At 37.4% G+C, this 72,089-nt stretch overlaps 1 long non-coding RNA gene and 1 pseudogene across 3 annotated transcripts; one reads left to right on the top strand and one right to left on the bottom strand.

The window, feature by feature from the left end:
• Nucleotides 1–14,295: 14,295 nt before the first annotated feature.
• On the bottom strand, nucleotides 14,296–54,578 carry LOC143269534 (uncharacterized). Of its 3 annotated transcripts, XR_013045996.1 has the most exons (7): nucleotides 54,248–54,578; nucleotides 53,444–53,573; nucleotides 43,134–43,213; nucleotides 41,699–41,793; nucleotides 17,049–17,544; nucleotides 15,091–15,132; nucleotides 14,296–14,508 (listed from the first exon to the last, which is right to left on the bottom strand). It is a non-coding gene; the product is annotated as an uncharacterized LOC143269534 (long non-coding RNA). The 3 variants fall into 3 exon arrangements; XR_013045997.1 differs by lacking the exon at nucleotides 15,091–15,132; XR_013045998.1 differs by lacking the exons at nucleotides 14,296–14,508; nucleotides 15,091–15,132 and having other exon boundaries at nucleotides 15,684–17,544.
• Nucleotides 31,911–33,214, top strand: LOC143269533 (nucleophosmin pseudogene; annotated as a pseudogene).
• Nucleotides 54,579–72,089: the final 17,511 nt, after the last annotated feature.

Below are 72,089 nucleotides of genomic sequence, written 5' to 3'. Positions count from 1 at the left end.
CAAAGTTCATTTTCCCTCCTCCATTGAACCTTTCTGGAACTACATTCAAAGGGATACCCAGAACTCGCAGATATGTTCCCATGGTGATTCTAAATCCAGTGAAGTTTATAATGGCAGTTAACTATCAAAATATCCTTTGCTAGAATATTTTGTTTTATGGTCTGAGATATGGCTATCATGTGGATTTTTTTTTCTTTTTGAGGCACAATTTTCTCTTCTTTCTACTTTTACCTTAGAAGATACAATGAAAAAAATATTATATAAATAATTCTCTTTCAAGGATTAATTATGTCTACTCCAAAAACTGTTCAATCTCTAACCTCCAATACCAATGAAGTTAACTCCGCTTGAAATCTATTCAGGTTAAAATAAAGTAATATGAAATCATGAGTTGACTCTATGACAATCATTTGTGTGTTTATAGAAAAAGCGTTATGAAGCTGGGGAGATAGGTCACCCAACAAAGTGTGCAGCATACAAACATGAGGACCTGTGTTCAATCCTCAACCCTACATTACAAAACAAAACAAAAAGCTGGACAGATGGCATGCACCTTTAATCCCAAAGCTGAGAAGGCAGAGACATGGATCCCTGAAGCTCATTGGCTAGTCATCCTAGCCTACTTGATGAGTTCAATTAAAGACCCTTTCTCACAAAAACAAGGAGGACTTTTTCTGAAGATTGGCATCTGAAGTTGCCTTCTAGTTTCCACATGCACACATGCATGCACACAATCCCATACACATGAACACGCGTGACCACTCGGAGAAAACATACACACCACCTTCCACTATAAATAATTTTCTGAAATCCTAAACTTCTAAATGGACTGTGTCCTCTTTATTTCAGACATTTTTTTCCTCCTCTCCCTACACATACACTGGTGAATTTCTCTGCAGCAACTGGTAACATTTATGTTGATTTGCTTTTCCAAGAGGTTTTGTTTATCTGATTGGTTGTTTGGTTTTGGTACTGAGTATTGCTGCATATTCCTAGCTGCCCTCGAACGTCTACCAGCTTGTCTGCTCAGCCTAGGAGTCTGGAGCTTCAAGGTATGTATCATCATGCCTGGCCTTGAGGTGGTTTTCTTTCTCTTTTCCTTATATAAACTTCTTTTGCTGTCCTTCTCTCAGCTTGAACATTCTTCACACATTATTATACATTTTTGTTTGTTTTGATTTGTTTTTGCTAGATCCCTTTATGCCCAAACCTGGGCATGCCTTTTCTAAGTAAGAATACTGTTTCTGTCCCCCTTTGGGCCTCTGGTGGTAAAGGGAAGAATTCTCTAACCACCTTGTTTTGTAGGACTGTATGTCTACTCTCTCCCTCAGGTGAGTTTACATTTTTAACAAGAGCAAAGGATGGACTTAGAGATGCCATACCAAGCAGATAGGCAAAGTATATTTCAGTTTATTCATAGTTTTAGCTCCTTTCTTTTAACAAAAAGAGTGCAAGTTCATTTAGTTTGTTACCAAGGATGGTGGCAACCAAAAACCACTGTCTTTAGCAATTATTATTTTGTAGTTATTGTTGATCCTCAGTGAGAAATAGGACATGTGTTGAGAAAATTCACAGTTCAGCCACACACACACACACACACACACACACACACACACACACACACACACACACACACACTGTACTTGGACTAAAACCCTGTACACAAGAAGCTTAGTTTAATAAAGTCTAAAGCTGTTATTTTCAGGTCTGTGCTTTCTCAGTGAACACAATGACATTCATAAGCAATTAAGTTGAGTTTGCGGTCATAAATCATAATTCAGAATTTGAAAAATCCCTACTGAGGTCACTAGTTTTCTCCATGACTGAATTTTGTGATGGTTCTTGTATGAGATTGCAGCTCAGCTAGGCAACAAGAAAGCCTGGAAGGTTACCTGCACACTCACTAGACTTTCTTTTGGTTGCTCCAGCTAAATCCCTGATACTTAGTTGACTTGGGCAGATATATTTGCAAGGGCTTATGGGGGGAAATTTCTGCCTGTGGGCAGGTCAGAGCATCAGTGACTCCTGGAAATATCTAGCCAATGAACATATTATTACAATCTATGGAAGCTATGATTTCAATATCTGTATTTTCTCTTTGCCATCTCTCTGTTGAGGCAGATTAAATTCTGTGAGAAGACATACCCTTTATTTTAAATAGTATGGGGCCTGTGAGTGGGCAGTTTTGCCCGTGTTAGACACAAACAAGTTCAAACCCTTAATTTAAATGATTAAGTCAGATGCATATGCAAATTTAAAAGAATAATCTCCTGGAGCTACTAGACATCAAATGTGGACCCCAACAGGAACCTGTAGTGCTGCAGAGGGGAGGGTGCATGCTTCTGCTATTGGTGGTTTTCTGAATGGCTGATAGACAGATAACCACATGCTGGTTTTCTCAATAGGACTTCCCTCCCCCATTTGGGGCATAACCTGGAAAGATCAGAGGAAACATTGGAGTTACTTGGTGAGTGATGCCATGCTTGCTTATTGCTTCCCACTGCTTTCAGAAGCCGATGTTTTTGACGTTAGATATTTTCTCATGTAGTATTCTATTTGGCTTGAATTACTGAAATACACTAAACATATCTCCCCAGGGACCCAGAGCCTCAGTGTAATAGGCTGTTGCTAATAGCTTGAAACTGTACAGCAATCTAGTTTTAAAATACAACACAAATCTTTATCTAAGAGCAGTAACACCTCAGTCTTGTGCTGGAAGAGTGTTTTCACATTTCCTCTTGCAATGCATTGAAAGGGGGAAAGCTTCAGGAGAAATGATGCATTCTGGGCAAGGAGCCAATTTAAAAAGTCTGTTCTTCCCAGTTTGCTGTCACTTGTCGTGGTTAAACAAAACACGGAGGAGAAAAAGAGAAATTGGCTTCAGTGTAAATGTCAACATTCTGATTAAAGCAAACATGAAGCATTCAGGACTCTTGACAAAAAAAAAATTAAATTGAATTATGAAGGGTATGCAAATGGAGGCCTTCGATGGTGTGACTACCAGAACGTGTGCTTTGTATTTTCTGTCTGTGTTGAAATCTGTGCAGCAGGACAAGGTGTTAGGAAACAGGAAAAGGGAGGTGCACAGTATATTTCCCTAATGCTGAGAGTTGGAACCTGCGAAAATATTGGTTCAGAAGCAAGCTAACACTACACAACTCCGGGGAGGGTTAGGGAGCTGGCAGGAACTGCTAGTGGGTTCACTAGTCTGTGTTCCCAGTGAAGCCTTTTCCTTCCCTGGGCCAAAAGTCCCCCAAAAATTGGTTCAGAGGTTTCAAATGTTATCTTTTGTTCAAGGGGGAAGGCATAAAGAAGATGCATATTAAAGACAGATCTGCAAGGAATGCAATGTTATTTCTTGCCTATCTTTTTAATACAGACATGAAAAATGGAATTGTTTGAAATGCAGTTTGGAAGGATTCTCAGCAGGCATGCATGATATGAAATTGTAAAGGTAGAATAATACATTCAATTTTAGTAATTAAAATTAATGGGGAAATGAAAAGTAGCCAGTGTGCATTATTTCTCTCTCCCGTGGGGAGGATATAATTGGCATTTTGGATAAACATGCATGGTCCTGTAGTAAGGAACTGCAGAGTATTCATGTCTGTTTGTGTCTTCATACATGAATAAGGATATAGCTAAATGTAAGGAAATATTTCACTGTCTGAGGTTCATTGTTCTCCCTGATTCTCACCATCACCAAATTTTCTGAACCAAACTTCTACCCAGAGTTTTACACTTCTTTTTGATTCCTCTTTAGGAGATTCTAAATCTACTTACACTTTTATAGTGTTCACTGCGCATGCCATTGCTAACTTAGAAAGCATTTATGAGGCTGCCCAATACCAAGTAGGAAAACCCAAGCCCAGGCCATACTCTCAAGTCTGTCTGGGCTGACCTCACATTAACTTCATATTCATTTCATACATATTTCCTGGAGATTGAATGTCAGTCATTTTACCTTCTCTTCACCTTGTTGCTCATGAAGTTTCTACTATTGGCTTATTTTTTCCTTTAACAAAACACCCTTTTGTGCCTTTCTATTTCTGAACATTTTTTTCCTACTTAACCTTTTCCTTGAAGAGACCTTCTCACATCTCCATCTATATGACCATACAGCTTTCAGGAATGCCTGTGAAAGGTACTATTTTCATGAAATCTTCCTTTTCTGCTGTACTTCAAAATAACCTCTTCCTGTCCAGAATTCTGATAGCATTTTATTTTGACCCTAGGAATGTACTCATTGTATTAGTCACACTTTTATACACTGAACTTACAAAAAAGAATCCTGAAAGACAGATCTTTCTCCATGCATCTCCATACAACACATAAAAATAATAGGTGATGAGGGTGAGTGGAGATACCAATTCAGGTGACACATCACCCTTCAATATTCAGATTCTCTATCCATAGGAAAAATATAAACATGCTATATCACTTCTAGAACATTGTCATAAATAAGGGTGATGACTTTATGGAGTGTTGTAGCTTTGAGTGTTAACGATATTTTACATTAGTTCCATTCTTCTTATTGATAGAATACCTGGTGGATAAGTGTATGAATGAACACAGTTTTATATGTAAACACAGAAGGGAAAGCATCAGGAGTGTCATTTGCAAGACACTTCTTGTGCACCATTGAAGTAATAACTAGAAATCTGAAGGGCATTTGTTAGAATCTTAACAACCTACAAGTTACTGTTCTAACCCCAAAGCCTGTAGTTCTCACCAAATTGTCAAGAATGTTGTTTTGTTTTGTTTTTAGGATACTTCAACCAATAAAAGAATGTTGTCCAATGAGTGATAGATATAGCACATGCTAGTCCCATCAGGGAACATCCTCCAACCCTACACATTAGAGTGAATAAAGTGCAGTTCAAAGGACCCTACATGCTCATTCTCAACCTCGGCCACCTTCCATAATTTTTTCTACTGTCATCAGATCCTATGGCATCTAGGATTTCCCATGCATTAAATTAATAATTGCATTTCCTGTAATAAACACAGATCTGAAACTCCAGGTTAGTAAGTGTTGCTAAAGACACTCATGAATGCTGTCCACAACCTTATCTGTAGACAAATTGTTCTGATGTGTTTAGCATACATGTACATTCTGCTCTTATCCCCCAGGGACCATAAAAACTCCCACAGTACAGAATAACACTCCTAATAGTCTAGAAAATGAAGAGACTGGAGATTTCCTCAAATGACTCTTCATTTTCATGAAAATGAGACCTGCTAAGTTCTCCATAAGGCTTAATTGACAAGAAAATAGGATCGACAACTAATTCTTGAGATGATTTTTAGTAGAATGTGCCCTTGTCCATTTATTCACTATCCAGTGTTGTCTTCTGGTACATCTGGTAAATCTCCTCCTAGCATTATTCTGTAAATACAATGGGACTAAAAGAACATGATATCTCTGGGATTTTACAATCTGCATGTGGGAACTACATTATGTCATAAACAAAAAACTATGAAGCCTGAAGAGGAATCCCTAAGAGATCATCAGAAACATAGTTTAAATACGTGAATTAAAATCCAAGCCACACACATTCTGAGCGTCCTACGAGCACCCTGGGAGCTGGTGTGAAACAAAGCAGGTGTTTTGGTAGCAGGTGAGGTCCCGTTCTCCTCCTGACACACTATCCTCGCCGGGACAAGCAAAGCAAGAGGGGATGCTTGCCGGCCTACTTCCTGTACCTTCTCATCTCGGGTCTGTGTACTTAGCCTCGCCAAGGATGGCTTTTACTGTTTTTGTTTTCATGTGGAGAAAAATATATGTTCCCCCCTTCAAAGTAAACACTCTGGAAGCGGTTGCGATTGTTCAGATTTCTATAAAGACCTTGACGCCACTTACCATCGCTTTTCGACTGCGGGGAACATAATGAAATTGAAGTCTCTCGTGGAGCTTTTCTTCTCCTTCTTTCAGCCTTAACAGAAAGCGGTAGGGGACACTCGGGCCACCAATGTCACTGCCATTTCAGTGTCTGCTTTGGTTTATTCTTCAGGGGGAAAAATGGCACTGGCTTAATCCTTTTTTATTTTCCTGTACACATATGTGCTGCTTAGAGAAGCCCCGAGACTTGTCCTTTTTCTCTTCCTCTCACATCTCCGTCCTCACCACCGTCGCTTCTCTTTTCTTTATCTGGGGCAGAACAGAGATTGGAGACTGAATGGAGGCCTCTTGCTATAATGCTTTTGAGAGGAACGCCAGTAGTTTTTGTTTGTTTGTTTGTTTTTCTTTTATCATGGCCCCAGGACAGAGTTTACATCAAGACCTGCTGTGTAGTCACTGGGAAATTCATACAGAACCTGCTTTTGAACCAAGTTTAGAATCCTTATTGGACATTTTTTTTTAAAGGTCTCAATTCCTATAGCCATGTTCCACTCAAAGGGGTTATCCTTGAACTTTTTGGTTATTTGGGAACCAAACTGCTGTCTGTCAAGCTCTGAGCCTTAGCCTTTGATGGCTGAGTCATCTTTCTGGTCCCTTTCTGATTTTGGCTTTTGGCAGTTGTACCTAACTTCTCTATGGAATCATACAGTACAGACAAAATTCTGCTAACCGAAGGTTTTTGTCCACCTTAATTCTTGTCTTCTGGACAAAAAGACTTCAACATAGAGATCCAGTTAAAACACAAGTGTATTTAAAAAACAAAGACAAGAACAAGGTGGTGTACACAGGCGAGGAGAGAGACTTGGTGCATGACAGCCCGCTGGGTTCTATGTCGAAGATATGTCTAATATTTTGGTCAATTTTTATGTGGTCGGTAGCGTGAGACTGGGGTATGCTGATTCTTTTACATGGTGGGCCCTCAGTCTTCTTAAAATCTCACAGAGCAGTAGGTGGGGGAGAGGATGAACTCAAACACACATTCTCAGGAAGCTGCAATGAAACTGGGACTTTTGACAATACATTCCAAAAAGAAAAGGGAAAGTGCTGTGGGGTGTTCGGTATGGCAAATGTGTTGCTCTGATTGGTTAATAAATAAATCACTGATTGGCCAGTAGCCAGACAGGAAGTATAGGACTAACAGAGAGGAGAATTGAAGGAACAGGAAGACAGAGGGAGAGACCTGCCAGCTGCCGCCAGGACAAGCAAGATGTAAGGTACCGGTAAGCCACAAGCCATGTGGCAAAGTATAGATTAATAGAAATGGGTTAATTTAAGATAAAAGAAGTAGATAATAAGAAGCCTGTCACGGCCATACAGTTTGTAAGCAATATAAAAGTCTCTGTGTATTTACTTGGTTGGGTCTGAGCGGCTGTGGGATTAGTGGGTAAGAGAGATTTATCCTGACTGTGGGCCAGACAGACAGAAAAACTCTAGCTACAGTCCTTGTTAAGTAGATGTGTATGGCAACTGAGAGAGTACTCTGGCACCTTAGTTCTTAAATGGAAAGACTCTAACTATAACTTCAGGAAAGTTGTATCACTTAAAGGTATTTTGACTATTAGTATACATAGTTACCAAAATACAGTAGTAATTTCTTGGCTTCTCTTATATATAGTGCCATGCCTACTGAGCCTCATCCCCCCACTCAAGGGATAGTAACCCATATAATTGTATGAGGAAGAAAAGCTGCAGTCCTGGTTTAGTATCCTCTTTAAGCTAAGCAGGCATGTATGTCCTGCCTGTGGGCCCAACATCTGTGTCATTTATGTTAGTGGGATAACAAGCCTGGTTAATTGAGGCTTGGAGTCTTACGTTACAAGTAACAGCTGATTTTGTTGGCTTGCAGTTCCCAGATAAACTTTGTTTATTACCATTCAATCCGATTTCTCAAAAATCTGCTTAAAGTAAGGACTTACCTTTCCTGATATTTTAAAAATTCCCATTCCTTAACTCAAAACAGTCTATTTCCTTTTGATTTTTCCAAAATTCCAGGAAGCCAACTTCAAAATAAGAATAACAGTGTGTAGCAAGAATCTGCAAACCAACCTTGGTCTTATGTAAGCTCCTTTCTGATTTGGGGGATTTATAGAGACAATATTAAGGTCTACTTTCTAGTAGAGAGGGGGTTTTGTGACTGCTAGCAGAAATTTGGATAGAATTCCAAATCTTTTCTCAGACGTGGGGGAAAAAACTAAGAGAATTGGCTATGCTTATCCTGGGTGCAGACACACAGCTGTTCTCAGACACATGGAAAAAAGATAAGAGACCTAGCTATGCCTATCCTCGGTGTAGACAGAGTTTTTTGGAAAGAGATAGCATCTTTTGGCTGTCATACACTTGAAACAATTTGGGAGTCCAGCATTTACTCCAACTATGAATTACCCAGCACTCTATTAATAATATATAGGGTGTGATGCTACCTTCCTTCAATTTAAGAAACAAAAGGTTGACATTACAATTATGTTGCTATGAAGACAAAATCCAAGGCAGTGATAAGGCTGCATGTCTGCACTCATTGTGACCTCTGTGCCTTTCTTCTGGTTGTAGAAGGAATTAACACTGGAACATCATGAACCCTGAATGTCTAGAAGTGCACACAGTCTGGTCCTACCCTTGATTTGCAAAGTGTGCTCTTTGAGCCAAAAATAAAAAGCTGACTCCTTCCTCCTATGCACAAACTGTACATGGGAAGTCGCTTCTATCAATGAAGACTGGCTTGCGTAGTAACACCTACTTCCTTAGTTAAAGCACAAAATGGATGTGGCTTACTTTTAGACTTTCCATTGTGGCTGTGGAAGCAGAGCTGTCTGGGACTGGATTGTAGATGAGACTGTGCCTAATGTCAAAAGTCAGGCTCTGATGACCAGAGAACTGGCAGGGAAAAGGTAGTTTGGCAAAGGAAATCAGAACATTTTACAAAGAGGATGTTTTTACTTTAACTATTGTCGAGAATTACCTTTATAAAAGAAGTTATGGACATTTATGTTATATATACATATACACACATGTATGTGCACATGGATATATTCGCTCATTTCACAAATAATATATTTTAAAATAATAATAGGTAATTGTTAGAGATGAACAGAATGGCCATCCATGACTCCAGTAATTCTACAAAAATATGAACCCATGATAGTTTAAACTGTAATCTTTGAAACATACACATATAGTTACCTGATTACACAAAATATTTTACAGGAAATAAGTTAATATACAGGTTTTTCCAGTAAAATAAATTTACAGAAAATACAATAATGATACATCCAAGGCTCCCCCTTATATTTACACACTCACAAATATATTTACACACTCACAAATGAGCATGCACATGCAACCACCCATTAATGCACAAACACAAAATAAAATACAAATTCTCAGTTAAATTATTATGAACTGGTATAATTGATTCTTTAACATCTTTGAAGAGTGATCTATTCAGTTACACATTCAAATTTATGATTTCTTTTCCTCTTCATTAGAAAACAAGCTGTATAGTACAATATATTAATCATGTGATTATAGCACATACAGAAAAATACCTTTTTGGTATTACTTATGTTTTTGTGAAATACCTTAGTAATTTATATAGGTATTTCAAATTTTTATTTGGAAAGTTTCTATCAACATTTACTCCCAGAATTCCTTTTTTGCTGTTATTTTATGCAAAGGTCATTACCCTATTTTAATATTTCTTGTACTGTTTTTAAAATTAAGAATATATTTGTACTTAAATTATATATGAATCACGTTTGTCTATCCTGAGAAATATGAGTCAAAATTTTGCATTTATCTCTGTTTTATTAGTATTATATTTCTTCTTTTACATTATTCTTCCATCTTACTATTTCCTTCTGATTTCTTTTATTCCTCAGTGATAGATTTTTCTATTTTAAATCATCAATAAATTATTTTAACCTTAGAGGCTATAATATTTATATGGTCTAAGGAGTAAAACATAAATATGGCCTCATTAAAAATAGTAGCATATCTATTTTTAATGAAAAAGATTTTTTTTCTTACATAAAAACCATATCCTGATTATGGTTTCTCCTCCCTCTGCTCTTCCAGTTCCTCTCCAACTCCTTTTCAACCTGATCTACTCCTTTTCTGTTTCTCATGAGGAAACAAACAGATATCTAAGGGATAATAATAAAAATACATAATAATATAATATAATAAAAAGAAAAAAAACTAACACATTGGAATTGAACAAAACAAACAGAAGGAAAAGAACCCAGGAGAAGATAGAAGAATCAGAAACCCACTTGTTGAACATTCTGCAAACACTAAACTGGAAACCATAATATGTGTGCAGAGAATCTGGCACAAACCTACAGCGGCCCTATGCATGCTGCTCCGTCTCTGTGAGTTCCTATATGCTTTGATCATGTTTATTTACAGAGCCTTATTTTCACAGTATCCGCAATCTCCTCTGGCTCTTACACTTTTCCTGCCTCCTCTTTTGCAGGGTTCCTGAGCCCTCAGTTGAAGGATTTGATGGAGGCATCCCATTTAGGGCTGAATATTCTGAGGATTCTCACTTATGCATAATGCCTGGCTATATAGATACTATATTAGTTCCCAAATATGCTGGAGGAGGAAACTTCTCTGATAATTCCTCATCAAAGCAATGATCTATTGAGTATAGCAGAATGTCATTAAGCATCATTTTATTACTCTTTTTATTTTTAGTACCGTAGTACTTGGTTTTACCCTAGATCCCTAGGCTATCTAGTCCCAAGTTTCTGGTCACCTTAGCAACGTTGGGTATGAGTTCCATCTCATGGAGTAGGCCTTAAGTCAAATCAGAAACTTGTTGGTTACTCCTACAAGCTTAATGCCATTATTGATAGCATATCTTGCAGGCAGGACACCATTGTAGATCAAAGGGTTTGTGCCTTGCTTGATGTTAATGTTTTTTCTTTGGTAATATGCAGAGTATGTTCCTATAAGATAGACACTAGCAGGAATGAAGTCTTTATGTGGGTACTCTCTCCATTTCTCCATGTGCAACAAGTTGTATAGGTGTTGGCCTCAGCAGTGGGGCCTTACCATCAGTTTGTAGTACCTATAGTCTTGGCAACAGCCTTGGCTGCTTGGAATTTTTAAGTGACTTCTTTGGCCAACATCCCAATTAGATGTAACCAAATCCTGCTACTGAAAGCTTCATTTGGTGTCAAGAAATTTCCAATTTGGGATCTGTCTCACTCTTTATTTGGTAACTTCATTTTAATGACCTTTATATGTGAGTATATCTTAACAAAATTCTGCTGTGCTAGATTTCTATACTATCCCCCCAAACACCCTTAATTTTACCTGTCTTTCCACATATTCCCACCCTTGACCATCTCTCTGCCTCCCTTCACTTGGTTCTCTTCCCCAAACCCAACTATCCATCATTATCTATTTTGTCTACCTTTCTTACTAGCCACTTATTTTGTACCTAACCTCTGTGGTTCTAACAAATACAGCTTGGTTGTCATTGACTTAGTAGATAATGTCTAAATATAAAGTGAATAATACAATATTTGTCTTACCCTAGTCCCGATGATATTTTCTAGTTCCATCAATTTATTTGCAGATTTCATTCTTTAATGGCTGAACAATATTCTATCATGTAAATGTACTACATTTTCTTTATCAATTCAGCTGATCAGAGACACATCGATTGTTTCTAAGTTATGTATATTTTGAATATAGCATCAGTGAATGTTGTATAAAAATGAGTCTCTGTGATAGGATGAATCATCCTTTTGTATATGTGCAAAGTACTATAACTGCATCTTGACCTAAAGGGATTCCCATCTTCCTCAGGAGCTGCCACACTGATTTCCATGTTGGCTGTTCAAGCTTGCAGTCTCACCAGCAATGGATGAGTGCTCCCCTTGATCAGCATCCTTGCCAGCATAAGCTGTCATTTGTTTTATTGATCTTGACCATTCTGGCAGGTGTAAGATGAAATAGTTTTGATTTGCATTTCCCTGATGACTAAGGATGTTGATCATTTATTTAAATGTTATCTCAGCCATTTCAAGTGCCTCTTTTGAAATATGTCTATTTAAATCTGTGCCTATTTTTTAATTGGTTTATTTGTTCTCTTGATATCTAGGAGTTTCTTTTTTAGTTCTTTATATAGTTTGGCTAATAAGTCCCTATCGGATGTGTGGTTGGTAAAAATCTTTTCCCATTCTGTTGTCTGAAACTTTATCTGAATGGACTATGTCCTTTGCTGTAAATAAAGTTTGCTTCATGCAATCTCATTTGTTAATTGTTGATCATAGTGCTCATGCTAAATGTGTTCTGTCCATAATGTCTTTTCCTATGTGGTCAAGGCTATTTCTCACTGTATCTTCTATCAGGTTTAGTATATTTTGTATTATATCAATGTCTTTGATCCATTTGAAGTTCAGTTTTGTGCAGGGTGATAAGTATGGATCTAGTTTGACTAGCATTATTTGTTGAAGTGCGTATTTTTGGCTTCTTAATAAAAAAACAGGTGTCCATAGGTGAATGAGTGTGTGTGTGTGTGTGTGTGTGTGTGTGTGTGTGTGTGTGTGTATATTTATGTCTGCTATGGAATTATTTCTTCCTATGTTTTCTTGGCAATGGTTAACATCTTTAGGTTGGAATTTTCCTTCTAGCACCTTCTGTATGGCTAAATTTGTAGATAGATATTGCTTAAATTTGGTTTTATCATGGAATGTATTATTTTTCTATCAATTGTGATTGAAAGTTTTGCTGGGTATAGTAGTTTGCACTGATATCTGTGGTTTCCGACTGTGTAAAACAACTCTCGAGGCCCTTCTGGGATTTACATTCTCCATTGAGAAGTTGGGTGTAATTCTAATAGGTCTGCTTTTACATGTTACTTGATCCTTTTCCCTTGCAGCTCATAATATTCTTTTTTTCATTCAGGTTTAGTGTTTTAATTATTATTTGCTGAGGAGACTTTTTTCTTTTTTCTTGTCCAGTCTATTTGGTATTTGGAGAAAAAAAAATGAAGAATGAAGGGAGACGTGAAGATCTGAAGTTAGCCTACCTGCTTCCCTGGCTGGAGTGGCCTGGAGGTTCCCAGTGATAATCTGCTGAAGTCTAGGCCTGGGATAAAGCATTGCATAAGGGGAGTAACTTAGGAGGGGAAGCTCTGTGTGATCCACTGCAAATGAAGGCAGGGGGTGGAGGTAGGGTCATCTGAAGGGAGGCTGGAGCAGGTGGTCTACTATAAGGCTGGGGATAAGACAGGGGAAGTGGTTTGGGGGGAGCTTAAGAAGAGGTGAATACAGGGACACTTGGCTCAATCTGGGAGGAGGGGACTGGACCTGCCTGGACTGAGTCTATCAGGTCAATCTCAGTCCTGGGGGAGGCCTTGGTCTGGAGGTGGTGTGAATGGGGAGTGGGCTGGGGGGAAGGGGAGGGGAGCAGGAAGGGGGAGAACAAGGGAATCTGTGGCTGTTATGTAGAACTGAATAGTATTGTAAAATAAAATAAAATAAAATAAAATAAAATAAAATAAAAAGAATAAATACCAAGTTCAAGTTCAAAAAAAAAAAAAAAAAGAAGAGGTAAATATCTGCTGTTAGCTTGCCTGCTTCCCTGGCTGGAGTCATAAGCGACTTTTGAAGACATGTTGTGTAGTATATTTAAATTTAAATTCTTGGAATACTTGTTGGAATTCTCTTAATGCCAATGCCTAATTCAGGAGAATACATACTTTCATGGTCATAGGAGCTGATATCTGTTTATTCACACACACACACACACACACACACACACACACACACACACACACACGCAAACACACTAATTCCTATCACACACACATATACACATACACATTATTATAAACCACATAAATGTATATACAGTGTTGTAGTTTTCTTTAATTAATGTTTACTTATTTCTTGTTGTCTTGCTTTAGAATAGCTCTAGAGTTCCCTGTGTATTTTGTATTCATAAACGTTACTGTAGTTAGTACACTGGCAATTCCAGGTAATTTTTTTTTCAATTTACTGTTTTTGAAGTAGACAGTCCTATAATCTGTAAATTATACTGTTATTTATAACACTGTATTAGTCAGTTTTTCATCACTATAAGAAGTACCTAATACAGTCAACCTATAAAGACAAAAGATTTGCTTGATTTCACAGTTTTGGAGTTTGTAGTCCACGTTCAATTGGTCATGCTGCTTTGAATTTACAGTTAGGCAGAAAAACATTTTGTGGGACGATGGTAGAAGTAAGTACTTGCAATTCTTGATTGAGTTAATTGGGATTTCTATTGTTGTGAAGAGACACCATGACCATGGCAACTCTTATAGAGGAAAACATTCAATTGGGATAGCTCACTTACAGTTTCAGAAGTCCAGGCCATTATTGTCATGGTGGTGTGTGGGCAGACATGGTGCTGACTACATATTGATCAGAAGGCAACAGGAAGTGGACTTCCTGTCACACTGAGGGAAGCTTGAGCAAAAGAGACCTCAAAGCCCACCTCTACATTGACACGCTTCTTCCAACAAGGCCACACCTACTTCAACACGGCCAATACCTCCTAATAGTGCCACTCTGTTTGGGGCCTATTTTCTTTTAAACCACCACATATAGCTAGAGAGAGGAAGAAACAGAGTCTTCAACCATCTTCTAGGATATGTCCTGGTGTCCCAACCAACTTAGACAAAGCCATACTTACTGATTTCTTCCCACCCAAGCAGTGTCACAAAATGGGCACTCTACCCTTAAAGTGGATTTTGTGAAACAAGAAATACTACACTGACGATGTAAAATGCTCTGTTGACACCGCCTGCTGAGTAGTATATTTTTCTTTATGACCTTTAACCTGATGACAGGATCAGTTGCATTTCTTGTTTTCCTAATCATAAACTCATCCCAGAGTAAATTCAGTAGCCCATGCTATATCCATTCTTTGATATGATACAAAATTTTCTTGGCTGATATTTTTACAAATGCATTAGAGCTTTGGTAATTCTATCATATGTTTATTCAAGTAAACATGCTTGAGTGCACATATATATGTTTCTTACCTAGTTTAGTCTCAGTTTTATGCTAGCTACATGAAATGAGCTTCCTCCCCCCACCCCCCCAAAATCGAACCTTCCAGGTCTAGAATGTTTAGATTAAATGGAAAGGTATTTTTTCCTGGATGTTTGATAGTAAAATTCATCATACCTTCTCTCTGTCTCTACCATATTGTAATCAGTAGAGAAATACCTGAAAAAAAAAAAAACACTGTACAAAAAGCAAGGCAGCACAAATAGGAAAACATCTGCATCCACTTTATTGGAATTCAAAATAATGAGTGGTCTTAGTCTCCTTGTCTAGGAAGATCTTAGTACTTTGGTGTCCTGTGTTTTGTCTTGTTTTGTTTTCTCTGACTGACAGAGAATTTGTGTTGAATTTTAGAATACTCCCAACTGAGAAGTACCTAGAACCTGCACCCAGATTCTAGTAAGGCCGATGTATGAGTAGGGCACTGGATATTCTTGCCGAAAGTGGGAAGACTCACTGAAGATGCCGTGTTGGAAAGAAAGATTGTGGTTGGATTCCCAGGCACCTAACAGTGTCCAGCTCCTCTCATTTACCTCACCATTTCAATCCACAAGTGTGTCCCTGACACCTAATGTCAGGAGTTCTCACAGATACCCTAGAAGCTCCTGCCAGTTTTTGAACTGTGTGAACTTCACAGTTCCTGGAGCCCTAAATCATCTCCGTGCCCCTGAGCTGGACCTGATTTACCCAGGACTTAAGGCAAAGAAATGATGTTTAGCTTAGTCCACTTGGCTTATTTCATTCCTCAAGATGAATTTCTAAGTCTGTGTGTCAAAAGCAGCAATAATGATTTATACAAGTCAAGTCACAGGAAGGCATATTGCTATCTTATGGGTCTATTTACAAAGGGAATTACAGAAGATACCTGCTTACTAGGAAAAAAATCACCAAAGTTGAGACAGTGAAAGTGCCGTTAAGTCATTTTTCCATCCCCTAGAACCTGGCAGCGAATTGTTCCCTGAGGTGCACTTCCTCGCTTCTCTTGCAGCCAGGTTTTAAACATCTTAAGCTAAAGCACTGCCTTGCCCTCCCCCAAGCAGTGACTATACTACCTCATAAATCTCTGTGGTCTGGGTCCCTTGTGATGCTTATTTCTCTGTCCCTGGAAGGCCATGTAGTTTTGTCATGTGTTAAAGAAAAGAAAGCAGGCATTAGACCCGTTCACGAGTCACACACTGTGTCTGTTAGTATCCGTGGCTTAGTTTCTTTAATTTGGAAACATTAAATCTTAAGGTTGCCTCATTACCATCAGTGTTGCCCACCCTTATTGTCCTAGTGGAGGCAGGTAGCTCTGTTCTGTGACGCCTACCTTCTACCTGGATAGGATCAGTGTTTTGTATATAGCATTGAAGCCATGGCTTACAAGGTAGGCATGAATCATCCCTTGCTCTAACCATCCTCCCTACTTAGTTTACCCTAATACTGAGAATACATTAGATATCAATTTCTAAAGAAACTCGTAATTTAGAAAAAAAATTTCTAGGAGCTTTTACACATAAAAATCTTGTTACTCACTAAAACCTATATCTGGGTTAATTAATGTATCCATCCAGTTACTTAGATAAGCTTTAATGAAACAAAATACAAAACAAAATCTCTAATTAATTTGATTTGAACTCAATAATTCCCCATCCAAGCTCATTTGTTAAAGCTCTAGCCTACAATGTGACAACATTTGGATACTGTTCATTTAAATGGGTAGGTAAGATTAAATGAGTTTGGGGTTGGTGATTTAGCTCAGTGGTAGAGTGCTTGCCTAGCAAGCACAAGGCCCTGGGTTCGGTCCTCAGCTCTGGAAAAAAAATGGGTTCACAAGGACAAGGTACTAATCCAAATGGATAAGGTCCTCAAAAAAACAGAAAAATGTAGACTAAACCAAGGTCCTCTGAAAGAATGGCCAACAGTTTTAATTGTTAAACCATCTTTCCAACCACCATGCCATACAATCAGAGGAAAAATGTTACCTAAGTTCAGACTTTTCTGTTTCAACATTAAGAACTTTCTTCTTCCCATTGTATATGTCTTATCATCATATGATAATTGAATAGAATATCATATAATTCTCACAAGCAATATACCTGCCAATGTGGTGTCATCTCATTCAAAGGTGCTCATTCTCAGACATCTTTTCCAATTATTTCACCTTTGTTATATGATATTTTCATTTCTTATGACAGGAACCAATTGCCTTGGAAAATTCTGAGATATACTTGATGTTTTCTGACATTGTCGACCCCAGGATATTGCTTAGACTTATACAAGTTGTCTAAGATGTTAAATCTGGATATATCATATTAGAACTAAAAAAAATGTAGAATGTATGTATTAAATATTGTGACATAGCAGGAAAAGTTCTCAAGTCAAAAAGTGCTATTAATTAGTAGAACCATCCTGGTTATAAATAAGTGAATCCAAGATTTATAATAATCCAAAGAACCTTCCTTGTTCTGCTTTTTCTCTTATAAATTTCAATTCCGCTCCCTTTTGATTGCTTCAACTGAAGAATCTCTCCATCAGACATGCTTCTGAGCATGAAACATGACTCCTCCTTTACTCTTTCAGGCATATCCTCACCTGCAAAATAAAATACAATTCCCTCAATAATGCACTGCTTTCACATCCTGACCTGAAACTAATTTTTTTAGGACTGGTGCTCCAAAGCTCGGCCTTGTATACCCTACTTTACTCTAACAAAGCTTCTTAAATTTCCTGACCCCTATGGTGTGTCTTCTGGCTTCGTGTTGTCATTTATTGAAGCTGTTTCTCCTGCTGAAAAGCCCTTCTATGCTAAGACCATGGCATTCCTACTCAGGGCCTAACCAAATGCCATCTCTCTGAATTCTTTGTTGTTGTTTTTTTTTAAATTTATACTAGAATTTATTTAAGATTCTAAGAGTATTATAATGTACTTAGTGAATCAGAGTTAACTGGGCTTCATAATAAGACACTGTCTCAAGCAAGAAAAAAAAATGAAATTTTATTAAGCTTTTTTTTTTTTTTTTGAGATGGATCCTGCTATGGAGGCCACTAGGTAGACTAACATGGACTGCAACTCATAGATATCAACCTACCTCTGCCTCACAAGTAGTGGAAGTAATTGCATGTGCTATTATGATTGGAAATATTTATTTTTGAAAATTGTGGTTTGACACCAGTGGCAGACAGCTGAAATGACTTTAGGAGGTATTATATTTTGTCAGTTCTCAAATGTGGCTTTTCTTTTATGTTATTTAGTTTCATTCTTTTTTTCCAGTACGTGTGTGTCTGTGTGTGTGTGTGTGTGTTGACAATGCAGCACTGGTTCCTCACATCACAGTGATAGTATTTTTTTTTGTATAGTTTATAGAAGTGGAGTGAATGGAGTGTGCTCCCAACAGTCAGAATGGTACACAAAGACCTTTTCTTAGTTTACTAAGCAGTGTGCTGTCGGACATTTACTTACGTTTTCCATCCATCTCACCTCGTATACAACCCCTTCTCTTAAGTGCTGTCTTCTTTTTATAAGCCCTACATTGGCTTCCGTTTTCTGAAGATTAAAACCTCATTATATACCATGCATCTGACCAATATTGACTATTAAACCTGAGATTATTTAGGAAATTCTCAAATACCTTAAAAAATGAAACCTAGAAATATTAAAAAGAAATAGTTTGAGCAATTTTTCATTTAAATGTATTTCCTTTCCAGTATCTTATGGAAAGGTAAGTTTTCAGATATCTTAGAGAGAAAAAAATTAAGAGTTAATCTTAATAGAGATATTTTAGAAAGTAAAAGCAACATTTCCCATTTGTAAGGATGAAATCAAATACCTTCTTAACTTATCTGAAGGCTATATTTTGACTATCGAAATATAAGACTTTAATGATATAGAAAATAACAATTGTTTTAATTAAAATACAGTTATATCATTTCCCACCTTCCCTTTCTCTTCCAAACTCCTCCCATGACATGTTCTTATTCCTCCTCAAATTCACGGTCTCTTTTCCTTTGATTGCTGTTATACACACACACACACACACACACACACACACACACACACACACACACACACACACTGCTGAGTTCTTTTAGTGTTCATGTATGTGTATGATATCAGGTCTGACAAATTCTTATTGGGTTAGTCCATTATTTGTACAATAGGTAGCTTAGGAGCATAGCCCACCTTAAATAATTAATAATTGAGAGAGAGGGTTGGGAAGAGTTGTGGATATTTTCTTCTAGGATGGATAACCTTTGACTGTTTATGCCACAAATCCAGTGAGTTGACAATGACCTGAAACTTTTCAATATATTACTGTAATTTTTGCAGTCATAAGATTTGACTATATTTGAGGTTCCCCTACATTTTAACTTTTTGAGATTTGGGTTGAGAAATTTTTAAAAGTATGTGCCTCGCTGAAATGTAAAGTTGGTCTCTTCAAAGCTGAAAAGTGGCTTGGTATCTTAGGAGGGTACTGGAAGCTGTGTATGTGTAGTGAGGCCTCTTAGTCCTGACTCTCAATATAGGCTGACTTACCTGAAAACATGCTGTAGAAGAACCTAAAACTGTCACCTCATTGTGTGTGCATCAAACTTTTGAGAAATGTGTTCTCTGTTCAAAAGACACGTGAGCAGCTACCCAGAAGTCTCACACCAAAAGGGGAGCCTCTCTGCTCCACAGGTGCCTGACCAACTTGTACTTTCTGTTTTCATGTGTCAAAGATGTTGTACAGAATCTCATACTTGAAAAAGCTGTAAATGAAAAAATTCTGACCTGTGGACAAAAAAAAAAAATCACATGAAGATATTTGAAACTCTGAAATGCTTGAGAAAAGTCTTATGTGAGTAATATCCCCTTTCACATTTAAGGTCATCCTTTGTCTGTCCTAACAGAATAAGTCTTTCAAAAGATAACTAAAATTAATTAAGAGATTCTAATGTATGACAACCTGGAGACTTTCATGAGGGAAACAATATACTCAGAAGCTCCCTAGGAATATTTTAGAACAGAAATTCTCTTGTCTTTGTTTAACCAGTATTCTACAAATACAGATCAAGTACTTTCTGTAAAGCAACTACACACAGAGCTTGGGAAATTCTAACTGACACTCCCCCAGACCCCCCAAGAATACTTTAATTAGGTTGTCAGCCTGTGAATGTGTGCAATAGCAAAATTAAAAAAAATTGCAGAATGTTTCTGCATGCATAGTACTTTCCGTGCTAGAGGGGGCTTCATAAGGAAGAGGGGTTTGCATTCTTAATGCAATCTTTTCCATATAAAGACCACACTCACTTCTTATGCATTCTTAAACTATGCCAAATACTAAAAGCAAAGAGAGTGAAAAAAATTCAACATCAGAGAAAAGAGAGAAAGAAAAATAGAGTATGAAGTTGAAGAAATTCGATATAAATTAGATACCAACCAGAAAGTTTAAAAAAAAAAAAAAAACCACCACCTGTCACATGTATCCAGCTAGTCTCACTGAAGTTTCAGTAGCCGGCATTTCATCTGTCATACGAAAACATTTTCAATACCGTCTACCAACACAGCACTAAATTCTGGACTACCATTAATGTCAACCCATTTATAATTTTGGCTTGCAGCACTACAAAAAGGCAGATGACAGCCTACTATTTCACACCTGCTGTTGAAATGAATAAAAATGACTGAAATCTTTAAAACCAAAAGAAAGTGGAAGGAAAAAATAAAGCCAGGAGCACTGCACAGTAAAGCCAATGTAAACTCCCTGCTTGCCTTGAGTTCCGAGGCCCAGACTTCAGATGCGATGTCTTAAATAGATCTTGTAATAAGGATGGAAGAGCCCACAAGTAGAAACTAACCGGCTTGGGAAGACTTTGTTCTGTTTTTGATTGCTATGGTTTATGCAACTCCTTTGAATTTTGTAGCTTATTCCTGTCAACAATACTGTCCTGAGCCCAAATAAATAGGATAAATAACGTTCTCAACATTCTATCCTAAGCATTGCCTTAGAAAATATTGTGCATATTTGTATATATGTGCTTATTTGTCTATTTATTTATTTTGTGGCTATTTTGCATTGTTATGTCTGAAAAGTATATGCAGCACAATAAGGGGGCATCAAGTGTTGGACTATGGTGTAATTACTAATTTTGCTGTTTTAATTCATCCAACTTCAAGAACAATGAGAAATAGCTCTGATAATTAGTTGCTGTGGTTATGAATCTTTCAGTTTGTTTGTCCTGCCAAGTATAGTGATAATGATGTCTGAGTCATACATCTTTAAAGGGGAGAAAGAAAAACCCTTCATTTACTACAACATCAGGATACTGTTTGCCTTCCTCATTTTCTTGTGGAGCACATCTTACTTTTACTATAACACCAGGATATGATTTGCCTTTTCCTTGTCTTGTGATTTCCACTGATTACATTGAATAAATAGAATGTGAACATGCTGGAATCTAAGCAAATAATAGTTTCTGTTTTGATATTATCAAATAATTTCAGGAAAATCTCAAATTATTCATGAATAATAATTTAGTGGCTTTCTCTGTTTCAATTCTTTCATATTGTCTTCATAAAACATAAATCCTGATCTTCTAGAGTGATGCCGAATAGAAGTTTACACCCAACTTAGGTGAAAACAAAACTAAGAACACATAGCCCATGTGCATTCTATCCTAAAGGAAGTCAAGAGTCACACATGTTCCTGTAGGGTCCATTTCTGTTACTCTTCTTCAGTTTAGCTAAAGAATAGATGAAGGGTCCAGACAGAGTGTGCCTGTAAACTATTAATTGTGGAAGAAAATGGTGATATTTTCCTTTTCACCACAATGGAAAGACAGAACTCAGTGTAAGATCTTTAGTTGAGATCAGCAGGCATTGCAGCAAACCACATCACCTTCTTCAGTTACACACCTGTTGTGGGCGGTTCTAGCTGTTCGGACTGAATTTCTGCCCAAGAGAGAGGGGCCACAGAAAGATACCCAATCTGTCATTAAACTAACAAAAGAGTATAAAATGATTTTCCCCCTAGGGTAACAATGGTCCAAAAATAAACAGGCTTGAAGCAGCATGTATGTATCCCATACCAAACATATCTATGATTTCACAGAAGCCCTCAACACAAGGCCATGAACCGCATTACCAAGTATTTGAACTTGAGAGGATGGAGAGAGAAGCTAAGCCACAGAGTTTAATCTCACCTCTCAGTTGTTCACATGTTCCACTCTGAGCTGTCACTGAGATGCCAATGACACAGAGGCTCTATACAGAACACCCAGCTAAGAAAGAAACACTTCAGCTTAAATAGCAGTTTCTGAAGTATCAGTGTCTGATATGAAAGAGAAGAGGCAGAAGACAGCCATGTTCCTAATGAAATGAACTGTGTTCCTCTTGCCAAAAGGAGACATGCTAACTAAGAACTATCCCAGTGTCTTTAGGAGATACGAAATTTGACACAACAAGAGTTGAAAATCATGATTAGAAAAAAAATGATTAAAAATAGTTCAAATTTGATAACCAACTCAGTTTAAAATCTAATTAGGTTGTCTATAGTTACAGTGTCTTGAAGCATGAGATCACACAATTGTAAAATGCATTTCTAAAAATTTCAATCAATTAAAATATGTCCCTAAGAACAGTGCTACGTGAGAAATGCCTGCAAAGTAGCAATTTATATTTATTGTTTTTGCATATGACCACCAACAAAGTTCTCTTCTGTATCTTGCCAGTTTCAACAATTTTTTTTTTCATGTCAATGAGGGTACAATGAATGTTTGTACCTGCAAATGACCAACACACTACATCAGACTATGTGCTGTCAACATTCTCTAATTAAAAAGAATTGTCTCTGAAACACTCATCCTTGGCATAGCTAGGAAAGCTTGTCAACAAAACATGATTTGTAGAATATAGGGAGGGGGAGAGCAAGTGGGTTATCATCCATCTTTACTTGGGAAGCATCTAGAGGCAGTTTGTACCATTTGTCCAGTGGATAAGCAGTCAGATGCCCTGACTTTCCTGAATTATCTACCTAGGTTGAGAAGCCTCTTCCTAAAAAAATACATAGATTGCCTTCCAAGCTCCTGTCACACCGAATCTTGATATGTGGAAGCATGAAATTATAGAGAATGACAGAAGGGACCTTCAATTTTACTTAGTGTAAACTTTGTAATTTATTGGTGAATAAATTCAGTCACAGATAAGTTGAATGACTTGTCCAAGGTCTAGCAGATCATAACTCAGCTTGCCTTTTTGCAGTCTAGTCATTTTCTACAAAGATTTCATTTCCTCAAAAGCATTTGTTAACATAACGCAGGCACATTCCTACATCTGAGTCCAAGGAACTAAGGTAAAAATGGGGGCAAAAAAAAACCCCTCTTGAATAGAGTAAGGATAGCTACCAAGTCAATTTACCTCTCCTTCTGGGAAAAAAAAACAGAGGGGAAAACATACAAAATCATTTGATGGGCTAATAGTAACAAAATTCTTTCTAATCACCTATATTTGTTTCGTTGAAACAACAGAAAATCTTCATGGCCCATATGCCCTCAGAAGTGATGGTCCACAGATATCAAACAATTACAACACTAAAGAAGTAGTTTTCTCTAGTATAGTATTCTTTATTCTAGAAACAACACCCAACCTACAGAACTATGGGAGTTTCCACTTGGATGTGATAATGCCCTAAATAATTTGACACTATCTAATATATGCCAAAAATAAGAGATCTGTAGATAATGTAGAAAAATAAATACATTATGAAGAAGTCAGTTACTTGTTGTTTTCAGAAGAGACTTGAATGTCAAAGTAAAAAAAAAAAAGAATTGTTGTCAAAATAACAATTATCAAATTGTACTGTGTATGGAGATTGGGGGAGGCCCTTGCTTATATGTAAACAGAGAGATGGAAGTACAATAGGAAGATACAGAAAGGCAGCCATGTTGTTGGGTAAGAGTGGTTTTATGAAATATTGACAAACATGAAATGATTGTCATCAGTCACTGTCAGAAGAGAACCAGTCTCCTCCTCTCTTTTACAAATGATCCAATTAAAGGAAACATGTTGGCTATAAAAGTCAAAATCAACAATGCACTGTACACTGACAACCCATCCAACATATAAAATCAATAGTGCATTCTGCCTCCATCCAGCACAAAGAGACAGTGTGACTTCCCCACCTCTTTAGTCAAATATGACACTGTATCAATCGATCAAAACTCAGTACTTATTGAGCAAGACTTCTGAAGAATGCAAACTGCACTACACTGTTACATCCCCTCCCCATTTTATTTCAATATATTTTAACTTAAAGGCATGATACTTGAAAATGTTCTGTTGTCACGGAGAGTTGTTCCTGTGCAATCATTACACAGTTTGACATTGACTCTATTTACAAGATTATAAAACTCTGCAGAGCTAGGAGCAGAAATGTCTAATCACAGATTTTAATTTTAGTTTTCTCTATGTGATGGCTTCCTGAAAGTTCTCCATTCAGTGTGACAAGCAAGGCATATATATGGTTGTGATTAGTCATCAGGTTTTCACTAGAGCTAAAAATAATGTGAAGGGAACTGAGTAAGTACTAGAGATAGAACAAATTACAAGTTTGACAGAAGTGAAAACCAGTCCATGCTTCCTATCTGATGCAGTATAAAAAGGGCAGCAGAGTTCGTTCAGTTTAGATTTGAACCTGTATATCCAGGAAGTGCAAATCAAGTATTTGCCTTCTCTGCATCTCGAGTTCCTTCAGAAATTTAGGAATGTAGAGGAGCTCATGAGACCCCACCTCTAGCCCAGACTATTTTGGTGAGGGCTGCTAAGAGTCAGTTTTCTTCACTGATGGGGCTTCTGGCCTCCTGTGGATGGCACTATACCCATACACATAGGGACCACATTAATTATACTTGATGGTTATACAACAAGGAGGAAAAGAAAGAGGAAGAAGAAGGAGGAGAAGCTAGAGTAGGAGGAAGAGGAGGAGGAAGAAGAATGAATTTGGGTGTAGGATGTGGATGAATGATTCTGGAAGAAGATGAAGGCTGGAAAGGATGGGTCTGTTATAAATACATTGTATTTGTTCATGAAATTATTTAACACTAAAAGCAAGAGTGCAAGAGGAAAAAAGAGAGAGTAATAAAAGAAAGAAAACAATGGAAGGAAAGAAGGAAGGAAGGAAGGGAGGGAGGGAGGGAGGGAGGGAGGGAGGGAGGGAGGAAGGGAGGGAAGAGAGGGAGGAAAGAGGGGGGAAGGAAGAAAGGAAGGAAAGAGGGAGGGAGGAAGGAAGGGAGGAAAGAGGGAGGGAGGAAGGAAGGAAGGAAATATAATGGTAGTGACAAAAAATAAGGAATAGGCTCCATTGTTGACAGTACTTACAAGCAGACTTAAACTTTAGTTAGGTTTTAGACATGGTGTTCCTCAATATCCACATTCAGAGTACATTAGGGATCAGGACAGAGTATGTAAAGATGGAAACAACATTTATAAATGACAATCATTAGTGTGGATACATTGAGTGTTCTTTTGTATTCTCTGTACCTTTTCTTTTCTGAGTGCTGACTTCTCTTTCCTGTGGATGGAAATATATGTAGAAATATAGAGGAGCTCATGAGACCCTACCTCTAACCCAGAGTATTTTGGTGAGGGCTGCAAAGAGTCAGATTTCTTTTGTGATCTGGTGTGTCTGTCCCTTCCCCCTTTTCTTCCTATACCTCCTTTTATCTCTTTTTCTCTGCCATCAAGTACTTCTACATTGAATCAGTTTATGATTCTTTTTTGTTTACTTTGTAATTTTCTTCAGATATTATATATTCTCCACCTCATGGAGATACTGAAATATGTGGATCTCTATTTGAGAAAACAAAAATATTTTACTAATCCCTTAATCTGAACTCCTTAACATCTTAGAAAATAGGGATCCTGTGAAAACTCTCACTTGTTATCATAACTTTTGAGAAAAAAATGAAATCATTAGCTCTTACATTTGTTTTAAAAATATACCAACTATACTCAAAATATAACTCAGTAAAATTATAAACACAACATTTCATAGAGAATATGGGTACAATTAAGTCCAATAATTAAAGAAACAGCTAGATGGAAATGTATGATAATAACAAAATTCTTCCACTTCTTTCCAGGGAGGGATTAGGTCCAATATTTTGTACTTGGTTTTCCATTTCTTCTTCTTTAAGTCTTACTACATTGATAATTAGGGAAATATTCTAAAGTATGCCAGAAACTTTAGTAGAGTTCTTTGCAGTCATGCACCCATAGATACTGTGTATGTTTACATACATGTTTTATTAACTATCTAACAAAAAATTAGCAATTAACTTAGCTTGTCTTCTGATCCCCTGTTTGTTGTAATTTTTGTTTTAAAGAACTCGACTACTCTAATTGTGTTCTTGCCAGTGAAAAGGCTTAGCTCCATGGTATCAATCTAAAGTTAATCTAACCTATTATTTCCTTTCCTAAATCACCCATGTACTTTTATGTAAGTTATGGATACAGGAAAGGCTATCATTTATGAAGCATTGATCACATGCTGGGCTTTATTCTTGTTTGTTGCCTATGATAGTGCTATTTATCTACAAAGACCCCCTACTATCCTAACAAAGACTTGCTATTGGCATTCTATTTTTAGAGATGAAAACACTGAAATTTAAATATTTTAATAGAGACCATCATAGAACCATGTTTGTAGTCTTATTATTGTGAAGGTCAAGGCAGGAGGACTGCCCCATATTCATGGCCAACTTGAGCTACATATTTTATATGCTGTTTAAATGACTTGGTTACCTCCCAGAACTTGGAGCTAAGACCCTAATACTGAAGACACCACACATTCCAGGCATAAAACTTGGAGGATTCCAACTGAAACTGATCTGGAAGCCTTACACTGAGAACTAGCTATTATAGTACATAAGGATCCATGGTAGCTTCTATGGGAGAAAAGCAATCAATAGTCCTACCCAGCTGGAAAGCTAATGAACCCCAATGATGAAAACAACATGATACCATATTGGTACAATGGTGATATTTTCATCTTGTTAATAACCAATAGCTCTATAGTTGAAATTAAGGCCCACTTAATCAGACAATTTTCATGCCTGGTGCTGTAAACATAGCTAAATATCAATGGCTAAAAAGGTCATGATCCCTCGAGGAGAAATTTTTATTGTTAAAACACTATAATTTTCTTGTAAGACCACAGAAACCAGACTTTGACCTTCACAACCTAGGTAAAGTATCTTTAATGCAACTCTTACACCTAAGATTCAGTGAACATAGTCAACAAAACATCTACTGTAGTGATTACTGTACTGACTCATGCATCTTGGAAATCTGTATTAATTATCATCACTTTTATTAGGAGAAAGAGACATCCAAATGATACTCACACACAGACATATACCCACATACACATAGATCGTCATTCGTCTATTGATGGACAACTTGGTTAATTTGCATTCTGTGTTACAGTCAATGAAGCAGTAATGAACATGGGAAGCAACTCTCTATTGTAGGGTATGAGCTTAGAGAAAATAAAAAATGGATGGACTTAGAATGTATAATACTAAGTAAAATCAAGCAATCTCAGAAAAAAGCAAGTCACAGTCCCTCATAAGCAGAATCTCATTAATAATATAAGTGCATATGTAAACAAATGTACATGTAGGTCAGTATAACATAAAAAAAAAACAAGAAAAGCTAAATATAAGTGAAGGAGAAAAGACTAAATGCAGGTAATGTATACTAGTAAGGAAATAAGATATAAAGCTAATTTTTTATAGTTTTACTTCTCTCATGAATATTTTCATTTTGATGATTGAACAATTCACTAAATACACTTGATACTGAAGGTGTAAGATTCAATACGAAGCTTTGCAGTTCTGTTTGAAATAACAACCCTAACTCTATATAGTTTCATTAAGTTGTGTAGACTTTGGGTCTTCTAATTTTCAGTGTTTTATGTTTTATTTATTTTTAAGTTTTTATTAATTATGTACATTATTTAAAAATATTAGACCTAATAAAACATTTATTGAGCCACAAAAGCTTATTTTTGACACTCTACAAACATTTATTTTCATAGCTCAAGTGGTCATCTAGAGACACCAAGCAATTGTTTCAATAATGAGAGCCATATCTGTAACTACATTTTATGGAACCACCTTCTACCCAAAGCAAATTTTTCTACTTGCTGCCCATTTTGATGATGGTGTCTTTAGGATATTTTTTCATATTAAAATTATAATTAGAATTGTCTTGTTAGGTAATAGGAAATTAAAAGTTAAAATAGCATTCAAGCTATAAACAGGCTGCTATTAAAAAGGTAATGAAACTATTTTACCTATATTCTTTTCTATGCTCTTAGGAACTGAGCAGGAATTCCAAGAAAGATGTGTGGCTGGGCAGTGGTGTGCATGCCTTTAATCCCAGCACTCGGTAAGTAGAGGCAGGCAGATCTCTGTGAGTTCTAGGCCAGCCTGGGCTACAGAGTAAGTTCCAGGAAAGGCCCCAAAGATACACAGAGAAACCCTCTCAAAAGAATAAAAAAAATAAAAAAATAATAAAAAAACAAGAAAGATGTGTGTTGAAATTAATTACAGGTATTCAGTTGGGTCATTTCCGTACAACATTAAGCTGAAACTAAAACTAGTTTGGATACAAGAAATATTTTAGTTTAGATAAGATGCCAAGAAGATCGCCAAGAAACCTAGGCTGAGATTCCTCTTCTCTCATTATCAATTATGAGAGTTATGGGACCTTGAAATATGAGCAGCATCTATCTTAGCTTTCTCGTGAGAATAAAGACCATATAGTAAAATAATGAATGCTGTATCATGATACATACTCAGAAAAAATAAATAACGTCCTTCAGATTAGGGCACATATTTTTGAAATACTAAATAGTGGTTCCATTACTATTAAGCTCCATGTTTCATAAAAATAATAATTTGGAGGAGAAATTCCTGAAATAAATGTCTCAACCAAAATTTCACACAGATTGTGAAAGATGCCCTTCTAATGCCAGCAAACTTTTCCTTTTCTGAGCCATCTGCCATACATCTCCCCTAGGGTATTCACATACTCTTGGATAGTTAACTCTTCTTTTTCCAGTCATGAAGTCCTACCAAGCCTTGCTGCTTTTCTTAGGGTCTCCCTGTTTGAACAACTGAGAGCAGCACCAATGTCTTTTGATACTGACTCAAGTTATTCCACTATTGTCCCTGCTCTTCCATAACCTAGTAAAGCACTTAAAAGGTCTACAGTCATGAAATGCTGTCTTTGTGTGCCCAAGTACAATGGCTTCATTTTCACATACACAAACTATAATTGTTATGGTACTCTCGCTTTGAATGAGAAAATATTTAAGTTCAGAATGAATAAGCAATTGGCCAAGAGTGTTACAGTGGGGCAGACCCCTTATCTTCTTAGAAAAAAAAACCTGAAAGTTCAAACTTATTCATGCCAGAACCAGCAAAGAATGAAAGAGCACATTTTGTGATGCTCTGCGAGACATTTGGCAGTAATGTAAGAGAAAATGTGAGCTATTTGAATCAAATATTGTAAAGGAATAGAATTAGAATCTATTTGTACCCACCCCTATCTCTGCCTCTTATAAACCAATTCCAATATAACCACTTTCTTTCCCCATAAAACCTCTTCCTAATCCTTTTTCTAGTGGTTAACATTCCTACCAAGGGTAGTTAAGAATTCATCCAGTTGATTGACTAGTGTACATTAATGTTCTTTTTCCTTTCAATTTGACCTGTGTGCATTTTCAGTCTTCTGACTTTCTAAATCAGTTTCCTCTTGTATGCTCTCTGGGGATTCTCAGAAGACCTTCACCTTCATATGCACACACAGCACAGTCTTTCCTCACAAACTCAGGAAACTGTCACACACTGCTTTGGCTGAAGGCATGGCTAAGTGTTAATGTCTGAGTTATCTCATAGTCTGGTTAAAAGTGGCTGGCAATAGGGAGCCCAAGAGACTGATTCTGGCATGTGAAAAGGTCATCAACTTTGGTGAGTAGGTATACAATCATACTACAATAAGTGGTTTCCACAATGCTGTCCCCTTACCCAAAAGGAGAAGAAATACTACATAAAGAGGATCAGCAAATCCTACCGGCGTGCGCCGCCGCCACCACCACTGGCTAGTGATGGGATGGCCAAAACACCCTAATAGTTGTGCCAGAAACCCCATCCAAGGACTGAGGAATCTGGATGCAGACATCCACGGCTAGGCCCCGGGTGGAGCTCCGGGAGTCTAATTAGCGAGAAAGAGGAGGGTTTATATGAGCGAGAATTGTTGAAACCAAGGTTGGATAAAGCACAGGGACAAATAGCCAAACGAATGGAAACACATGAACTATGAACCAAAGGCTGAGACGCCCCCAACTGGATCAGGCCCTCTGAATAGGTGAGACAGTTGATTGGCTTGATCTGTTTGGGAGGCATTCAGGCAGTGGGACCAGGTCCTGGGCTCATTGCATGAGTTAGCTGTTTGAAACCTGGGACTTATGTAGGGACGCTTGGCTCAATCTGGGAAGAGGGGACTGGACCTGCCTGAACTGAGTCTATCAGGTGATCTCAGTCCTCGGGGGATGCCTTGCTCTGGAGAAGGTGGAAATGGGGCTTGGGCTGGGGGGAAGGGGAGTGGGGTAGGAAGGGGGAGAACAAGGGAATCTGTGGCTGTTATGTAAAACTGAATAGTATTGTAAAATAAAATAATAATAATAATAATAATAATAATAATAATAATAATAATAAAAGAGGATCAGGATAGGATTTTGCTTTAACCACACATTGAAGAGATTTGATTTATTTCAAGAAACATATTCTTTAAGGTTGATCATTTCTTTAGTGCTTCTATAGTTGAAAGGACTTGTTTGCCCTTTGTCTCTTAAAACCATCAACCATGGCCAGTGTGTCTTTCCAGCTCAGCATTAGCTTTATGTCTTGTATCTCTTGTGCTTTATATTTGGCTCCAGAAGCTTGGAGAGGAACCAAAGAGAGAATGAGATGAGGATTGGTAGGTGAGCCTGGGTCTTATACAAATAAAGGAGGTTTAAAGGTGCAGAGTATCTGTGCTTGGCACCATTTTTATCGTGCACATTGACACCAGATGGGTAGTAGACAATTTGGGGATCTGAGAACTTTGCTCAACAGCCTTCTAGTTCAACATGGCTTACATTGTCATTAATGTGTTGTAATCATTTAAGCATAATGAACATGGGAGCCAGGTTTCCATATAGGAACTCCGTAAGTAACTCTTAGTTTGATCAGTCGTGCTTCAAAGTAAGAATGATAAACCATCAAGCAGAGCACTGGCATTTTTGGGTACTTTCCATGTCCCACTACTGAATTAGAGGCTCTTGAATGTAGTTGCAATGCAGAACAATCCCATCTACACAGAGTTTACAATTAGCCCACAGAAATGGTATTTAGTTTGCTTTTTCATTGAGAAAACATCCCAACCTCAGCCATTAAATGGAAAAGGAGAATTTGTTTCTGATTCATTCTCTCTCAGCCTGTAAATTAATATCTTCATTTTCGTGATAGTATCAGGGCATGAAAGTTATGTTTCCAATTTTTCATTTATATTGCCTGCTACACCACTAAGGACTAAGTAAATGCTCTTCAGTTTTATTTTTGAAAAATAATAACCCATGCTTATTTGGATGACTTTCTCTACTGTGGCTCCAGAGAAAGTGGTACCGGGGCTGCTGTAATACTGTTAAGCATGCAAATGACATTCTAATTGCAAAGGCTTCCTGGCTCACCTGGGATATCACTTCTAAAATCACATCTCAGTAATTTATTCTCTCAGTTCCCCAAAGAGTTGGCTTTAGGTCAGAGTTGGTGTGAAAGACAGCATCTTTCTCACTAAATCTACAGTAAACTTTGATTTTAAAAAATATTCCTATTCTTCTTCCACTACTAATTTGTTCTAAAAGAATTTCAGCCCTGGCGTGATTCCGTCCTGCGTGTCTGTTCTGCGGAGCAGTGGGCAGTTCCCTCCGTCCGACTTCTCTCACACCGAAGTGCGCGCCTCCACCTCATGGAAGACTCGATAGACATGGACATGAGCCCTCTCAGGCCTCAGAACTACCTTTTCGGTTGTGAACTAAAAGCTGACAAGGATTATCACTTTAAGGTGGATAATGATGAGAATGAGCACCAGTTATCACTAAGAACGGTTAGTTTAGGGGCAGGGGCAAAAGATGAATTGCACATCGTAGAGGCAGAAGCAATGAACTATGAAGGCAGTCCAATTAAAGTAACACTGGCAACTTTGAAAATGTCTGTACAACCAACAGTTTCTCTTGGGGGCTTTGAAAATACACCACCTGTGGTCTTAAGGTTGAAGTGTGGTTCAGGGCCTGTGCACATCAGTGGACAGCACCTAGTAGCTGTAGAGGAAGATGCAGAGTCAGAAGATGAAGATGAGGAGGATGTAAAACTTTTAAGTATGTCTGGAAAACGATCTGCTCCTGGAGGTGGTAACAAGGTTCCGCAGAAAAAAGTAAAACTTGACGAGGATGATGAGGATGACGACAAAGATGATGAGGATGATGAAGATGATGATGATGATGATTTTGATGATGAGGAAGCTGAAGAAAAAGTTCCAGTGAAGAAATCTGTACGAGATACCCCAGCCAAAAATGCACAAAAATCAAACCAAAATGGAAAAGACTTAAAACCATCAACACCAAGATCAAAGGGTCAAGAGTCTTTCAAAAAACAGGAAAAGACTCCTAAAACACCAAAAGGACCTAGTTCTGTAGAAGACATTAAGGCAAAAATGCAAGCAAGTATAGAAAAAGGTGGTTCTCTTCCCAAAGTGGAAGCCAAGTTCATTAATTATGTGAAGAATTGCTTCCGGATGACTGACCAGGAGGCTATTCAAGATCTCTGGCAGTGGAGGAAGTCTCTTTAAGAAAATGGTTTAAACAGTTTGAAATAATTCCGTCTTACTTAATTTCTGTAACAGTTGATATATCTGGCTGTCCTTTTTATAATGCAAAGTGAGAACTTTCCCTACTGTGTTTGGTAAATGTTGTCCAGGTTCCATTGCCAAGAATGTGTTGTCTAAAATGCCTGTTTAGTTTTCAAGGATGGAACTCCACCCTTTACTTGGTTTTAAGTATGTATGGAATGTTATGATAGGACATAGTAATAGTGGTGGTCAGATGTGGAAATGGTAGGGAGACAAATATACATGTGAAATAAACTCAGTATTTTAATAAAGTAAAAAAAAAAAAAAGAATTTCAACATCAGGCATGACCAAATGGTGATGAGTTCATCTGATCTAAATGGGTCTCCCTGGAGATAACTAAGAAATAATTATGGGAGGAGGTTCTACAAGGTCACAGAAACAGTATCTTAGTTCATGACCAACCCTCTCAGCTCAGGACATGGGACACCGGAGCTAGAGGAGCAGTATTTGCCAAGAAACCATAGAAGACTAAAAGACTGCAAATAAACTTAGGGCTTTATTTTTGTTGTTGTGTCTTTTCTTTTTTGTGGAGCATCATTAAGGTGAGAATTTGGGCTTGATGTCGTAGGCATCTGTGGCTCAACCAGGTAAGGAATGTGAATCACTTATAGTGTAGTGTAGTTTTGGGTAAACATCATAGAGTCGGGCCATGAACTGTGGACACTTAAAAGTTTCTTGATTATTCAGATCATTTTTTTGTCATTAAAGGAAAATAAAAGGTCCCATGACAGTTACAATAATTGAGCCATTGATGCTGTTATTTTAAAATTAAGCAGGTAAAGGCAAACAGGCTTCTTGTCTGTTACAGGTAGGAGGAATGAAGTGGTGAATAGCAGGATACAAGATAGGGGAAATAGGAAAATCGGGGCTCTTAGGCAGTAAGAAGGAGGTTAACATACAAGGTTGGAGTAAGTTAAAGGGGAATAGAAGTATATAATTGATTAGATATAATTGATTGCCCTGTAGTGAATGGACAGGAATCCAAATACAGGAGAAAGAGGTAGATAGGTAAAATAACAATATGGATGGCTGAAAAAGCCATCATACTATAATCATGTTATTAACTATTTACCTAAAAATATATAATGCTAATAATTCATTATACAAATATACTTTTATAGTTTTAGTGAAACTTTATCATCTGTACTGATGGTGCTCCCTCCAAAAACAAAACAAGAAAACAAAAACCAAAAACAATACTAGACATGAGAGGCCTTTTTTTCTTGAGTTATTAGCCAGGGATGTCTAGGAGACTCCCAAAAGATACAGCTTATTGCTGTTGCTTTTGGTTATATTTGAGGGATGAAACATTAAGTCCTTATTGCTGTAGAGAATATGCACTTCAGAACCAGGGCCCAAAATTCACTGAGCTGGCACTGACCTGAATGTCACTGAAGGCTAGTTTTCTTGGTACCAGAAAGCATCATGAAACTTCCAAAGGAGGAGAATAATCAATAGTACTATCAAACTTCGACACCTATGAGCCACATCAATAATCAGCATGGCACAATAACTCCAAAGTCGCAGTAGTGGTACACATACCTTGGTGGTATATAACAGCTTTTTAATAGGAATTAAGACTCACTGAACAAGAAGTCCATGTCTGGTACTGAAACCCAGGTAACTAATTGGTACTAGTGAAGATGACTATTTAAAGAGATACTTCAACCACTAAGGTGCTAAACCAATATAATCACTAACAATTTATAAACATTTATCCTTATACCTGTAGATAAACATAGTCTTCACTTTGCCCCTCATCAAAGAATGTTCTTTTTGCAACAGATGATCCCTATAGAAAACCACAAGCAATCAATACACAGATCTATGGAGCACAGCCCCAGCAGATACATGTACAAAGCACTCCAGTATCTAAGGCTCAGGGACAATTGGAGAAGAAGGGAAGGGAAGACTTTAAAAGCCAGATGATGAAGGAATTTGTTGTGATGTTGTGCCTTTTACTAACATCAGAAGCTGCACCCGTAAAATTTCACTAACACAACTGCCCAAACATGAGCTGGACAAGTAGAACACCAAGGAACATGCCAAACTCAATGGGAAAAAAGTCAATGGGGCACCTCAATTCAACACAAACAAACTACAGGAAACTGAGTAAAGCTGGGAGTGGGAGATGAGGCTCTCCCCAGGGAAGAGCAAACCAATCAGTAGTCTAGTGCCAAATCATCAGCCCTGAAAACAGACATACAAGTAAAGTTATATGGACTAAATAGGCTGTATCTAGAATATATATGTATATATCAACATATATATGTGTGCAATAACAACTGATGAAAAACGAGGCCATGAAGTTGAAGAACATCCGAGAAGGTATATATGAGAGTTTGGAGGCAGGAAAGAGAAGGGAGAAATATTGTAATGAAAATACAACCTCAAAAATAGGCAAAAGAGAAAATAAGAAAGAAAAAATAAGAAATAATATAATTAAACCAGTAAAACCAAACATACATCTTGCCTTTTTAGTGGTCTAAGAATGAAGCTCAGTGGAAGAGCTTATGCAATTCAGACAGTCTTCAGCACCTACAGAAAAAAGTCAAAAGAACACCTTCCATTTCCCTCTCTGTCTACGTCCAGGCAATAAGTATTCTATTGTTTAAATGATTTGATCACTAACTACCTTACTTAAATGGAATCATAAATGGCTTGTCTTTTTTTATTGTAACTTAGTGTAATGTCATCAAGGTTCCTCTACTGTGTAATATAAGTCAAATTTTAAAAAAAATAATAATTTTGAATGTGAGAGACATTCTATCATGTATATGTATGTGTCCTTGTGTGTGTACATAATATTCTATTTTATATGTATATGTGTGTTTGTGTGTATGATATTATATTGTACTTATACATGTGTGTAATTTTATTTGATAATATTCCATCTTAATGTATGTGTGTGTTTGTGTGTGTAATGTTCTATTTTATACATGCATGTGCATATAACAGTCTATAGTGTATTTGCATGCATGTGCTTGTGTACGAGTAATATTCTATTGTACATACTTGAATGTGTGCTTACTTTTGTTCATAATATTCTATCATATATGTCCATGTCTATGTGCTTGTGTATGCATAATTTTCTGTTGTATATAGGCATGTGTGTGTGCTTGTATGTGTATTATTCTATAGTATATATGTATGTGTATTTTGTATGTGCATAATATTCTATCTTATATATGTCTGTGTGAGGACTTGTGTGTATGTATGTATGCATATTGCTTTTGCTATTGTACTCCTGAGTTTAGGGGCAACTTAAGTTGTTTCCATATTTAGCGCATATATCTATTGCTGCTTTGTGCTGTGATGTGTAAGCATCAGTGTTGGGATGTTGGGGATCTGTTCATCTTGAAACTAGGTTTTGATGAAAAAAATTAAAATTAACCATAAATTTCCTGTCAAGATTTCCTCTGTTGGTTTCAGGATTTTAAAGCACTTACATTAATTAGTCAGATTCTGTCGGTACATGTGATGCTGGCGATGAGATAAATTTCTGGTCCGTTCTCCTCTTCCATCTCCATAGAATCTTCTTAAAACTTTAAACTTTTCCAGAGGCCATGTTAAATATAAGACATTGGTGTGAACAGTGATCAAATGTTTACATTGAATTCCTTCCTAACTAAAAACCCCAGAAAATGAAATGTTATCAGCACTTCACTCACTAAGGTGAGATTTATGTATGTATCAACTGGGAAAGCAATCTCAAAAGAATTTCAAGAGATTTCAGTATAGACATTATAGGTTCAACATGGTATCAATACAAGATTTCTGTATGTCACTCAGTGGTAAGACAATGACCAGTTTCTATTGTCATAAGGAAATGTTTTCAAATTAATAATGCAATGCATTCAAAGGGGTCTCAGTGCAGATGAATGGAAACCTCTGCCAGATATCAGTGGTACTATTTTTAAAGGTATCATTTAAAGCATTGTTTCTATACTCCTACAACTAGATTGTAATGCGCTAGTTGAAGCTTGATCAGTTGTAATGCAACTGGAGGGAACTAGAGGATGTGACTCCCTGGTGATAGGATCCTGAGGAGGAGGTAGGAAACCAGGTAAATTAGCCTTGTTTTTTCTTAATTTTAACCAAAAATGTATCAAGTTCTGCTGTTCCCAATAGAAAAGAGGTAATGATTCCCATCAAACATCACCTTCCTTTGCTCTAAAATTTTTCTAGGAATTCAACAAGTTGCTTTAATAAAAAGTTCATAGTTCCTAAAACCAGTTTTCAGAAAATTGGAGATGGTTGAAATTTTACTCTTTAAGTTGTCCCTTTTTTTTTACTCAAAAGTGTCCTATATTTTTTCCTTATATTTTAAGATTATAATTGTATAATTTCCCCCTTCCCTTCTCTCCCTATAAACCCTCCAACAAACCCTTCTTTCTCTCTTTCAAATTCATGCTCTCTCTTTTTCCATTAATCATTGTTATATGTATGTATGTATATATATGTACTATATATATATATATATATATATATATATATATATATATATATAATCTTATCAAGCTACATAATGTTGCTTATATATAAGTTTTCAAGGCTGATTATTTCTCCAGGGAAGTAGACACCAATTTCTTATTAAAACCAAATTGTTAGCTCTGAAAACAAACAAGGGTTTTTAAGGGGTAAAGAGAAGACAAGGGTTTTTAAGGGGTAAAGAGAAGATTATATCTACTATCTCACTTTTTAAAGTGTACTTCAGACACAATGTAGTTGGTAGTGATGCTTTTATGTTTTGATAATGTGCCCTGAGGATCTTTTTCAGAAGACCAGACTATATGACTCCACATATCTCATTAGTGAAATTTTATTCTGTGATGATTTGGCAATGTGTGGAGGTATTTTGCCATTTCCATCTGTTGTTATAAAATACACTGGACAAAAGCCTCTTAGGGGAAAGGAATTTTATTTTATCTCACAATTCCATAATACAGCCTATCAATGATGAGGAGTCAAGGCAGCAATTTGTAGAACCTAGTCACATCTCATCCATAATCAAAATGAAGAGAAACAACTGCTTTCTTTGAGTGCTTAGTGAGGTTTCTCCTTTCTTATACTGTTTGAGGCTCCCCAAGTAATGCTGACACCCAGAGAGTTCTGATTCTTCTCATATCAATTAAGACAGTAACAACAACTCCTTAGACATGTTTTTAGGTTAACATGATCTAGACTATCTTTCCGGGTGGTTATACACCATGTCACAACTGCAAAAGTAACCCTCACATAGGTGTTAGGTTGCCCATCTCTACTCCGACTGCTATTTCTCTTCCTGTTAATAGCCATCCTATATCTTCCCAGCCTCTGACTAAACACAGACTTCTAAGAGATTGAACAGGCAAGCAGCCCACCCAAAGCAATTACTTTATTTGACTAATAAATTCTAATAAATTAAGTAAACAAAACATTAATGCTTTGTTGTCTATAGACCTTGTGATAACTGGTGTTCTTTCCAGATATTCCACTGCATTATGGTCAAGCTTCAGAATGAGAACTTTATGAGTAATCAATATGACTTTTATAATTGAGAAAGATGGAAGATAGAACTGTGGTTGACCATATTTGGATTGCCTATGCCATGTTGCTCTATCAGTCCTGTCTCTGTCTGGATTTCCTGTGTTTCCTGAGCCACTCAAATTATAAAGTGAACAAACAAGGATGTATAGATTAAATAAATACCTATCACTGAATGAATCAAAAGAAAGATACATCATAATAAATTGGAAGAAGAACACCTTTGTGTCTTTAGGTGAACTTGATTAAAATGACCTGCGTGACTTTCAAACAAATGCTATTTGTCACTGAGATATAGTTGATTGGACTTGTTAACCTGGAGAAAAACTCATTCTAGATTAAGAAGTCTAATCACCTCTAAGGGGTTTTAAAGCATGAACATTCAGGGTTCTCTCTGAGATATGATCTTTCTTTTCATGAAAGCTACTCCACAAACATCAAAGACTAGTTCTCATTATGCAACGATGCACATTCCAGCTTCATCAGTTTCCCAGATGATTTCTGAAGTTCAGTTCCCAGATGTCACCAGGATAGAAAGCTGTGTGGATAGGAGAGTATCAGTATGAGGTGGGTTGTGTGGATGTTTTCTGCTGCTATAAACTTACTTTTCACTTAGTACAAAGTCTTGTCAAAGTAAACTTTGGCTGCCAGTGTGCACTGGAAGAGATGGGAAGCTGCCTGCTAGTGCACACTGGGAGAAACGAAAGTCGACATGGATCAGAAGAGCCAAGAACATTGACCCAACAACAGACCTCCAGATGTGCAGAAAGTACTCTTTTTTCAAGGTAATTCTTATAATCTACACCAAAACTTATAGAGAAATACCACAGAAAAATCCCCTCTTACCACTAGGGAAGATGTCCGAGTCCCCCAGACCTCCTGACAATCATGCCTCAAAGGACATCCAAGGAATTGAGAATCAACATGCTGTCAGAGCCTTGCAGCTCTGTGGACTTTTCTTTCCAAGGTGAGCTTCTTGTTAGCCCATCCTCTGTGCTCCTTGGCTATATAGCTTGAATCAATAGTAGTAGCATTTTGACAAAATTGGTTTGAATTTGAATGGCATTTAAGAGCTTTGGATCTCCGATAATGACTACCAAATGTTGGGATTCAGTTCCTCATCTGTAAAATGCTCCTGATGTTTTATTCATGAAACATGGACACTATTTAATAAAGTATACCTGAACTCAGTATACAATGCTTAGGAAATGGCTATTTTGGATATCAATGGAGATATGCATAAACTTTGCTGTGTGCTCAATTTCAAAATTGAGGTAATAGAAGAGTCATTGTGGCATTTTGGTGAAGGTTCAACAAGTCTGTTTTCACAAAAGTAGCTTGAGAAAGTCCCTATAAAATCTCCAAAATATCAACTAGTGCCATAGTATAATACTGATATTTTATAGAAAACCAAAGGAATTTGAGTTTTAATTCAGACAGACTAAGTCCATAGGTAATGACATTCCTTTCTCATCAACAGATGGGTGTTACATAGTTATTTCACAAAGTAGCATAATTTATGTAACTGCATCTTCTGGAATCACTTGGTTAAAACTCTGGCTTTGAGCTTTGTTGCATGAATTTAAGTGAGTACTTAAATATATTTATCCAGCAGTTTATCTATCTTAAAAATGGGAGATCATTCCAGCATACATCTCACAGAGTTACCATGATTTAAATTATGTGGGAGAATGGGGCTGCTGTACGTTTCAAGTTTCCATATATGTAAATCACAGGTAGTAATTTTGACCCTTTGGCATTAGTCGTTCATCAAGATGTAAACCTTCCACAAGAGATCATTTTGCTTTCTTTGTTTTCTCCTATAATACCTCAGTGGGTATGAGCCTTGACTTCATACTGGCTTTCCTGATCAGCCCAAGACTCTATGAGCAAACAATATGAGTTGTTATTTATAATCTCTAAGAACAGAAAGTTATCTTCCCTTAAATACTTTAAAAATAGATCACTGTATCACTGCACACCTCCAAAAGAGCTCCTCTTTTTATTGACCCAAATTATTGTAGGTCTTTGGCATTCTCAAGCTAACTATCAGTAAACATGAGAAAGCAGAATCATGAGGAGGTTAGGTTGATTATCACAGGAAGAAATTTGGATTTATGCCCAACACTGACAAGGTTGCACTCAGGTTTAAGCCCTAAAGACTAAAATGTAATGAACATTATGCATTATTACCTTGTATTCATATATTTATTGTGGTAAGTAAATGGATAATATATAAAAAGCATCTATCAAAGGGGTTGGCACATAGTGAGTGCTTTTACAAAGCAGGAGCTTTAACATGTAATTATTATTCTCATTGCATATTCTTAGCACATGTGTATATAATTCTGCTACACCAACATCCTGTGTGTCTAGACTCCATCCTTCTCAGACTAAGCCAATATACAGCTCTCATACACATCTTCAAGATCATTTTTATATTGTTTTTACTCACTTCCTCACACAGAAAGGACCTTTCTCCTTTATCTGAATTCTAATATGACAGAGCTCTAATGTACACACATCTCACATTTTACCACAAATCTAATAAGTTAATGGTCCCAATTTCCCAAGAAATAGAAACGTGGAGGAAGGCAGATTTTTTTAAAAAATATTTTCCCCCTACCTGATCCAATATACCTAATATCTATTCAAAGAACAAAAGTTATCTCATCGCCCTAAATGGTCCAGTGGATTATGAAGTTGGGAGCCTTGTACTTTCTACCATGAATCACAATATAGAGGAAAGAAACTCAATGGCAAACTTCCTGTAAAGATGTTTTCTAATATGTGGCTTTTTCCCAACAAAGGTAATTTTTGTTTTTAGGAAAGCCTGTGAATCAGATGTTCCAAAGCCAGTGTAAGATTTTCATCTACCTATATCTCTTCAACCTAGACTGCCTGTTCTGAGAAGAGCAGACATTTTAACTCTAGTTTTAACGAGTAATCTAATATTCTCTCATTATATTTCAGCATGCATGGATTTAGCAATTGCAGGCTGAGGATGAGTGGCACAGTCTTCGGTCTGAGTAGAGTGAGCACAAAGAGGATTTTTCTGTGGGTCATTGATCTTTGGTATGTTTCTGTAGATCATTGACTAATTCAAGCCAGGCAGAACCTGTACTACATTTTTTTTTATGTTCAGGCTACCACCAATAGCTTACGTTCCTAGCCAGTTTCCCCCTAGTAATACACTGGAGACTAAAAGTTAAAACTGAACCACTTACAACATTGTCTCCTTTCTTGCTGCATTTTCTTCTCCAAATACAGTTTCTACTCCCTGACTTGAACGTGCTCTTTCACCTTTTCTTCATTGGAAGTCCTGTATGGATGCAAGAACCAGATTTAGTTCCCCTACCTTCACCCCACCAAGCCAGTCTTTCTTCTTCTAGTAACAAGCATCTTGGATTATCTTACTCTTACCATTTCTCCTTGGCAAAAGCATTCACTTGGAACTTGCTACTAAGAAACTCTGTTTTGTTCTTCAATGATTCAAATGTTTTTTTTTTTGTTATTCTATTGTATTCTTATTGGGGAGGGTATGTGAGTACAGTTGTACAATTCTGCTTTATTCTTTACATAATGTTCACCATCATATTTCCAAAGAGACTGTTTCTTGTAAACACTCATCCTTGTAGTGAATCATAAACCACTCCGGCTGAGTCAAATCACATGTCTCTTACAAGTTGCTTTTTTTTTACTTTGTAAGCCAAATTGTGACTATAAGATTAACACCTCTTGTTAAATACCATACCACATAGGAAAGTAATGGAGTCCCCAACTAATAAATAGTAATACTGATCATATCACTTTAATGAGAGCTTAAGTGTCTGTGTTGGTATAGATCATTCACTTCCCAGCCTTTGGGGAAGATCAAAGGCATGGGCTGTTGTAACTTTAGAGAGGCCTTCATACATAATTAACTGAATCTCCCACATTTTAGTAGGTAGGTGCTGGTCCCACCTAAATGATGTCATAAAGAAATTCAAAGAACCCATGTCAAATAGATTATTTCAAAAAGTGAATTGCTCATGTAGTTTTATAATATTTGTTAATTAGTCTTTATGCTTTACAATGAATGTAGATACGAAGCAACACAAGTTAGCCTCCTTTTAATTCATTTGGTAAAAGTTCTGGGTGGCTTAGTCTACATATGTGTGTTTTTAAGAGACATGTCTAAGACATTAGCTAACATTCCTGGTCCTCCTCATGGCACAACTGAGCTGGATGTAGCTGGCAGTTCAGTTTCAGTCAGCATTGACAATGGTGCAAATAGGGCAGTGGAAGGAGAAAGCAATCTGCTATCCCTTAGGGTTTTTATTGGTAGTTACTATGCATTCATTTATTTCTCCAGTAAAACCAACAGGGCTTCTCCTGTCTACAATGATCCCCCTATTCCTTCTCCTGGAAGTAGAAAGAGTGCAATTCATTCCTCATTAGAAAGCTACACATATGTTCATATTTTGTCTCTAGTGAAATAACTTGAATTTATGCAGTAAACGGAAAAAAGCTAAGAGAATGACAAAAGACAATGGAGGTAATCAACAACTTTCATGAAATAGAATGATCCAAAGATCTAAATAGGATACAATACACAACTTTGTCCTGTGCTATTTATGATATAAATAAATTAAATGATAAATGTAATCCAATCATAATTACCAATAGTTCTTCTTTTGAGAATATTGTATGAGATGAACAGGAACAAGGAGAAAGTAAAATCTCCACTTTCCATGGAAGAACTATAAGTCAGAATATATGAAAATTATAAATTAAGGCATTAGAAAGTAAATATTAAAGTAGGTTAATAACCATCCCTCCCCAGAGTTGTAAAAAGTTGATCTAGATATTTCTATGGAATGAAGGTGGGGGTTGAAAAGTAGAGGAGTGTAGATGCTGGTTTTAGTTGTTTCATAGTATAATTTGAGTGTCATTTTTTTTACTACTTTCCTATAACACCAGGAAAAAATAAGTGTAGACGAATTTCTAAATCATCTTATTAAATAAAAAACAGGGAGCCAGATAGAGGGGTGAAAACCTGAGAGATCAGGGAAATAGGGAAAGCCACAGCTAACCTCACCTCACCAATTCTGCAGCTTCCAAAAGGCAAGCTACTTCCTCTCTACCCATGCCTATATGCCTTGCTTTTCTGCCATCTGATTTGCTCTCTCTGTCCAGCTACATCACTTCTTCTTCCTGCCCAGCTCTGTCACTTCCTATCTGTCTGTACAGACCTCTAGACCTTCATAGTTAACTAGTTTTGAGAATTTAAGGCATGTGCCACCATACCTGGCTCTGTTCCCAGTGTGGCCTTGAACTCATAGAAATCCAGACAGATGCTGCTTGCCAAGTGATAAGATTAAAGGCATGTGCTACTATTGTCTGACTTCTATATAGTGGCTGGATTTTTCCTCTGATCTCCAGGCAAAATTTAGTGGGAGACATAGTATATTGGGGGACACAATACATCAGCACATTTCTCCCTTTTTTTGTCTAAAAAATTTTGCAAAAGTTATAACTAATATAAGAAAAACTATATACAATAAATATAATAAATATATATAATATATACAAGCAATAAACACATCAACAATGTCTAGTCCATTTGCATTTGATAAATTCAGAGAAAATCCTTTCTTATCTATCCTATTTTGGTGAGTCCCAAATGTACCTAATTCATTTTCTATCCTAATTCATATCACCAACAAAAAACTATCTTATGATGTCCTTCAATTTTATACACTTTACACCTCTTAGTGAGTTTCTTTTCTGAAATTTCTTAACAAGGAAAACTATAACTACAGCTATCTAATCTTCAACTCCTTCAGAGACCTGAGAAGTTAACTAGTAAAACAGAAAGTGCAAACACGCGACTTCCAAAAAATGTGAGTTATGACAGAAACAGCCAGCTGCCTGGACAGTCACCCAAGGATTCTCTGTAACATTGGGCATCATCTTCAGCCTATAGGCTTAGCATATCTGATAAACTCATTTGTGAAGCAGGATGTAAGCAAGGCCTACAGCTTGACCCCATAATCAGTGAGAGTATTTTATGTACCAGATAAACTTGAATTCCACCAGTGTTGTGTCATGGTTCAGGATTTTAAATTCTGGAAGTTGCTGGTATTTTTGGAATTCAGTTTCCCATTCTCTTTGGCTTGTGGGTGGCTTCATCTCCTTTATTAAATGCCAGTCTACCATTGACAGGTTAGACTCCACCAGCCTAGTTACTCTTCAAGAATAACTGTTCCAGCTACTGTTCCACAGCACACCAGGAGCCATCAGCCCACCGCCTGCTCAGCTGCCTTCAAAGGAGGGGCACTGGACCTTTTCCAGATTGCAAAGCCCCTTCAGGGATGGTGCCATATTGTCCTGACCTCGGAGGATGCCTGTTGCCAAAGCTGCAACCATACTTGTCTTGGCAAGGATCGGCAGTGCCTTTTTGTAAGTGTGTGTGTGTGTGTGTGTGTGTGTGTGTGTGTGTGTGTGTCCTGCTTTTCCATTCTAGACAACATACTGTCAGCAGTTGATGCAAGGGCATTTTCTTGCCTAGTGGCTAACTTTTGCCACAGTGAAAGTAAACTCCATGTGGAGGTTCTTCAATGCCCATATCTTCTCTGAAGCAGATTGGTGCTGCCAGGAGCCAACGTGTCTCATAGTCATAAAAAAATAAAAAAAAAAAAAGAAAAAAAGAAAACAATCTATGTTATTAAAACATCTTAAATGCCATATTCTATAGATCTCTGAAGGGTTTGAAGATGATCTGTCTATATAAAATATATCTCTGATTGATCTTGAAAACATACCTAATATGACTACGAATTGGATTGTAATGACTAACTACTAACTTACATTTCTTTACATCCTAATTAGTTGGTAATAATAATTTTCAAGGATTAGCAAATTGCATTATATTTTTAAATGAACTGTATAGGTACAATACCTTGAACAAGATTAGAAATATACATACAGTATTTTCTAACAAAATCAATCTCAAATTTGTATCAATATACATAATTTGTGTATAATATACAAAAATCCAATACATAATATTTAAAACTAGCAGTTGCCTTTTAAAAGTAGATTTAATAATCCAGCTTTTTATCTATATCATATCTATATCCTTTCTTTTTTCTTTTCAGAGTATATTCAATAATCTACCTCTTATTCATATTCTGTCTTGTGCGGCACAGATTTATGAAAAAGCAGCTTGCCTGTAGCCTTGCAGTCCCCAGTTCAGGCCCGAGCTGCATGGAGCTGGTTGCTGTGGCACACGCGGGTAGGATTTGCTGAAGGAGGCCGAGGCAGGAGGATCCTGAGTTCGAGGTCAGCCTGGGAGTCTTGCTGAGGAGAAGCTGTGTCTGCGGTCGGGCCAGGCCACAAACAGAGGTGGGACCATAGAGGCAGTGGCTTCTGCTCAGCATTGCTGGCTGCTTCTCATCCTGTTGGTGACTGTGGTGATGCTGCTACTGGGGATGAAGGGTTTACTGCTCCTTGTTCAGAGAACAATTGCCAGGACCATCGTGTTACAAGAAAGCATCAGCAAAGGTCAGTTTGGAGAAGTTTGGCAAGGCAAATGGTGGGAAGAGGAAGTTGCTGTGAAGATATTTTCTTCTAAGGAAGAACATTCATGGTTCCAAGAAGCAGACATTTATAAGATTGTGATAGCTCCAAACCACAGAGTAGGCACACATACACACAAAATTCTGCAAGGAACCATGACGATGCCTAACAGAGACATTGAAATCTCCATAAAGATGATGGTATCCCACAACAATGATTCCACATAGACTTGTACTATGATAATGCCATTAATCTGATTAACACCACCCAAAGTTCAGCTTTGGACTAAAAACTACTCAAGAGAATTTTGAGATGACTAACTAAGATGATCCAGATTCATAGACTACTCAAGCAAGGACTTAAGACAAACCCTGTGTTTTCCCATTATGCAGAGACTGGACAACAAATGATACAGCTACCTTTCCTAGGACTTGACAATTAACTCCCCAAAATTTTTTTCAGGATTCCCAAAGATGCTTCACCCACACAGATGCCCAAGTTCCCAAGAGGTGGGTTGGGTAGTTTTGGCCATTTAATGAGTTATGGATATTGTAATTGTTTACGATGGTTGGTTACAAGTAATTAATTGTTAATGGTCAGAAAAAAAGCTAAACAAGGGAGATAAGATACAGGGTTCTTGTTTAAAAAAAAAGAAAAAGAAAAAAGAGGATAAAGAAAAGGTAGATTATTGATCTACTCTGAAAAGAAAAAAAGAGAAGATACATACATGATAAGATTAAAAAGTAGATTTTTGAATCTACTCAGAAAAGAAAAAAGAGAGAATATGGATAATATAAAAAGGTAGATTACTGAATCTACTTTTAAAAAGGAAATACTTGTTTTAAATAGGATAAGTTATGACATTTTTTGTCTGAATTGAAAAACTCACATTACTGAACTATTTCAGTACACACTCAGAGTCATTTAAATAACAAACTGTATATGTACATAAACAGAAATTGCTTTCTCAACTGGTGAATTTAACAAAAAGAAAAATGAAGTTGTTATTGTTTAGAAAAATGAAATTATTAGTAATCCATTGCTGTAAACACTTTTCACCTACCTTCTTCTAAACCAGATAACATATCTGCACATTGTTTCTGCTGCAATTTTCACCATATTTTTTTTCAAACAAAAATGCTGATATTACCATTGGTGGTGATTTTCACCATTTTAAAGCTAAATAGATAGATAACTAAATAATTTTGGGATTTCTGATAAAGATGTCTTTAAAATTTTCATGTTTGAAAACCTAGAGCATCTAAACTTTTGTCAGATCAATTTTAAACCTATGAGGATTTTTAAATTTATTTCTGATGAGCTGTACCTAACTGATTGGAACTTAAGGAATTTCCAGTGGGAATGGTGCCCTTCCTCAAACCCCGTCCCACTGGTGAACACTCCGATGCTTAGATAGCAGTCTCTGTAATGAAGCCTAGTTTTTTCTCCTCACTGATTTTATCCTTTGTTTCTCTGACAAGCACACAGCATAAAGTCCTGCAGAAAATTTAAAATAACAGTATCTTTCCATGCAGCTGAATCAAAGAAGATACAAAATTTTTGTTGATTCCAACACTAAAAAAAGTGCTTATCAAAATGAATTTTAAAAGAAATAGTATATGCAGACACATCTTTTGATTTTCTCCATATTTCTTTGTCAGCATACAAGTCAAGAATATGCTAGGTGGATCTTCTTTAGGAAGTTAGACTTTTACCAAATATGCTACCGAGCAGGACAAAAGCAGACCCATTTCTGTATGATTTCTGTTGTACACAAGGTCTTCTCTCAAAGATGCTGAAAGATGCTGCTACAGGATGATTGTACAGTATTATTCTTATTTACTCTAAGGCTATATTTTCATGCTTATGTTTTATATGCTGGTTCCATAAAAAGAAGTATTTCTCACACTCGTTAGCACCTATATATGGCTTGAACTTGTACCTTGATTTAACCAATGGAATCTGATAAGAGTGACTCAGCCAGTTTAAGGCTTAAGCCTGTGAGGGATGGAAGTTGTCACTTTAATATGATTCTGGCTCATAATGGCCCTAAGAAATGCTAAAACTACCCCGAAAGTCCATGAGGAGAAGTGGCAGTTTTTGTTCACCCAGACAAGTAGTGTCACTTACTGATAATTTCCAGCCATTACCAGTGTTTATGGGTACATTATATCAGGAAACTACCTTGGAAAGTTCAGAACAGGTGTGTCCCAAATAGCAAGATCTAGTGATTTATAATAACACAGGTAGCAGACTGACTGCTCAGGCATTTGTGATCAGCATTCCATAGGAAATGAGAAAATGGTTATTGTTTCAGGATAATAAGTTTTATAGCAGCAATGTGCCCATTATCTATCCATGGATCGATTATCTATCATCTGTCTGTCTGTTTCTCTATCTTTGTTTCATTCTGGACATTATCTATCAAAGAATATAACAAATAAACTTTGCCCTCTGTCTAGTCATGAGGTTAGACTCTGCTCTTCTATTAGGTACATAGTAGATATGTACAAACTAAACAGATATTTTTTAAAATTAGATCATTTTCTGAAAGCTATAGAGAAAAAAATCTACATTAGCTACTTGGAAAAATGGAATGCTGTATAACTGTAGGCACTCACCCAGTTTTTATATAACAGGTTATATATGCACTCCATTAAGCCATCACGAAGACTACCTCACTGTGTCCATGTGGCATCCTCTAAGTTTCAACTGGTCCTTCCTACCAACTGCTTTCTCTTCATTCTCTTCTCTTCCAGAACTCTGATCTAGAGTCAAAAATCAGCCTGTAGTCGAATTTGCTCATTGTCTATGGAACTGTAGCATGGGCTCAGGATGGATCTAAGAGATCCCTACTGTCTTTGAAACCTGTTAGAGGTTCACTGTCCATAGGGGACTTTTGGCATCTTTGCTCATTTATGTCAGAATACAGTGGAACCACAGAGATTGAGAAAGACACCGAAATAATCATGAAACAGCTTCAGTCGAAAGAAATTCTCACTGGTTCTCAAAAAGCTCACCTATAGCCTGGGAGCCAAAGCAGTGAGTCCACAGCTGACTGTTCTGGGCTTCCCTGTGGGTCATTTAACCTTGCATGTCCTAAGATTTCCTATCACCAAAGAGGAAATTAAAAGTGGAATTCATTTTCCTGGGTGGCGGCCTAAGAGCCAGAGAGCCTCTTATCGAGACGTTCATAATTGTAGCCTCACACGATTAGAGCTGGATGGGTCTTTAGCAAGCGCCCAGGTAACTCCTTATTTCACAGAGTCCCTCCCTGGAACTTAGAAAGGTGAAGTACATTGTTCCAGATCAAGCCAGACGATACCCGAGAATTTACTGCCTATGCCACACAACATGCTTCCCTGTTCATCTGTATGTGTGTCGACACATCTGTGTTGAATGAAAACACATTTGCGTGTACAAGACGACCTTGAGACAATACAATCCAGTTCTAATGATCAGTGTGTTTATGATTATAGCCCTTTATGTCCAGTTTGATTTCCCTAAAGAAAACCATTCAAGGTTCTAATTGCTTTTCTATTACACAGACTTGGGGAAGAAAAAGAAATACCTCTGTTTAGCAACCTGTGTTAACATTGTCAGGGTCCTGAGGAAGAACTTGGATTGATTGGTCCCCTTGGAATCAATCAGAGCCTCTTACTATCCTGTGAGAAACAGTCTTTTAGGTAGTAGAGACACTGCTTGTCCAAGTCTTGCAAGGAAAACAAAAGAGACACACCCTGTGTGCCATTGTTGTAAGTCCATGTCAGATGAAAAGTTCCCAGTAATGGGGCTAGGGATGTAGTTCAGTTGCCATAATCCTTGCTCTTCCTGCAGGCATCCCTGGGTTTGAAGGCCAGCACCATAAGACAGGTATGGTACCCCAGCACTCAGGAGATAAAGGCAGGAGGATTGGATATTCGGCCTCATCCTCAACTATGTGGGGGAATTCCTGGCCATCCTGGGCTGCAGAGCCTTGTCTAAAAACAAACAAAATCCAACATTGTTGTGAGCAGTCACTGAATATCTTTCATTTGCATTTAGCCTCTCATCCAGCACTGCATGCTTTTCTTGCTGAGGATATGAATTCGAGTGGGTGACAAATGGGCGTATTTTACAAGAGATACTTTTATTTACACTTTGGAGGCAGCAAAAATCATTCATCTTAGGTTTCTAGGATGCCCCATCCTATGTTTTATAGAAGAAAGGTATGACTGTGCCATGTGAGTAACATAAGGTGCTTGGGAATCAGAGCTCCTGGCTTAGTGTAGGGTAGCTTGCAGAGGCATTTTCTAGAATGTATGGAATGAACTGTTTCAAGTCCCCCCCCCCTTGCTGCTATAATTTTTATATCTCATTTTACCTCTGTAATTAAGACAGGTCTGGTAGGTATTTAAATTAGCCCAGCTTTCATCTCTATCACACATTCATTTCAAAACTTTTATGAATATTTAATAGAGGTTTTATAATTCATGGTGATATGATGAACAGCCTTTTGGCCGTTAAGTCAATTGACAGAAAAAAAAAATTCTCTCTTCAGGCAGAAATAATAACGATTCTATTCCTGTCCCGAGATTGGTGATTACACAGTCACCTGTTTTCACATTAAACTTTGATGATAAATTACTCAGCAACCATGATAATATCAGAAGTTTTACTGGCCAGAACAAATTGCCAGTAATTGCTTGCAAGATAAAAAGAAAGAACTGAGTCTTTTTTCCTCTGTCCTTCCCCCAGGGGATTGTGGCTGAGACCCTGCGATCTTACTGGTTCCAATTTCTTTCATTTGTTATTTCCTTTATATTCTATTTTATTTTACCTTTTTTTTTTGTTTCCTTTCAAGCCTTAATCTGCCCTTCTAGTAAGAATATATTAATATTCCATTAGCATGGCTGCAGATTTAGCACGCACACATGGAACACAGGCTGCATAAAAACAGAGAACTTCCAGATGGATTGCAGTTCAAACAGGTTCATTTTCTACCCGACACCCCACAGGACATACATGCACATTTGAAAAAATATTTGGGGAAATGTCTCTAGATTAAAGCATGCATCAAATGGTGCAGTTTCCAAAGCAACCCAGAGGTTCTATTTCGTTTAAATATATCAAAGGTTTAGGAACAGACAGTCTGATGATAATACCTAAGTATGTAACAGAGGATTATAAAACCTAACCTTGGCGTCAGATCCTGGGGGCTGGAGTACGCTGCTTCAGTATTCATGCCCACACAAAACTCAAACCATAAACGCCTAGAGATGGAGTCATACTCCTTCCTTCCCTTCCATTTCTCCATGAGGCCCAGGGGGAGGCCCTCCCTGTAGCATATTGGGGAACTGGACCATCCGGCCAGGCTTTATGTCCCCTGTAATGGGGTCACAGACTCCACTGTCTCCCTGGGGAGGTAATTCTGCTGCCTAATAGCTTCCACTCCAACAAACTTTTTTCCTTGATATGCAGACAACTCCTCTCTGCTCATTTCCTTCTCTGTAATGCCCCTTTTACTGCCCTGCAAATTCCTCTTTGGGGGTTTACAGCCCCCGAGGCAGAGAGCGATGCTATAGCAGCAGTCTCATGGAGCTCTACTCACTACTTAGAGATCTGTGAATCTCACATTGTATGTTAAAGCCTTCATACCCTCAATCATTTTTGTGATTCGTCCTTATAATTCTTCCAATTTGTACAAATATATGATGCCTATGATGAATTTGACTCTGTAAACTGCGATGCATCAATGATAGCAAATGCTCAAACACTCACTGTAGGCACCACATGTATACACACACATGCACACTGGACTTAAATATGTTAGCAGCATTCTGTTCCCAATGCCATTAAGTTCTAATGGCAATCCAGTGCCCTTGCTTATATGCACGGGGAAATGTAGAGAAGCGTGCAGTGTTCCTCACCTTTCCAATTTCTCTCAAACGTTGTTGTTCAACGAGATTGGGGACTCTGTTCTTGGATGAGCAGGATTTAGCAAGCTGCATAGAAAATGACTTCCTTTTTGTGTCTGATGCAAATGTACTTCCGTCAGAAGGCTTTCCACAAGAGCAGCCTAGCTTGAGCCACACTAAGTGACTTTAGCGAAGGAAGGCAGAGAGGGCTCAGCAACCCTCCTGTGTCCCGAGGGAGGTCTCAGTGCTAAACTGCTCCCCGGGCAGGGCAGAAAGGACAGAAGGCTAGCTAAGTTTCAGATGAGCTCATTTGGGAGAGGATACCTAAACTTTGGGCTGAGCAGGAGGGGAAACTCACTCTCATCTTGCCTCACACCCACGTCTCCAAGTGAGATCTCAAGGCTGTCCTAGCATGTGGCACCATACTGGTTGCCATTCTTAAACATACACTGCCTCTGTCTGTCACAGGGGCTTCAGTGTGCGGCCAGTGTATCATTGTGATGAAGGCTTAAACCCAGCTCTCTCCTCTCTCATTGTGGGGTGCAGGGCCTAATAGAGCAACTGCCAACAGAGCTACATACATTTCAGTGTTTTTAGATGCTGAATAATTTAAATAATTCTATTCCACTGAGGAGGAGTAAATTTTAAAAAAGCAAATGTTTACAGGAAGATGAGTAGGTAATCAATCTAGATTCCTTCAGTGTGAGTTTACACACACACACACACACACACACACACACACACACGTACACATATGATACACAAATGAAGACAGGGAGAGAGGCACACAGTCATGTATAGACAAACAGACACACATAGATACAGACAGACATACACACAGGCACACAGACATGCATATACACAGACACAGAGACATACAGACACACACAAATGAATAGAGACACACACAGATACACATACATAGACACATATACAGATATGCAGCTGCACACATCCAGGCACATCAACACACACACACACACACACACACACACACACATGCACACACAGACACACACACACACAGATGCAAGCACATACACACATACAGACACATGACACACACAAAGAGACACACACAAAGCCTTGCAGCCTGTCACATAGGATTAAAGAAGTGAGTCAACGGTATACTGCTACTGCTCACTTTGTGTTTAACACACATGGGCTTAGATTTGATAAATCACTTCATTCCATCTGAGTCTTTTCATCTGGGAACACTGCACCAGAAGAACTCCTGACACTGTGATGTAGTTTTTAGAATGCCTCCTCATAGCTTCCTTTTTTCCTCTGCTAGTTGTAATGTGAGGGGAAATAGTTGTTATTTATACTTATGTGGTACTAGCAGGTGCAGGGAATCTTTTGGCCTCGATGCAAAGTCCTCAGCTACAGTGTAGCCATAATAGCTATTGTTTCACCCCACTTCCAATTTCGCTTTTCTGTCAGGATTTTCTGAAGGAGACATATGTAGAGCTGGAATTACATAACTTTGTATGGGGAGTTCAATGTACCCACCAATGGCATCTATTTGATCTTCTGCTCTGCCATGAGCAACACAGATTGGAGTCTAGTTAGAGGACACACTGCTCTGGCTGAAGGTATAAGCGCCATATGACCCTGGAGATCCCTGGAGAAAAATGGAAATCTGGAACAAGAAATACGTGAATTTACTAGTAAATATACATGCTAGATACCAAACAGCTGAATATGTGACTTTTCTTAGCACATACGTCCTTGATCACAAGTATATAAAATGCAGGCAAGAAAAGATATAACACACACTGAAATCACTATTAACCATAACCACTTTTGACAATGTTTTATAAAGATTATTTTATGTGTGTTTATATGTTGTATGGCAGTGCCTGCAGACTTCGGGAGAGAGCACTGGATCCTCTGTAGGTGGAGTAAATGGTGGTTCTGAGCCATTCGACGTAAGTCCCTAAGTAAGAAAGAGCAGCAAGTGCTCTTAATCACTGAGCCACCTTCCCCCAGCCTTAGTAATTTTTAGTTTATATCTACCATCACAACCACTACCCCCAAGTACTGCTTCTTGTTTCAGAGGCTTAAACCCTGAATAGAAGCTACAGTCAGAACACAGATGTTAGAGATTATTATTATTATTATTATTATTATTATTATTATTATTATTATTTTTTACTTATAAAGAATTATGCTGAAAAGAATTCTTCACAATTCCTACAAGGAGGATACTTTGCTTATGAGCGGCGGACACCAACTTCTGTATATTCCATCCATATAACAACCCTTACATAGGAACCAGACTCTCCATGGACACTACCACTCTAAGAAGTTCACCAAATGTCCAACACAAAAGATGGCCAGCAATCCAGGTTTGGAGTCCAGGTTTGATCACATGGTTTCAGACTCTATGTTGCTGTCATGTACAATGAAAGATACAGCCTCAAATTTTGAACTGGATTCTAAATTCAGACATTGTAGGTATGGAACCAAAATAAGACCAAAATGCTTTCACCCTAAAACTAAGGCCTAAGATTTCTCCTTTTAGGTACAGGCCATGAGTTACTGGAAGAGGCCATGAGTTACTAAAACCAGTCAGTCCAGATTCCAGAACCAGGAAGTGTAAAAGTACAGAGTCACAAGGTAGTCACGAGGTAATGACTGCCAGACTATGGAATGTCCTCTCCCTGCTTCCCTAGGTAACTGTTTGACCATAGAATGTCCCAACCCTAGTCTCCACAGTGACTGTGTAATCACCAGATATCCCCACCTGGGGGCACCCAATGAGAAATGGTGATAGACAACCACCCCCTTAGAAATAAAATTAAACCATGATTTCTAGAAAGTCCCTAGAAGCGAGCCAATCAGAATTGTACCCATACTAGCACCCCTAAATGATGTAACCTTGTGTTTTTTTGCCTTTAAAAACTGAGCTTGCAGAGAGCTGGGCGCTTCCTCCAGCCTCCACTGAGTTGGATATATTGGACGAAGTCCCTGCCTAGACTTGTATTGCTTTTGGATATCCAGAATTAAACCTTGTTTTGCATTCTGGCATGTTCTCATCTTAGGTGGTGTCTCTGGGGGTCGCGATCTGGGCACAACAGTAGGTCGCCAATATTAACTGCTAGATGGAAGATGCACAGTTGCTTTCTACTGAGGCAGAATAGACCTTGGCTCTCTGAGAGCATTTAAAGAACCCTGGGGAAGACCTGCCCTACTCCCACAATGAGCTATAGCACCTGCTCGGTAGTGCCTGCATTTCTTTATAGGGAGCAACACCTTCCATTTCACAAACACAGGGAAGGCTTAAAATAAAATCTCTGAGAGAGTTTACAATGTAGTCTGAATTACACATCCAAATTAGGCAAGCTCTCTTACTATGTAAGTTCAGTCAGAGAATAGAAAAAAACATAGTGAAACATGGTATAGATAAAGATGTCTTTAGATGAAAAATGCTTGAGCCACATATCTAGGTGCCATGTGATATAGGCAGGTCTTGGCCTTCCTTCTGTCCCGGGTTCTACACAACAATGAGACAAACATTTCGATATATCAAGAATATGCAATGATTTTACAAGTGCAATGTGTAATTGGATAACATGGTTTATAGCAAAAAAAAATGTATCTGTTTCTCTGGAAGTTTAAAATTCGAAGGGGAAGTAAAAACTAGGAAAGACAAAGCTTTCTTCCCCAGACCCCTAATCTATATAGCAGTGACCAGTCCAAGTGTATTCCAAAGACATAAGCAAGACATGAAGAAACACACTAGCATGCTCTAAGACAGGTATATAAATAGAAAATAACTGTAATCTAAAGTCAGGATTATGGTGTGAGCTTGTAAAAATAAGCCACATTCTTCAAAGAAAATAATTTGGTGCAAACAGAACATGTCTGAGTACATCTAGTAAAAGGTCATACATAAGTTCAAGGGTTTACAGTCAGGCATAATAAAAATCTTATTGTTAATATATAGAACAAGTAGCTTTCATAATGTTGGTATTATATACTACAACATACACTATGGTAACATATATACTATATCTTACTGATTCTAATCATTATTTCCCAAATGTCAGTTCCAAAGAAAACTCCATTACCCCAAATTCTGGTGGTTAGACAAAAGTCAGCTTTCTCCAGGAACTTGTGAAGCCAGTCTCTCTACATCAAAAAAGAGCTATTTCCCTTATCAATGGCAGAAGGGACAAGTGGCTACCTGGCTATCTGTAGTGCCTATTAGCATACCAAAACACTGGCTTGCAGGCTCTCTCAGTAGCACAATTACCTGATACATAGTCCAAAGTCCAAGTTAGAAGCCTAGCTCTTCTCCTCTCCTCCCTCCCCTTAACTTTCCCAACTCTCCATTTGTTCCTGCTTCTCTCCAGGCAAGGACCAGTCTGCTAAGCATGACTAGTCTACTATTTCCTCTCTCTGCTCTGAGCTCTCCCAGATGCCTCTGCAGTACTCTCCCCCACACCTACAATAAGACATTTTCCCTTAGCTACACCATTGAGTGGTCATGTCCGTTTCTAGACCAAAGGGATATAATTTTTTGAGGCGTCCTTACATTAACTGCAAAAATAAGTTACTATTCCCTTTTCAACATGAGTGACATTCACTTTTTATTCTTATTCAGTTGCTTGGGCCAAAACTTCAATTAGTGTGTTGAAATAGATTTGGCAAGAGTGGACATCTTGTCTTCCTCCTGATCTTAAAGCAAAAGCTTTCATCTTCTTTTTCAGTTTTTCCCTTCTCTTATACATTGACAATGAACTGTTGTAAAAAATAACATTAGCAGAAAATCCCATTATCAATTACATCAAAAATAAAATTCTTTAGAATAAATTTAACCAACAAGGTAAAAAAACAACCTTTCTGCTGAAAATTATGACTGAAGAAATAAAAGATACAAACAAATGGAAGGACAGACCAGATCCAAATCTAATACTGTGAAAATGTCCATACTACAAGGAAAAGTGGCAATTAAGTAAGATGATTATTTGAATTCCATTAATATTTTCTATGAAAATAGAAAAAAAATCCCTCAGATTTACATAGGATGAAAAAAGCTCCCACTAACCAAAGTGATTTTGAGAAAGACGAACAAAGCTAGAAACAACACACTTTCCAATTTCTATCTAAATAACAAATGTCTATTGGTCACAAAAGCATGGGACACAAACACATATACCAATGTTTCTCAATTAAGACCCTGGGAAGTAACAAAGAAGTTTGTGGAATACACTTCTTTCACAAGAGGTCAAATGATAAATACTGGTCAACAGCATGAGACTTCAACAAGTGGTTTTAGGAAAACAATATATTTTCACCAAGAAATAGCTGATTCAGATCCTTTTCTTTCATTTTATGAAAAAAAAGTTTAAGATTATTTAAGATTTAAATGTAAGATCTAAAACTCTAAAAGTACTAGTATAAAACAGGAGAATGATCTTTGGTGTTGAAGTTGGCAATCATTTTAGGGATATGAAGCAATAATTATAGCAGTGACAAAAGTTTAAAACATAAGTAAACAAAAGGGAGGAGCCAGGTAACATATAACTGAAATAAATCTGGTGAATATGGAAAGCAAAAGATAAAATAAAAAGTATAAAGACCACATGGGGAACTGGAAAGAATATCCGAAAGCCGAAAACCAACAAAAGGTTAACTTCCAAAGCAGAAAACTAACAAATACAACTCAGCAAAAATAAATCAACTATCTAATTTGAAAACTGGCCAAAGGATGAGAATAGATACGTTTTTTTTTTAGAGATGATAATAAATTGTCTACAGATATAGAAGAAAAGAAGGAGGAGGAGGAGAAGAGGAAGAGGAAAGCCTCAACCTCAGTGCAGTAATACCTTGTACTTGCTAGAATGGCTGTAATCAAAAGGACAGAAGATGACCTGTGAGCAAAAATGTGGAGAAAGGTGATACTTTGAAAATCTTTTCAAGAATTATATAGTTAAGGCATTGTATAAAATAATATAGGGCTTCCTCAACTTATTTTAAAATAACAACTACAATATTGCCCTGCAATAACTTTTCTAGGTGTAAGTTCAAACATAATGAAAACAACATCTTGACATCTACACCCTCATCTACGACATCATCACTCATTATATCAAAGGTGTAGAAATAACTTGCAGGTTGACTGTTAATGAATGAGTGAATATGTAATGACAGGTATCTTTCAGACATTAGATCAGAACAATGTCATGATTGGGTCTGGAAGGAAGCATGGTACATTAGCCATAACAAATATTTTAGGATATAATTATGCATGGAGTCTATTAACAGTCAAATGATAGAAGCATGAGGTAGAATGGTGGTTATTAGTGCATCATAGAGACAGAAATGAGGAAACGTTTTATCCAATGGTGAAATCTATTAGTTATAATTATTTGAATCTAACTTAAAACATAGCAACTTAGAGTTAATAATAATAATAATATACCTTATCAATAAAATTACCAAGACAGCGTTCTTACGGCTTCTTCAGTGTTATGAAGATGCATATGAACTGAGATGGTTGTTTTGTGAATTAAACTGATTGTACTAACTCAGAGAACACAGGGACGTCAAGCTGGTGCCTACTTAGACCTTTTACCCTTATTGACTAGGCCATGGTACCAAAAGGTACTCTGCAAGCTAACAGAGAAGGAAGGTAAGCACCAAGCCAGCTACAAACTCTTGAATCTATAAGGGTGACCTGAATGAAAGATACACTGGTGCAGCAGTGACAGAGAAGTTGGAGTAACCAATCACTAGCTCATTGGATATAAGACCCACGCCATGAAATGAAACCTATACCCAACACTGCTTGGGTGCCCAAGAATTGAGACTAGCTACCTTTACTTGCAAAGGAAAAATATGTTTGTTTGTTTTTTTTTTGTTTTGTTTTTTTGTTCTACAACAGAGTCTCACTGAATATACAAACAACGCTTAAGGGCAGGACTCAAAAAGGATTCAATTGTATTTTTGGAATTTTGTTTTGTTTCCTGTTTGTTTATTTGTTTAGTTTTTTTCTGATGATGCTTTGGTTGAACCTATTTTGCCCCTTACTGATTTTTTGCTTATATATCATGGCTTCTGCTTTTGTGCTTCTGTGGTATTTATGTGTGTGTGTCTGGGTCTGTATTTGTTTCTTGTGCTTTTCCTTTGGCTTATTTTTTGTGTTTGTTTTGTCCTAATCTATCTGATTTATTTTATTTTATTTTAATAATATCGTTAATTCTTTCTTCTCCCTTTTCTTCTACCTCTTAGAAAGTGAAAGGAGGGGTATGGAATTAGGTGAATGAAAAGGTAGAGAGTATGTGGAAGGAGTTGTTGGAGGGACTTGTAACCAGAATATTATTGATATAAAAAAGAATGAACATATTTGACCAAAAAGAACCAAGTGTTTTCCTAGACAGGTAAATAGCGTGTCTCATCTAGATATTTTAGAAACACAAATACATTTGTTTGGCTTCCAAGTTGAAGAATAAAATACTCATTCTTTGTTTGTTACTTATTTTGGCAAAAAAAATAACTTCTAAACAGTTACCCATTTTGACTTAACTGTTGAACATATAGGTAACATTATTTTTCCAGTTACATGTGCTTTAGAATTTTTCCATAGCATCACATATTCCCTATAATTTAGCAGTCCTTTTCACAAGGAAAATGTTATCAGCTACATGGCTAATAAGTGATATTCAGGGTATTTATTCAAACACAAAGTTGAAACGCTTCAGTATCTCTACATAGCTTTAAAATAATGCTTCAGATTTTCATCTCATCATTCTCGAATAGAACATATAATTCAGGAAGGTAGACACTACAATTCTTTCACTACTGTCACATCTTAATTTCTTTTTTATCTTATCACCTCCCTTCAGTCATGTTGATTCTTCATCTCTTTCAACACTTCCTTATCCTCAGCCTCACCAACATCTCACAGGGTGCATTCACGTGATCTAGAATGTGAAGCATTTCAAAGTGCCAACTACTTTGATTTTCCTTTATTTTTGTTTCTCTACAACAAATTTCTCTTTGATGCCAGAAAATGTTCAAAAATGCAGATCTACTCAGGTTATGTTCCTCCTAAAACTTTACAGTTTGTTTGTTTTAATTTCCACACCCCTCCAAAAAACTTTCCAACATACTTCTCTGGCCCTCATCACTGGTTCTCTGTTCACTATGGTATTCCTACAGCATAATCCCTAGTATCCTTCCATTTACACTATAAAGGCAGATAGAGGCCTTGGTAAGATCCAATTTTCATGAAGACTATGGGTACCTTGTTCTATTTGTTAATTCTTCTCCAATAGGAGGTTACTTTACACTTAAGCCACAGAGAGAATAGTTTCTTAGACTGTTAACCAATTGTTAGTTACCTGGTAGCTCTATGGCCTTTCAATAGCAATACCTTGAATTACTCACAAATGAACAATCTGTTATTTTTATTGGTGGTGCTAGTATTTGTAAGATCAGATCTTGCTGTGTAGCCCAGGTTGGCCTTGTATCTTCAATTTTTCTGTTGTCCTACTGCCTGAGTGCTGGTGTTACAGGTAAACACATCACACATGGCTCCTTCAATGAATCTTTCCCCAGTGTTGTTTTGTTTTGTTTTTAACCTATCCAATAATTTATTAATTTTTTCTATTGTTTGAGATTATAATATGATTACATTTTTCCCTTCTTCCTAGTCCTCCTTCAAATCCTCCATATACCGGCCTTGCTCTCTTTCAAATTCATGATTTTCATAATTATATATATATATATATGTATATATATATATATATATATATATATATATATATATATATATATATAACTATAGATTCTTAAATGCCTAAAGATCACAACTTAATGTTATTTAAGTGTTTAAATATAATGGTTAATTTTTCTATTTTTTTATAGAAGGGTTTGCTCTAGGTTTATGAAAATAAAACAAGAATCATTGGTGTGAAATGTGCATTTTAATTATGTCATAATAAAGGTAAATGATGGGAAAGATGCATATATTCTTAAATGTCTAATTATCACCTGCTCAGGATGGGATGTATGTTTTCAAGACTGGAAATGTGGCATTGGTTAAACAATTTGTGTGTTTTCCCATGAGGAGATGTTCTCCTGCTCTGTGCATTGCTTAGTTGTCTATAGCTCTTTGTCTAGGTTTTAGGCCTCATGACCTTTGCCCTGTCTGTGTTAGCCTATCTATTGGTGTCAGTCTCGCTGAGGTCATGTTTAGGCAGCCATGTCAATAAAACTTCAATGGAACAGCTTCTGCCATTTTTTACATTTTCTGAGTTCTTAATCTAGGATAAAATTGTGTTCCTCATATTGAGGCTTAATTAATAGTTATAAACTAAGTTTCATTACCTATCAAGCTTTTAAGAATAGAGTTTAGGCTATTCTGGCTTAGCAATAAAAGGGATTCTTCCTTTCAAGGCATGAAACCACATTAAATCTCAAAGCAAGGGCACTAGCCCAACAGCCAAGAGAGAGCATGAAGACACCTATTCTCTACACAGGAGTATGGGATATTAGGTGTTCACTGGTTAACTCTGCTAGGTCCCTTTTCTGAAGGGTGTGCATGTGAAGCTGCCATCCTTACAGCAATACGGATTTTTTTAGTGGGGGGCAAGGCACCATTTACAAATGCGTTAAGTCCTTGTGACAACTGATTAATTTTGCTCTAAGGTTATGAATACAAAACAAGGCATGTTGGTGTAAAATGTGCATTTTAATGATGTCACAGCAAAAGTAAAGGATGAGAAAGATAATTTAATTTTCCTGCTCTGAAAGGTCAGTTCTCCTGAGATAAAAAATTTCCCTGTGGTACCTCTGCAGGCCTCAGAAGCTGCCCTTCTGCTGCCTTTCTCTGGCTTCTGGCTTCCTTGAGGAGGGGAGTATTTATACTAAAGACAATTTGACTGTTTTGTTGGAACAAAAGAGTGTTGGAAAATACCCTTGGAAATAAACATGTGTCTGTCCTTGGTTTCATCATCATTAAGTTATTTACCATGATGCATCTAAGAAAAGAGATGAAATAGAAAGAAAAAACCAGCTTCTAACACTCCCCAGTTACTACATGTAACAAGGCTGCATGTGAAGGTAAATGTTTCTGTAAGAAAATTTGCACATGACTTGGTTAAAGCTTTTCCCATGCTCTATCAAGAATGTCTTTGTTATTGCTGGGTCAGACTGAATCTTTTAAGACATCAGGATTCAACACAGGAGCCTTTATAAGTTTTGAGTTCAATATAAGATTGTGGAATCCATGGATTAATATCTAAGTGTACTCATACTGGCAGTCACTAAGTTTATGACCCACTCAGTGAGTCTCAATAGTTTTATATAAGCAAACAGATATGTAGGAAATAATTACTTATATTATTTCAATACAAGTAGTTAGCTTTAGGCTGTATCAAATAATGCAAAAAGAAGTTGCATTCATGATGCCTGTCATCCCAACACTTGGGAGGCAGAGGCAAGAGACTTACTACAAGGCCAGAGTATTCTATGAAGAATGTTCCAAGCCAGCTGGAGCTAAAAAGTGAGGCTCTCTCTCAAAAACAAAATAAAATAACAAAATACCCAAAATACAAAGTATAATCTTAGCTAAAAATAGGCAAGACCCAGCAGCAATATGATAGGCTTTGAGAATGAATGAGCCTGAGCATGTGCTTCTAACCTTTGTGGTGTTCCAGAAAATGCAAAGATACAGAACAATTCAAGTGAGAAGCTTGAAGGTGGAGGAGCCTGTTGCTAGTATTGATTTATAGAGACATTCATATTTGTAGTTATGTGTCCTCTGGGCCTGTGCATATTGGAGGTTCAAATGGGATGAGGCTGGCTACCGTAAGCCTTTCCAGATAAAGCCCACTTGTGCGTGCAGCAGACTGATGCATCCCTGTCCCCAAGCACCCCTGACAAAATCTGATGGAAGGTGATGCTGTGAGAGGGGTTTAAATACTGTAAAGCACACTGCAGTCAGCAGCTCAAGGGTCAGGTTTCTGAGTGTGGGTTGCTAAGTCCAATGTGCAGATTCACAACCTCCAAACCCTTCAGAGTATGGCATCACATGTTTGAAAAGTAGAGATAATGAATTGCTTGAATGTTTATGATAGTGTGAGAAATTGATCACTTACCCAGAAGGGGCTGCCTAAAGAGAAACCATTCTGTCCTCACAGCAGAATTATTTACAAAGTCCTGCCAGAGGAATCTTGATCAAGGGTAAGGCTTAATCTGTACCTAAAATACTGTAGTCCTAAGATCATGCTGGTGAGCATATGAAATGAAGATCATTAGCATTTTTGTACCAACAAGGCTTCCAGAAAGTTCTAGCTCTTACAGATAATCCCTAGAAATGAACATGTATAATGTAGATAACTCACTTCTTAACAGTTTGAATCAGAACTTGACAAGTGGAAGATCCTCTAATAACATTTGTTGAAAAGAAATGTACACATTTAAGCTTAAACCACATTTAGCACACAGTAAAATAGATGCACCCCCCCCACACACTGCAGTTATTAGTTTTAAATATAGAAGCAAGAGAAGACATTGGGGCTCCTTACATCTGTCCCTGTTGGTTTATCTCATAATAACCTTAGCTATGTGTTGTATAGTGATTGAATGCAAAAGAACAGAAGTCTCACACCATCACTGATGGCAAAGATGGGTGATGAAAATGAAGAGAGGCATGGTTCTGCTCTACTGTCTTCAGTGAAAACTAGCCGGACATGCTACCCACATCCTCCTTTGAAATAAAAACTTCTGTAGTAAGTAGTATAAAACTCACTAAACTAAACACAACTCCCCCTAGAACCCAATACTTCTGGCAGTTTCAATTCTCAGTATCCCAAAGAGAAAGAGCTCTTCCTTGTACCTCTCTGTGGCCTACTCCTCAGTCGAGCAGAGAAACTATGGGCTTTTACAGATTGGTGGTTTCATCTCAGAATTGAGCGATAAAAGAGACCTAAACACTAACGAGAAAGGGGTGATTTCAAATACTTGTGAATGAACAAGTAGTTCATAACTAGGATAAATAATACAAGAAACACATGAAGGAGATAAAATGATCAAGGCTGAACTTACTGGTTTAAAGACAAGACCCACAATTTTCAAATATGTTGCTTGGTCTTCGGATAATAGAAATCAAAGCCACTCAGTTGTTTTTTTTTTATTGTTTTGCAAACTATGTGGGGGATGTTATTATCCAAAGATTCCTTTATGTAATGCAAAAGTAAACCCACCATTTTAGAGCCTTCCCAGGGCATCAGTGTAACTATAAGGACACAATAGCTAAGATTGCACTCCACAACCAAATGACTGACTGTGATCAGAGGTATGGAGTACTAATTGTTCATACAGAGGTTATCTGAAGATACCCACCCATATTGCTTCTGACTTCAGGAAGCAGGGGACACTTGCAACAGGGTGATAACCCTGTATATTTGAAGAAAACTTCCTGTCAAAGTTGTATGAAGACTATGAGGTACCAGGTATAAATGAGTAACAAAAACACAAACACATGTGTTTTAGGAAACATCTAATTCATTAAAAATAATTGACATAATATCAAAATAAGTAACAGCCTCAAATTTTATCTCTCAAAAATATGAATATCATCAGTTTTTTGTAATATATTGAGTCACACAAAATGTAAATGAAATACCTGCATTATCATGAAGAGCTTTGTAATATACTGAAAATATTTTTCTTCATCTCCAAGGACAGATATTTGAAGAAAAGTTGCCCATGAGCAGAGTGTATACCTTGCTTCAGCATAACCCCTTATTTGTTTCTACACTCTTGACTTACACCACAGTTAGTTTATCTAATATATCTGAGACGGGAACAAAAAATAAATACAGGTGAAGACAAAGCCACTATCTTGAACAAAACTTTTGTGAAACACCTTTCAATTCATGTGGGATATGAGGTATACCTGTCTATCCTGCAACAATGAAGTACTTGTTTGTTGTTTGTTATATATATATATATATACTTTTATACTTTGAGTGTATGCATGTATGTGTGTGTTTCCACAAGTGTAGACAGGTGCACTTACATGTCTCTGCACAGACCACGAATAGACACTGGGTACTTTTCCTCTATCACTCTCCATGTTTAATTTCTGAAAGAACATCTCTCACTGAAATGGAAGCTCATCAGTTTGGTTAATAGGTTTTAGAGATCCTCTCATCTAAACCCCACCTACAAGTTCTGGGGTTACAGGAATACCCCACCTCACCCAACTTTTTAAATGGTTTCTGGGGATATGATCTTAGGTTCTCATGTTTGTGCAGCAGGCATGTTACCAACAAAGCAATCTCTCCAACCCCTGTAACAACTTGTTGTGATCAGAACTTTAGTTCAAGTTGAATACACATTTAAGAAATACAAAATAAATCAAAACATAGCTTTTTATTAGTCTAGGATTACGGCTTGAGGTGGAGTCTCTTGTTAATCTTTTTATCACTTTTTGAGGGTGCTCTGTACATTGAAGTCTGACTGAAGGTCATTACAAATTTTTACAATGTGCCCTCTGGAGAGCTCGCTATACATGGCCTGGCCATGCAGGTGCCTTTGGGAACAACACAGGGCAAACCTCATATCTTAATAATTTGCATGATTTCAGTGGGGTAGGTGGTAAGACTAGTGAGCTTGCAAGAAATAAGTTTTATAATTTCAATTTTGTTGTAATAACCATGAAAAATTTCAAATCAGTATTGCTGGGAGGTTAGAGTGCAGAAGGTTCAAAAGCTATGAGTGTGTACTGCTTTTATAGAGGATACCAATTCAGTTCCCAGCACTCACTTTAGATGGCACCTGTTGGTATCTGTAACCCCAGTTTCAGGGCATCTGATGCTGTCTTCTGGTGGCTGTAGGTACCTACACTCACGTACACATATGCCCATATAGACACACATAATCAAAGTAAAATAAATTTTCATAGAATGAATAGCAAGGGCCCTGTCTGTGTCTTGAACTGCAAGTTAATTATTGTCACTGACACCTCACTTATATGCTTAATCAATTTCTTTTGATCATTTACTGCCTAGAAAAACAATATATTTTAATCTCATTTAGGTTTGAGTCACCTCATCAACTTGGGCAGCATCTGCATGGCAGAACTCAGATATCTGTCTCACCCTTATCAATCCAAGTCAAACTTAGAATCTCATTGTAGAGCCCTGCAAAACCAGATGCTCCTCGCCTCACCCCTGTAAACATGATTTCTTATTTTATGCACAAATCATCCATAGCCTTCCAGAAAAGCTTCTCTCTCCCTCTGAAACAGAGACTGCATCTCTTCCACAGCCAGGCTGCGTTAAGTGGGCAGCGTTCGTGTCATGCTGTTGAGAATGAAAAGCCACATCTCAAATGAGGTTTCACAAGAAATGTTCTAAGAGAGAGAGAGTAGACTCACTGTCGGGTGACACAGTGATGGCTAGCCCTGTGGAAACAGGGACCAGAGTCTCATTAGCTTCCATTACTAGCTGCAGGATGGCATGCTAAGCATCAGTCTCTTTGATTGTAGTTCTTAGCCTGGGGACTTGGAGTTTTTCTCTAATCTAAGGACTTTGTCACTACAGGGATGGTCAAGATAGCTGAAGGGGAGTTCTTTCAAGCAGCTTTTGTTTCTCTTGCTAGTTCTAATATCTCCAATCATATCTCTTCACCTGTATTCATATGGTGTCACTGTCCAAATAATTTCCTGCATGTGCTCTCTTAAAGGATCAGTACATGGCAGGTTTTGTATTTATTCTGGCCAAAACTGAGTCCTGGTAATTCTGTGAAGCCACATTGTTATATTCTTACACTGTTACACTTCCTGCGCTATGGGTCTCATGAAACTGAGCTTCAAGAAAGATACAATTTACTTTTCCTGTCATGTCATTGACTTGGTTCTACATGTCCTGTACACATCAGAATTCCATACATGTCCAGTGAGTGTGCCATCTCTAGACCTACTGGTGATTACAGAACAGACCTTAGGACTATTTTCTCTGCTGTGAGTATAACACCAACACAAACATTGAAGCAAAAGAGAAGACCCAACCCTATTGTGCTTTAAAGACACTATTTTCTGGCTCTTTGTAGAGGTTCTATGTGGTTTTCTACATCATATAATTATGACATTGGAGTGCTTTGAGTTGGCATAACAACAATTACCTCAAAGTTTATTTTAGAAACATATTGAATAGAAGCATTTTTATACTGTTTCATATCCTGGCAGGGGTTCACATAAACAGAGTCCATACCCCATGTCTAAAGATATCTTGACCCCTGAAGTTCTACTTGGTGTCCACCATTAGCATTTATTACAACCTTGCTTAGCTGGATAGTCCAAAGGTCAGTTGTCCAAAGAAATCAACCCCTGAAAACATTGACTGTTAAGAAAGACTTATTTGCCAGGAATGATAGAAAGGAATTTGTGTGTAAAGAAATACAGAGTAACAAAATTAAGAATGTCAGTCTGGAAAAGTTCAGAGGACAACGAAAGTGACATGACACTTCTAATTTTATTTGGAGAAGAATGATTAGAATTGAAATTACTTTGAATGTTTGATTCTGTTTGGTCATTCGTGAATAATCAAGATGTCAAACACAGTGACTCTAATGCTTAAATAATTATTATACTCATGTGCATATACAATGCATATATATACATATACACACATGTATAAATATGCGCACATACACATACACATGGATACATACATATATGCATGCACACATATATTTATATTCACACACATATATAATTTATATTGCCTACATGTGTGTACGTGTGTATATTATATTTATATATAAAATTTGCTAAATGTTCCATGAATTATTTAATTTAAGGATAACAGTGGGAAAAAAGGAAGCAACCATCCCACCTTTTAATCCCTGGTAGTTTATAGTGACTTGTTGACAGTTACTATTACGACAAAAAATAAATTAATACCAATATCTTTTTTATTATCAAAGGTGCTTAACACTCTCCTGGGGAGATTCAATCCACACTTCTGAGCCCTGATAACCCCATGACGTGTTTGTTGATTTGCATTATCTTTTCACCTATACAGCCTCTGAGGTTCAAAGGAGTCACACAACTTGTAGTTGTGAAAAGATATGATGGGAGAAAGAAGCAGTTAGAATTGGAGTCCTGCCTCCTTGGCTCAGGTGGAAGGCTCTGCCTGTTTGACACAAATGTACATACTTAGGTTTGGTTATGGTTTTGACGTTTGGTCTAATATAAGTGAAGAAATGACTCTAAACTGGGTGCCCTGAAATTTTCACACTATAGCCCTTACAATGAGGTTTTAGAGAAGTATGAACCCCTGCCCACATCCTTGCAGATGGCTCAGGATTAATTCCTGATAATATGCCTTTCACACCTCTGCAGGTTGTGTCCATAACAATAGGGAAGACCACGACATTCACCTCATAGTGCTCAGTCATCATACTGGTTCTTGGGAGCTGCCAGTGACCTTTGTAAAGTTTTAAGGCTTCATAGCACACACTGGTCAAGGGCAAGTGGTACCTACCACTTGCTCATGGAATTGGAGTTAGGTTTTTTTCTCTAAGGTTCCAGCTGTTGACTATGTGATTGGAGCACAGTTTCCTCTTGTGTGACATTCTATCTCACACTGTTATTGTGGCAATAGGTGGAGATTAAGAAAATAAATGGAGCAGCAGGAGAGGGTCTAGAACATGGAACCAAAGATGGCTTCTATCCCTTTCCATTTCCTGTGATGCTAAACTTGAAGGTGACCTTGAGAAATGAGTGGCTTTTGAAATCCACACACTCTAAAACTTCAGTCTTCTTGTGTTTCGACTATTCTTAGATGTCTGCTAAGTGGCCTAAAGCCATTAATGATTCTCTCATTGGTCTTAACAAGCTAACATGCCCACAGAGGTGACTTCCCAACACAAGCAAAAGGCTTGAACCATTTATTCTGTGAATTTGATTGATGTCGACAGGCAATCTGGACAGCTGAGACCAACTGCACATTCCTTTTTTTCTTCGGTTTTCTGGCAGGATTCATTTTGACTTGAATCATCTAAATAATTGCCTTCCCTTCCCTTAGACATGTCTTTCCCTTTGTGGATATGAACAGCTCTAGAAAACAAGTATTGTTTTAACCTCAAAAAAAAAAAAACCTATAAAACCTCTCAGACACAGAGAGGTTAATTGATTTGACAAATGCCACACAGCTCCTCAGTCATGAGGCTGACAGAGCCTCCAGGTTTCCTCTTTACACATTAAAGACATTTTGGAGCTGCTAACACATATCTATGGTTTTAATAGGAATAATAACCTTTATGATCACATACCACTTTCCTTTGGGGTGTAGAAAACCTTATTTGAAGATGGTATAATAATGAGGAAATCACATGTGAAGAATTGTTATTATTCTATTACCTAAATGTCTCTGCTTCAGACTTATGCACTTTACTTAGGAAAAGCAGCCCGTAAATGGCTAGAAAACAAACAAAAGGGATCAAAGTCTTTATGTTATCAAATTATAAATAATCAAAGTAGGAGTTATAAAGCCATCCATTCAGTCAATCGTGTATGAAGATGCTCCTATAAACAAGATGTTGTGTGTAGAAAGACAAAATCTTGGAATCCACATTCATGTGATGAGCAAGAGCTGCCATGGGGAGAGACAGAAACTGAGCTGAGAAATCAGTCTCTGTCTGTGGTTTGCAAACACTGAGGTTTGGATAGTCTCAGAAGTAGCTGGATTGACACTGATGAGTTTTACTTACATCCCAGTAAATTAATCTAGGGGGAAAAACAACTATAGAAATAAATTACTCTGAGGGAAGACAAGATAATGCTTACCACCAGGGTGTACATGAGCGACCCTTCCATATACTAACTAGAAGGAAAGCTCTCTGTCTGCATTGGTAGTTAATAAATTCCCCTTAGAGGAACTCACTCTTCCGAAAGAACATTTACATACATGGTGCTTTCACTTTGCGTTTAACACATTTTGCCAGAAACTTATGTATAGCCCACTTATTTCATCAGGGGGCCATGGGAGGCTCATCATATAGGTAAGTTGGTAGTCTTGTCCAAGTTGAACATGGCAAGCTTCTTTGTATGAAAACAATCTGCCAGCAAGAGTCCTGGGATTGGAATTGATCTCTCCAGGCAAATATGGGACCAGAGAGAAGAGAAAGGAAGTTGTACCATTGTGCAACTTGAAGAGGACTCTGAACTAAGCACCAAATGGGTCTAGGAATCACTGGCAACTTTCAATTTCTGTTGTCTGTCTATTTGGCTCTCCAACCCCTTCTCCCTGCACAGGTGACTGAAACTCACTATAGCTCTTTAATACCAATTCACAACATCCCAGTCATATAGAAGGTAGGAGAAATAGATACAGGGGAAATGCCAGAAGACAACTGACCTTCTTAGCTGGAGATGATTTGTTCTGTCACTTTAAGCAAGCTGCTGCATTTCCTTTTGGTATTTGAATTAAACTCCTCTTGCAACTTATCTTTAAATGAAATGATTATACGGGCACAGCACTGTGATAATTTATTTTGCCATAAAGGTTAAAATGCCATACAAGCACCGGATGTTAGCTTCTGACTGTTTCTCTGATGGCAATCATAGGAAAGGATAGCATGTATGATAATCAGCCAATCAAAATATCCTGAAAACAAATAGGCTCGATAGCTCATAATAAAATATTGACAGATCAAAGAATGAATATGAACACACACACATATGTTCTCACTTAGGGATAGCATTGTTGTCTTAATCTCCTTAGATGCTGCCTGTAGACCTCAGGGAATATAAATTTTCAGAGGAATGAAATTTAGATTCCACATGAGGCATTTTCTTGGGCTGAAATATAATTCTTATGATGGGGAGGCCAAAATAAGTTAGGACATTCCTAAGCAGGTGATTTTAGTTTTCCTGAGATTTGATGGATGTGATCTCAAGATACCATGCATATGTATGGTGTTTCACTGGGAAGGACAGTATGATTAAGGTAAGCACATGAAAACGAACCATGGTGCCAGATCAAAGCTGGCTGTCTTACAGACAGAAGAAGGTTTTGGATGGAGTTTAAAGAAAGATAGTTTGAAGAGTACGTTCTAGCCAAAGCTGAGATTCATTCTGAATGCAGGAAGAAAGCTTCCTACAACTGGAGCTGTGAAGAGTCTTAAATTGTGAAATGTCTTTATAGGTATTGGACAGACTTCCAAGAATGAGAAGGTTTCTAGATACTTTCTGAAGAATTTTTAGCACTCCCCACAAGCAGAAATCTTACAAATGTGAACATGGAGTACCTTTAATGCTTGCATTTAGCTTGCCTTCAGGAAGAGTCCAGACTAAGGTCTTTAAAGGATTTCTGATGGAGCAGCTAAGACAACAGACCACTTTATGGTCTACCAAGATGATGTTTCAATTCTAAGTATTTACATGGCAAACACAAGGGCAAGCATATTTGTAAAGAAAGCACTGATAAAGCTTAAATCACACATTGGCCCTCACATATTGATATTGGGAGACTTCAATACCCCACTCTTTACCAATGGACAGATCATCCAGACAACAACTAAACAGAGACATACTGAAGCTAACAGACATTATGATCCAAATGGTCCTAACAGATATGTACAGAACATTTCACCCAAATACAAAAGAATACATGCACTTTCATCTCAGCACCTCATGGAACATTCAACAAAATTGACTACATACTCAGTCACAAAGCATTTCTCAACAGATACAAGGAAGTTGGTATAACCCTCTGCAGCCTATTAGACAACTATGGATTAAAGCTGAATATCAACCACAGCAGAAAGATCAGAAACAAACTTGTGGAAACTGAACAACCTCTCTACTGAATTACCACTGGGTCAAGGAAGAAATAAAGAAAGACATTAAAATCTTCCTAGAATTCAACAAAATGAATGCACAACATACCTAAAGTTATGGGACAGAATGAGGGCAATGCTAAGAGGAAAGATCATAGCATGAAAGGCCTTCATAAAGAAATTATAGGGAGATCTCATACTAGTGATGTAACAGCACATCTGAAAGCTCTAGAACAAAAAGAAGCAAACACATCCAAGAGGAGGAGAAGGCAGGGAATAATCAAACTGAGGGGTGAAATCAATAAAATAGAAAGAGAAGAGAACAATACAAAGAATCAATGAAACAAAG

The sequence above is a fragment of the Peromyscus maniculatus genome, chromosome 19 (genome assembly GCF_049852395.1).
Source record: "Peromyscus maniculatus bairdii isolate BWxNUB_F1_BW_parent chromosome 19, HU_Pman_BW_mat_3.1, whole genome shotgun sequence".
Taxonomy (NCBI): Eukaryota; Metazoa; Chordata; class Mammalia; order Rodentia; family Cricetidae; genus Peromyscus; species Peromyscus maniculatus.
This window is presented reverse-complemented; position numbering and strand designations above follow the sequence as displayed.